Source organism: Suncus etruscus, chromosome X, assembly GCF_024139225.1.
Source record: "Suncus etruscus isolate mSunEtr1 chromosome X, mSunEtr1.pri.cur, whole genome shotgun sequence".
Taxonomy (NCBI): domain Eukaryota; kingdom Metazoa; phylum Chordata; class Mammalia; order Eulipotyphla; family Soricidae; genus Suncus; species Suncus etruscus.
This window is the reverse complement of record NC_064868.1, coordinates 21656576-21728664: the sequence shown is the minus strand read 5'-3', so window position 1 is coordinate 21728664 and position 72089 is coordinate 21656576. Positions and strand designations below refer to the sequence as shown.

At 35.9% G+C, this 72089-nt stretch overlaps 1 non-coding gene and 1 pseudogene across 1 annotated transcript; one reads left to right on the top strand and one right to left on the bottom strand.

Annotated features, from left to right (window-relative positions):
* Nucleotides 1–30503: 30503 nt before the first annotated feature.
* LOC125999719 (small nucleolar RNA SNORA22) lies at nucleotides 30504–30632 on the top strand. Its single transcript, XR_007492197.1, has one exon. It is a non-coding gene; the product is annotated as a small nucleolar RNA SNORA22 (small nucleolar RNA).
* A 27565-nt stretch (nucleotides 30633–58197) lies between these two features.
* Nucleotides 58198–58295, bottom strand: LOC125999592 (uncharacterized; annotated as a pseudogene).
* Nucleotides 58296–72089: the final 13794 nt, after the last annotated feature.

The following is a 72089-nucleotide window of genomic DNA, read 5'->3' as shown; positions in this document are numbered from 1 at the left end:
GATTGACTACAGCACATCCTGACTGTTTCAAAAGCTGTTTGTCCTTTGTTGACTCTCACTCAAAGGGGCTCTTGCTTCAGTTTGGTTACTTATTAGATTTCCCTGGTGTCCTAGCAATGACAGTGATCTAATATGTAAGACACAAACAGCTGAAGGGATTTCCTAGGCAGAAACGATGTATTGACTAATACCATAAGATAGTAAGGGCTGGAGCTCAGAAAATAAAGCAAGGCTAATTGAAAAATAAAAGAGGCCAGAAGCAGATCCCAGTTAAATTTTTGAAAATTTAAGCCTGCAGGAAAGTGCATATTAATATCCATTTTGGAAATACAGTGCACATCTCAGGCAAACACTAGAATCAGAAAGAACTATTTCCTCTATGGGACAAATTTTGAAATCCCTTGTCACCAAGGTGACTATCCCATATACAAAACACAAATATTTATCTTTGCATTTGAACACTGCCTCTATTAGAAACAGAGCAAAAGAAACTGCGTGAAAGCTCTTAGTGCTTTCTCCAAAATTACCCTCATTTTAGGCAAGTTGCCTCCATATCTTGAGAACTGCAGGCAAATCTTTGCAATTGTAATGGTGACCCCCAGTGGCAACTGTTTGAAATGAAAAACTCACTTCACTGCTCTGCAAGGGTGGCAATTTTATTAAATTTTTTGCTTTAAGAAGGATACAGGCAATTTTGGTTGAACTGCAATAGAAACTAATTGTATGCTGGTACACCCCCCCAAAATCAATAGCCTCTCTCCTCTGCTTTACTGTCACTCGTTAAACCCAGTTTTCACTTCAAAAAATTCTTGAGAGAGAGAAGAGAGAAGAGAGGAGAGAGAGAGAGAGAGAGAGAGAGAGAGAGAGAGAGAGAGAGAGAGAGAGAGAGAGAGAGAGAAACAGGGACAATAATATCAACCCTGGAGGGCCAAAGTGATGCTACTGCATGTAGAGTGCTGATTTGATCCCCAGCACTCACTATGGTTCAGGAGCCTTTCCAAGAGTGATTGATCCCATGGCAGAGTAAGGAATAAGTCCTAAGCAGAGCCAGATGAGGCCCAAACACCACTCCATCCCAAAATCAGTCATGTGTTCATCCAGAGATTGGTATTTTAAAAAGACCCATATCCAGGCAATCCCTTAGAGCAATTCCATTAGAATTTTTAAGGTTGAGACCATGTCAAGTTATTGACATTTTTTAAAAAAAACACCCTCCAAGTGATTATCAGTGTGGTCAAAGATGAGAAAAACTGTGCAATAGAAAGGAAATTATAAGGTATAGCATTTGTCTATTTTAAGGCTATAAAAAGTGCCCCTGAAACTTTGGAAATCTGAAAACAGACTGCTTTCTAAAAATAAACCAAAAATGTACCACTTTCAATGGCAACTAGTCATGCTAGGGGTAGAGTGGAAAATGATTTTTAAAACAAGATCATGTGCATGACCTTCTTTAAGTCCAGTGTTTCCCTTTTTGGCTCACATTAGAATTACCTGGGAAGTTTTTTAATTTGCCTATGCCCAGGTTTCAATCCCAAGACTTTGGGACTAATTGATTTAAAAGCTGCTCAGGTGAAATTTAAAAGATTTAAAAGATGTACAGTATATTCAGCATCAATTACCATTGGTGCAGACAAACCAACAACAAGCCAATGTTGAGTAACTGACTACAGTACAGATGAAGCATAAGTAAAAGTGATGAGTAATATTAAATGCCAACAATGAGTGCACAGATCTGTAAAATAAAGTGTTTAACAAATGACACTGTCTTTTGTTTTTTTATTCAACAAAGCAAATTTTGGATTCTGTACTGATTCCATCACAAGTCACGGTGCACTCGAACAGATATTGAATACTTTAACCAACTAACATTCTGGGTGCCTGTATACATCTTGTACACATTTACAAAAATTAGACTCCTGAACAAGGACAGGCTAGTTCTCACAACTTTTTATACGAGATATTTTGCTCTTTTCATTTACAAATTCCAATATAATTTTATACTTTTAATTATAATGAGATAGAAATTTTTAAATTAGTACTGAAGCTTTATAAATAAGTTTATATATTCCTTTTACTCACACACAAATACCAATAAATTATACTAATTAGTAAATGGATTGCAGGAAACTGATCAATTCTGTCCTTAATTTCTGCAACATCTCCATATTTTGTGTACTTATACAAGTATGATTTTGTTGTTTCTGTTGTTGAGGATGTTTATGTTTTTTCTTTGATTCTTCATCCAAGGTAGACAGTTTACATTTATATATACTTATCTGTTTTCAAAATTAAAATTTCCATTCTCAGATCTATAATAACAGCTCTGTACATATTTCCTCTGAAAAGTACAAACTGGTTTCTTTGAGGACTCTTGCTAGTAAGCTTAATCTTACCTGGAATGTTTCTAGTTGCTACTTGAAGCAATAATTATAAATAGAATCTTTCTTCACATTTTCTTTTCTTTTTATTTTTTTGGTTTTTGGGCCACACCCTGTGACGCTCAGGGGTTACTCCTGGCTATGCTCTCAGAAATTGCTCCTGGCTTCTTGGGGGACCATATGGGACGCCGGGGGATCGAACCGCGGTCCGTCCTAGGCTAGCGCAGGCAAGGCAGGCACCTTACCTCCAGCGCCACCGCCTGGCCCCTTTCTTCACATTTTCTAAAATACCTATTATATCAATTGCTGTCTCTATTTTAAATCAATCACTTCCTTTGAAAATTTAGAAACAGGAATATTCTATTACTAGTCATTGCAAATAGTATTCCTGTTTTCAAAACTCAACTTTTGGAACAAATTTAGATGTTTCAGTGGGTTGCATAGAAGGAAGTGAAACAGTTAGCCATATGTAACACCATAAAAAAGTTAGTCTATAAAATAAAGGAAAGATTTTGGTTACTGAAAAGAGAAAGATTAATGAGAGGATTTAGGATGGTTTAATTTACAGCATGGAATACAGAAGAGCAAACAAAAATTATAAAATATAATTTCTGAACCAGGAGGGCCTGGTATAAAGGGTATGGGACTTTGTTTTAGTTGCCAGAATATACATTACATTGAAACAGGCCTCCTTCTATGTTTTTATCACTAGAAGTTATTTCAGAAACTAAAGAATATGTTCTTTTCCTGTGACATACATAGCAGCCAGTGTGTATATATACACATACAAAATAAGTGAAGATATGGTGGGGCAGTAAGTGTGAGCAGCATAGATATGATCACAGATGCTGAAAGTATGGGAGAAAGTCAGTGCTGACAGCCTGCTAAGGATGGAAATAATACATCTGTAGCAGAAATAAGGGAATGAAACTATTACCAAGGACACACAGAGACCCCATATTTAAAGTTGGAAACACTTGGAAGGTTTGGTGGGCTTCTGTTTTTCTTATTTTATGTTGATGATTATAACCAAGTAATAATGATGCAAGATGATATATGGCTATTGAAAAAAATCATGAACGGAGCAATGATCTATAGAAAGTCAAATGCAAGGGGCCTGAGAAAAATAGACTAAAGGAGTAATGGAACCAAGTGTTTCAATGAGCTGATGGAGGAGAGTAGATATTGGAATGCAAAGAACTGGAAGAACTATAGGGCCTGGTGAAAATATATGATGTGCAAATGTTTAAGATTTTAGAGAAATCTTTCTAAGGGATGACAAGCTATTCTTATGAGAGTAGGATGTTGAGCAGGATGGAAGTAAAACTCATTAACATACATGCTATCAAGATATGAAGTTATTCTATTGTTATATAGGTCTTATTAAATTTACCCACAGTGAGAGCAAGGTAGAAAACAATCCTGGAAGCCAGAAATCAAATATTTAATGGTTGATGACATGTACTATGAATCTGAGGATAGCAACAAGAAAAGTATTGAGTGAGTCAGCTATAAAACAGGAGTTCTAGAGCCATAGGTACAAAAGGAAACATAAGTAAAATTAAACTCCACTGAGGAAACCCATCCCAACTCCCAACACAAAATAAGTAACCATTTAGTAGCGATCCAATGGAGAGAGCAGGAAAAGTAGTACTTGTAAATGATTCAGTTAGGATAAGGTAAATTGTTAAGCAAGTACCATCTGTTTTATTATATGGAGCAGAAATTCCAACATTTCATCCCACAGCAACTTGGTATTATATACATCATGTCAAACACAATATAGCCCAGCAAGGTTGAACAACTTACAGAGAGAAGAAACAGCTAGATCAACTTCAGCATGGTCAGTAGATTCTTTCCAGCCTGCAGGTATCTTTCTTGTGCTACAGAATGAAGGACCTTATCCTCTCTCCTTGGGGGACAGACATAGTAGTGGAACTGGCTAAATACCACATGACGCACATGCTTAAGCAGAACAAAAGCCCGTGCTTTGAGTCTGAAACAGAGAACGATACACCCACACAAGGTGATAAGTCCATTGCAAGCTCTGAGGACTCTTTATTTCTGGGTAAGGATGTGTTCTATGTCCAAGGCCCTTTCTTATGCAACTGAGTGGGGTCAAAGGACCTCATAGTCAAGATTGTCTTTTTCAACGAGAAAGAACATTCTGTGATAGGACTGAGGACACCATGAGAACCAAATGGAAAGGTTTAGAGTGAATAGACATAATGAAAGCCAAAGGAGACAGGGCTGTATGAAAATTTGAAAAGAGGAAAAAATGCAGCAAAACAAAGGGGAATACTTTGGAGTGTTGTCAACTTCATCAAAAATAATCATCCCCTGTATTTTTCTCTGATGAAAAGGGGATTCAAATACCTATGGGGAGAGTCATCTGTGTCTTGATTGATTATGTTTCTGAGACAGTTCCCTTTGCCAGACTTTTTGTTTTCCTTCCTATTATTAAGCCTTATTTTAAATATACCTTTAATATAGAGCCATTTCAAATTCTTTTTGGAAGAACATTATAAATTTTCTTTTTAGAAAATGGACAAACAGTTCAGCAAAATAAAAATTAAACAACTAAGAACTGGGCTTGCTTTAGAACATGATTTTACATCAGCAATAGCACTAATAGGAACTCAGGATGACTCAGTAGTATATGGCACTTCTTTAATTCTTTGCAGGCTGTGGCCAGATTCCATACCTGGCATTGTACATATACTGAGGGCAATCTCCCTGTATAGCAACAAAGTGTGCAATCTTCAATGTATCACAATCAAGTGTGTGCAAGCATCACAACTGTGTGTGACCCTTATAAGTACTGCAATCAAAAATATGCAAACATCACAACCTGCTGTGTCACCTCCAACTGAGCACCACAAATAAATGTGTGTGAGCACTACAACTAATTGTGTGCACCACAACTAAGTGTACAATTGCAACAACCTGTGAAAAAGATAAAAATATTTTTAAATAAAATATTAGTAATAGCTGAAATGTATTGATCAAGAAGTAGACTAAAACCTTCCTGATAATGTCTTATTTACATTTGACAATTAGAGTAATGACTATTTCCATTCCAGTTTTCTGAAGGGAATACAACTTAAATATGTCATCTATCATAAGGCAAACATTTGTTATGAACTGTGGGAGCTTTACAAAGACCAACAATAACAGAATACTATGCAAGTTCAAAGTGGAATGGATGATTTTGAGAACAGAATATTATTTACTCAATAATAACAGAAAATTAAAGTAGTCAAGAATTTTGACCTTCACTCAGAATACTTAAAGTAATGATAATTCTGGCAAAGACTTAGCTAGAAAGAATTAGGTTTTGTGTTCCTCCCCTCAAGAGCTCAAAGTTTTCGAAAAGGAACATTTTTTTCTATGTTCCATAAAAATTAAAAACCATGTTGGGAATATGTGTTTATATCCCTGCTTGTTAGAAATGTTATGGCATAAAGAACTAATGGAATTTAATTCATTTTCATTGAAGACAAATGAGATTTTGATTCAGAATCACATGTAAGTAAAATACTTGATTCAATGGAAAAAGTACCAAATAGAAGCCACATTATTCTTTTATGGGCTTTTTCTTTAAAATCCTCCTAAGGGTTTTTCATTACTCTTGCTCACTAATTCCAAGCAATTTCAAGAAGCAATAAATATAAATATTTTTAAAAAAGTAAACTTGCTGATGAAAATAGAAAATGTGGGGGACCTCAACACAGCTTTGACAACACTGGATAGGTCAACCAGACTGAAACCCAACAAGAATATACTAGACCTGAAAAGAGAAATGGAAGAAAGAGGCCTAGTGGATATATATAGGACACTTCATCCCCTGAAACCTGGATACACATTCTTCTCCAATGTACATGGGACATTTCCCAGGATAGACTACATGCTGGCACATAAATCATACCTCCATAATATCAAGAGGATAGAAATTTTGCAGGCTACCTTCGCTGACCACAAGGCTCTGAAATTATTTGTGAATTCCAAAGGGACACAGAAGAAAAATTTTAACACCTGTAAGTTATACAGCCTCATAATGAATAACCAGTGGGTCCAAGATGAACTCAAGGAGGAAATCAAAAGGTTCCTGAAAACAAATGACAATAAAGACACAAACTATTAGAACTTATGGGAAACAGCAAAAGAAGTACTGAGGGGAAAATTTATAGCTTTGCAAGCACACATCAGGAAGGAAGAAGGGGCTTACCTGAGTAGTTATTTACACAGCTAATAGAACTAGAAAGTGCTCAACAGAAGGACCCAAAAATAGGGAGAAAGAAGGAAATAACAAAGCTGAGAGCAGAAATAAATGAAGTGGAAACCCAAGAAACAATCTGAAAGATCAACGAAAGCAGAAGTTGGTTCTTTGAAAAAATAAACAAGATTGATAGACCACTGGCAAACCTAACAAAGAAAGAGAGAGAGAGAAACTTGATAACTCGTATCAGGAATGAAAAAGAAGAGATCACTACTGATATGGCAGAGATTCAAAGGCTAATCAGAAACTGCTTTGAGAAACTCTACGAAACTAAAAATGACAACCTGGAAAAAATGGTTATATTCTTGGACTCTTATAATCTTCCACGGTTGAAGGAAGAGGATGTTGCATATCTAAACACCCCCTCACTATTGATGAAATTAAAACAGTAACCAAATGTCTGCCGAAAAACAAAAGCCCAGGCCCAGATGGATTCACTAATGAATTCTTTCAAACTTTCCAAGAGGAACTACTACCAATCCTGGCAAGACTCTTTCATGAAATTGAGCAAACGGAAACACTTCCAAATAGCTTTTATGAAGCCAACATCACCTTGATACCTATACCAGACAGAGATGCTACCAAAAAAGAAAATTACAGACCAATATCGCTGATGAATGCAGATGCAAAGATCCTCAACAAAATCCTGGCAAATAGGATTCAATGCATCATTAAGAAGATTATACACTACGATCAAGTAGGTTTCATTCCAGGAATGCAAGGATGGTTTAACATCCGTAAATCTATCAACATAATACACAACATCAACAACAAGAAAAATAAAAACCACATGATCATACCAATAGATGCAGAGAAAGCATTTGATAAGGTCCAACACCGATTCTTTTTTTTTTTTTTTTTTTTTTTTTTTTTTTGGTTTTTGGGCCACACCCGGCGATGCTCAGGGGTTACTCCTGGCTGTCTGCTCAGAAATAGCTCCTGGCAGGCACGGGGGACCATATGGGACACCGGGATTCGAACCAACCACCTTTGGTCCTGGATCGGCTGCTTGCAAGGCAAACGCCGCTGTGCTATCTCTCCGGGCCCCCAACACCGATTCTTGATCAAAACTCTCAGCAAGACGGGAATGGAAGAAACATTTCGCAATATAGTTAAGGCCATCTACCACAAGCCAGTGGCAAATATTATCCTCAATGGAGAAAAACTAAAAGCCTTCCTTCTAAATTCTGGCACATTAGGCAAGAAAAAGATATCAAGGGAATCCAGATAGGAAAGGAAGAAGTCAAGCTCTCACTGTTTGCAGATGACATGATACTCTACTTAGAAAACCCTAAAGATTACCAAAAAGCTTCTAGAAACAATAGACTCATATAGCAAGGTGGCAGGCTACAAAATTAACACACAAAAATCAATGGTCTTTCTATACACCAATAGTAATAAGGAAGAAATGGACATTAAGAAAACAACCCCATTCACAATAGTGCCACACAAACTCAAATATCTTGGAATCAACTTGACTAAAAATATGAAGGACCTATACAATGAAAAGTATAAAACTCTGCTCCAAGAAATAAGAGAGGACATGCAGAATTGGAAACACATACTCTGCTCATGGATTGGCAGGATTAACATAATCAAGATGGCAATACTCCCCAAGGCATTATACATTATATTGAGCTGAGAAGCTTCTGCACCTCAAAGAAAATAGTGCCCAGGATACAAGAGCCACCCACTAAGTGGGAGAAACTATTCACCCAATACCTATCAGACAAGGGGCTAATCTCCAAAATATACAAGGCACTGACAGAAATTTTCAAGAAAAAAAATCTAATCCCATCAAAATATTGGGAGAAGAAATAGACAGACACTTTGACAAAGAAGAAATACAAATGGCCAAAAGACACATTTTCCCCCTTTGAGATCTGTTTTATAAGCAATACTGGTAGAAGAGTATCTCTGTATAGATTTCATGTTTGAACCAAGTTACGGGGAATGTTGGACTTTATTCGTCGGCCCCCAGATGCACCAACAATATCTTGTGGCATTGCTTTTCTTTTACACAGACATATTAAAATGGGAAAATAATACATATGCAAACAAGTTCTTATGTAATAGAGATGGGAACACAAATTTGGTAATGTAATTAGGCCTTTTACCCTTAACATTAGCATAATGATTTGGCTTAAGCCTCAGAGAATGGGCATCGCCCACACACATCTGAACAAAGGATACCATCTATGGAAACAACCATAATTGTCTATAACATTACCAGGATCCAAGCCTCTACCAGGGAAGACCTACCACTGCTTTGGCATTGACTTACTCCAAAGAGTGATCCCAACATCTAGACGACTCAGCAACAGTCTGCATGCAGGGCATATCACTCCATATTTAATGGTATGCTGAAACTAGAGGATGCTCACATCCTGACATCGATGAACGAAATGCACAGAATCCAGAGTCTTTAAATATAAGAATCTGATACCAACAATAGCTAAAGTGTGAAAAAGTTTCACTGGGACCACGGAAATGACTCAGGTTGAACAGACTGGTATGCTTGGAACCCAGAGTCGGTCTTATGTCAATAAACTTCTGGGGTGAGGCCTTTTTGTAATCAGGTCAAGGATATTTTCCATTTTCCCCATTTTCTGGACCTATGCAAACAATGGCAATTGCCACTATCACACCTTTACTATATATTTTTATTCTTATCCTTTAAGGAAAAAAAGTACAACTAACTAAACTTAAAAACAAATAACTGTAGTAGAATGCCTGTCTCAAATACAGGCAGGGGATGGGAAGGGGGAGGGGGTAATGTTACACTGGTGAAGGGGGGTGTTCTTGTTATGAATGTAACCCAACTATGATCATGTTACTTAAATAAAAATATATTTCAAAAAATACAAATTGAGGGCTGGAGGGACTGGCCCACGATATGAAGCTTACCACAAAAGAGAAAAAAAAGAGAAAAACTACACTGATAACTATCATGACAATGGTAGTGAATGAGAGATAGAATGCCTGTCTCAAAGACAGGGAAGGGGATGGGGGAGGAAGGAGTTGGAGGTAACCTGGTGGTGAGAACGTTGCACTGTTGAAGGGGGTGTTCTTTTTATATAACTAAAACCCAACTACAAACATGTTTGTATACATGGTGCTTAAATAAAGATATTAAAAATAAAAAAGAAACTGTGTCTTTATATACATATATAAAGAAACCATATATAGTATATATGTATATATACACAACTGAATATTATGCAGCCATCAGGAGAGATGAAGTCATGAAATTTTCCTACACATGGATGTATATGGAATCTATTATGTTGAGTGAAATAAGTCAGAGGAATAGAGATAGACACAGAATAGTGTCACTAATCTATGGATTTTAAGAAAAATAAAAGGCATTTTTGTAATAATTTTCAGAGAAATAGAGATGAGGGGCTGGGAGGTCCAGCTCATGATAGAAAGTTTACCACAATGAGTGATGAGTGCAGTTAGAGAAATAACTACACTGATAGCTAACATAACATGCGAATGAATGAGAGAAATAAAAAGCTTGGGGACCATATGGAGTGCCAGGATTCGACCCACCTTTTTTCCTGGGGCCACCTGCAAGGCAAACACCCTATCACTGTGCTATCTTTCCAGCCCCCTTTCATTTTAATTTTTTAAAATAAATCAAAATATTGTTTTAAAGTTCAAATTTTAAGGATTTTCATTTTACAGTGACACTAGAAAGTGCTCAGGGGTTTCTCCTGGCTATGAACTCAGGAATCATTCCTAGTCTTTTGGAGGGGACCATATGGGATGTCAGGGATTGAACTTGGGTTGGCAGTGTACAAGGCAAATATCTACCTGCTGTGCTATCACTAACACTCCATGACTCTGAAAAAAATGCATCTTCAAGGATGAAACACTACTAGCCAAGAAGTAGAAGCAAAGATAATCAAAGGAACTGCATTAAACTGAGAAGCTTCTGAACCTCAAAGGAAAAGTGACTATGCTAGAAAAACTATCCATGAAATGGTAAAAACTATTCACCCAATACCCATCAGATAAGGGTTTAATATCTAATATATATAAGGCACCGATAGAATTTAGCAATAATAATGCATTTAGCCCCCCAACAATGGGGAGAAAATCTGAACAGACATTTTCTCAAAGAAGAAATACAGGTGGCCAAAAGACACATGAAAAAAAAGTTCCACAACACTAATCATCAGGGAGATGGAAATCAAAACAATACTGAAATACCATCTCACACCACAGAGATTGACATACATCACAAGAACAAGAACAAGCAGCACTGGAATGGATGCTGGGAGAAAGAGACATATCACTGCTGGTGAAACTATACACTGCTCCAGTCTTTTGGAAAAACAATGTGGATATTCCTCAAATAAGTAGAAATTGAGCTTCCATATGATCCAGCAATACCATTCCTACGTATATACCCTAGGAAAGCTAAAACACCATGTAGAACAGTCCTCTGTACTCTATATTCATTGTAGAGCTGTTTACAATAGTCAACATCTGAAAACAGCTTAATTACCTGAGAACAGAAGAGTATCTAAAGAAACTATGGTACATCTATACAATACAATACTATACAGTTATTAGGAAAAATAGAGTCAACATTTTTCTTATACATGTATGGATATGGAGATTATTTTGATGAGTAAAATAAGTCAGAGGCAGAGAGATAGAGATAGAATAATCTCATTCATTTGTGGGATATAAAAATAAAGTATAGTATGGTAATAATATCCAGAAACAATAAAGATGAGGGTCAGAAGGACCAGTCCATGGTAGGTAGCTTGCCACAAATAGTGGAATAGTGTAGTCAGAGTAGAGGAGGGATCAATATGACAATGATAGTTGGAACTGATCACTCTAGATAAGAAAGGGTTGCTAAAAGGGGATAAAATGATATACATGAAACCTACTCCTTTATTAACAGTAGTGCAAATCATAGTCTAAAACAGGAAAAATATCAAAGCAAGAGAGAGAGATATAAAGAAAGAGAGAGGCAGAAGAGAGAGAAGTAAAATGTCTGCAAAGAGGTAGGGTAGGAAAGGTTGGGAGGTAAACCAGGAATATTTATGACAGGAAATATGCAATGGTGAAAGGTGATGTACATTGTATGATTGAAAATCAATCATGAACAATTTTGTAACCATGGTGCTTAAAGTAATGAGTAAATAAAATAAAGTTCAAATTTTATCTCTTACAAAAAATACTGCCAGTCCTTTACCTTAGAAACAAATTCACTTCATTTACTTATGAAACTGCCAAATACCCAAGTTTGACTTACCATCTGTTGGCTTTCTTTAATAACCATCAAAGGAAAAGTTGTAGTTTAGCATGCAGCTGAACCAACTGAATAGCACATACTGTTGTTCTTCAAGACAACCATTGCACCTCAATTTTTAGAAGTATTTTATTTCTTTCTATATAATCAGTGTATATTGAATAAACATAAAATCATGGATTGAAATGAATAAACTGCTTTTCTAAAATACATGCTCATCAGTAAAACTCTGTGAATATTGTCTGTACTAAAGAATTAGATGAGTATAACACACAAAGAGCTAGAATTATTATAACATATTGGAATTAGCCTATAATATTTTAATAAATTTGTCCTATAAACTTTAATAAATTATTTTTCTTGTATTTGTTTCATCCTTGTAACAATTTACTATTTGTTGCAGATAAAAATAAACCTTACCAAATGATTTAGGGGAGTCAATATTTTGGCTGTCAGTCCCCTAAAATATGAAAAGATAAGCAAAAATGACCAAAATTCTTTTATAAATGATTTAATTTAGGACATACCAATAACAAAAGAATTAGGAATTTCACTATGTTTGGATGAGCAAAAATTATGAACTGCCAAGAGTCAGTAAAGAGAAAGAATTATAAATCTGAGAAAACCAAAATTAACTTGTAACAACAAATGACAATTAAGGAGAGAAAAACAATAAGTTGACAATATGGTTCAAAAGGAAACAAGCTGACAATGTGCATTCAACTTTATTAATACATTAGCTGCAGAATGGAGGGTGATGAAGCTTGACATTTTAAGAACTGTGTCTATTCCTTCTTCTCTTTCCAAGAATACTTTTCACAGTTCTTGGCACTGTTACAACAACTGAATTGATTTTTAACAACATTTTCTGTCCCTATTGATTATATCTATTGTAAGAATTTATATTATATTTGGGGCCGGTGAGGTGGCGCTAGAGGTAAGTTGTCTGCCTTGCAAGCGCTAGCCAAGGAAAGATTGCGACTGTGGTTCGATCCCCCAGCGTCCCATATGGTACCCCCAAGCCAGGGGCAATTTCTGAGTGCTTAACCAGGAGTAACCCCTGAGCATCAAATGGGTGTGGCCCGGAAAACAAAAACAAAACAAAACAAAACAAAAAAAAGAATTTATATTATAAAAATCTTGTAATAACCAATATCACAATCAAACTATCTGGCAAGGGGGCAACCCAACCCAGCTATTCTTGGTTATGTGCTTTTGGCCAAAATGCTTTTAACAAAACTTATCACAGAGAGAGCTGGAGGTTTTAAATATACAAGTCATTGCAAACATGACTAACATGTCCTAAAAATGTGAATATAGTTAACACTATTGGCTGTCCACTTAAAAGTCATTAATATTGACATTTATGTTATGTCTTTTACCACACAAACATTCAATCTATACACGAATGTAACAAAAATTGAGAACTAAATATTGTGCCTGGTTTAAAAGGGTTTACATTAAAGCATTTTGTCTTATAATATGCCATATAATAATAGTACTTTACACAATTAGAGAATGCTATGCTTATAAAGAGCCTAAAAGTAATAAAATGTTGTTCTACTGCTAACCCTATAACCAAATTGGGTGGAAAAATATATAAAATGTTAGATATTAAAGGAAGAATTTCAGAAATATTTATTTTATGTGACTATTCTTTCCAAATCTAAGAATAGGGGTATAATGAAAACACTGAGAATGTTTTCTATATTTTTATGCAGACTAATAAATATTGAAGAAGAGTTGAATTCATTTTTAAGTAATACAAATCCCAAGAATCTGGCTAATATGATTTAAAATAGAAGTAAAAGAAAGATTGCACCACTGGGGAGTCATGTGTACTCCTAGCACAATTTGGTATGGACATGATATTTACATGTCAGCCCTTTTTATTTTTATCTGCAAAAAAAAAAAAAGTTAATTCAGCTTCTTCCCACATCTTGTGCAAGAGAGTCCAATAAAGGGACAGAGTGATTAGAAGCTGAAAGTACCACCAGGTGACAAGGTCTAAGGAGTTTCTAGCTAGACATCCAGACAAGGGCAATTATGAACTTGTCTGAGTTCTTGGCAGTGACATGAAGAGAAACAATGGGTCACATGGTCACTTACAACCCCATAAAAGTACCCCTAAACACTCAATTTCAAACACCTACCAAGCAGATTGAGAGAGTGCTGATACTAGAACACTAAAAAATGGCAGACAAGCAAGATATTCTTGTCTTCTGTGCCCTTCAGCCTCCAATAGCTCTAAACTTAGAGTGGTCGGGAATCACCTTGGGTGGAGGAAGAATTAATGTGCAGCAGGAGAAGGAACAAACCATCCAGAATCTCACCCACCCACTGGCAATAAGCCCACAGCAAACATTCTCAAAAAAGAGAAGCTTTACCTTCAAATGAAACGGAATATTTTAAAAAGACAAATTAATTACTGAATAAAGGTTGTTGTTTTTCCTAAAAATGACCATCAAAATTATGGGACTGCCTTTAAATTTCATTAAAGGTCAACAAAGGAACCAGCACCCACTCCCCCCCAATAAATTGAAAGAGAAATTGGGAGACAAAAATAAAGTTGTTTTATAATTATAGCCCATAAACCCTGCTTATTCAATGGAAAGGTTAAAGATATTTAATTTTAGGAAATGGTTCAACTGGATAAAATTAAAAAGGCTCAATCTGGTTGTATCAAATTTACATTTTAAAAATAACCAAAGAAAATATCACAAACCCTTATTTAGATAAGGTCATTAATTTTGAGAGGCAAAGGTGCAAGCAAAATAAAACAAAGCATGACAGTATATCTTGATGCCCCAAAGTTAAAAAAAATAGAGGTAATTAGAAAGACACAAATTATTCTGCAGATTAAAGGTTGCAAATTCTATTTTTCAAATTGCAGGTCCATTATTTTGTAACATATGTCAGAAATCCTAGGCCTAGTCCGGTTTTATTCTCAAAATGAGAGAATTCTTTATGTTTAGATTATTCATTCTATCATGCCTAATGAAGCAGACACAGATTTTAAATATAACTATACATATTTATTATAATAGTTATAATTTACTGAGCTCTCACTCTGTCAGGCTCTTCCATGGGACTGACATAATCTTGCTTGACCTTCAAAAATGTCTGCAGTGGCTACTGACATTACAAAAATAACGATAGGGAGGACAAGAAAAGTGAGGTAATTTGTCCAGGACTATGGAATTAATAATTGACCAATCTGAACAGAGGTCCTTAACCACTTTACTATGCTTTACCTTACTGAGAAAGCACTCAGAAAAATTAGATACTTAGAGCATTGACCTGAATTTGATTTCCGAGTCTGTAGGAATCACAAACTCCTTTAATACCCTTGCTACAGGAATGACCTAGGTGGACCTGACATCTTCTAACAGGTAAGGTCTCTCTTCTCCCTGGATCTTCTAGAGAACACACCTGGAGTGATTAATCCTCTCAGCCTCCACCTATCAGCAGTCATTTTAATATGTCCTAAAATGATTAAAATAAATCCTCTTTACAATTCCTGTCAGCATCAACACTATTAACAACTAAAAATGATTTTCATATGCTCCTGGCTTGTCTGGAAACAAAATTCAGGAATCAATTAAAATTACTTCAGGCCATCAAGCAGAAAGCAATGTGCTTTGATAATTCCTTCTTAATAATATTGGACCAATTTACCAAGTAATAAGACTGGCATACAACTACACAGTCATCCCCTGTGACAGAATGCTGGCATATTTTTATGCTGAAAAAGAAAAAAAATAAGAAAATAAAACAAAGCAAAACAAAATTGAAACCCCCAAATAGACCATCTTTCTCATTACAACCTTGATGCTTCCTACATTGGTAGATTCTAATATTTTGTTTGCAAATTACCCCTCCTACCTGTGGTAACTGCATGAAGAGTGAACTACATCTATAAATAAATAATATATTCCTTTTCACAGCCAGAAAATAACATACCAAAGCCATATAATCATTCCTATACATATATTATCTCCAGAATAACATTTTTGCTTCAGCTGAGATTTTGTCAGAAAATCCAATTGGGTAGCATGATCAGCTGCATCCTAATGCGAGGAGGTCACAGGGAGAAGCTTTCCCTTTCTCCCTCATTTCTGGATCCCAGGGTGCCCCTGACTGAGGTCACAGCCCGCCCTGTTTCCTGATGCTTCTCAATCCTGTGCTTTTTTCCTTATCATTATCCTGCCCCGCTTCTCTTCATTTCCGTACCCTCATTAACTTCATTGTCTTCATCAGATGACTCAGAGTGATCACGGAGTGATGATTGGTAAATGAATTGCATTAGCAATCAGTTTACTTGAGCCTGACCCAGCCTACTTGTATGTGTGAATTACTAAATGATAGTGTCAAAAGAATGAGCGAGGGGAGAGGGAGAGAGGAAGGGAAGCTTGAGGGAAGGGGAGGAAGGTTACATGATATCACAGCATTTGTAGCAATGCACCTAGAAGAGAAGTTCTATAACAAAGATGTGATGTTTTTCCATTCACATTGTGATAATATTTGGATACACACATGTGCACAACACTCACAGATATATAATGTTTTATATAAAAGCTAGGGAGAGTTTTCTGAAAAAAATATAAGGATTCACCTTTATTCTTCTACTCAATCTTTTCCCCTTCCTTATGATTCCATTGCACTTGATATGGATGGAAAGGAGATTACCAACAACAACGAACGACATTGGACTTCGTTCAATGTAGCTTTGAAATAGAATTAGTATATAAAAACGAATGGATTGCCTAGTCCCCAATTCCTCTGACATGATTTTATTTTAAGATGCAGTTTTTAGAGATGTTGATTAAGGTATAATAGGTCATATACCTACTATTTGATGGTATAAAAGGAGTAGATTATAATGCAGACAAAGTTAGAACACCACTGTTATGACACTGTGGAAGACATTCAACTACAAACCAAGGAGACTTAACTTCAGTAAAACTAATCAATCCTTCCATCTTCTTGATCTAACATCTAGCTTCAGAATTGCTAAGAAACACATTTCTAAAATTCCAGACTAAATTCAGTCTATAATACTTTGCTTTGGGTTTAAATTTATTTTTGTTTAGTTTGCTTGTTAAAGCAATGACAACTTTAATAGCATAGGTACATATTTTGTGGCACTTTGATAAAGCAACTTGAGTCAACAAATATAATATGACACTTAAAAATACTCCTCAATATCAAAGTTAGAAGAAATTTGAAATGTTTTATCTTAGATATACTTAGAATATGAAAGGAGTGCTAGAACAAGTTGCACATAATAGTAGCCAGGATTTGATCCCCACTATAGTTGGTCTCCTCAGCACCACCAGGATATGTCACCCTGAATAAAAAAAAAAAACAGGTGTAAGAAGAATAAGGTTTGGCCCTAAACCAAAATTTTTAATAAAAAGATAACTTTAAAATTACAACAGGCATATGGGAGGGAAGAATAAAATGAATGCAAAGCATATGGTTTTCTATCAATTATCAACATTCAAATTATTCTCTAAGTTAAAGGTAGGGAACAACAATAATAAAAACATTAGAACTCTAGAAACACAAAATAATATTTTTTGAAATTTTAATCAATTGTCCTAAGCAAAGAATATGAACCCTGATGTCTCTTTGGGATTTAGGGAACATGAGAAATAAAAAAATGTAGAGGTTAGTAACAAAAAATAATCAACTGGTCCTGTGACTCTTCCTGTTTCACACTGAATAGACACCTCCATAAAGAGAACACATGTGTGTTTCTGCTGTTCAACTGAAAATAAAGACTATATTAGGAACAGAACTCTTGGAGATAACTTTTTCTCATTATAAGGATTGAATAAAGGGCCTACAATATATAGCTCTACCACTGATCTATATTCCTGGCTCCAAAATTCTCTTCAAAACATCTGTACCTCTGTCAAACAAAACATGACATCTTACCTCTTTTTGTAATAATATACTTTTTATTTTTGATCATAGTGGCTTACATATTGTTGACAATAATATTTTAGGTACATATTAACATAAAATCAGGGGGATTTCCATCACCAAATTGTCTTCCCTACACCTCCGTTCCCGTCCTACCTCCCATATCCTCCCTCACCCCCGGGGCTGCTAGAATAGGTGGTCCCCTCTGTGCCTTGCTTACTACTTAGTGGTCTTACACCTGTTTGGTCTTGATACCTCCCTTATTTCCCCCTCTAACTGGACATCTTACCTCTTAAACATATATTATCACTCACTTCCATCTGAATATATAATGAATTATACTGAAAATCAGGTTTATCTTTCATAGCCACCTGATATCTTTACTACACAATTAACACATTTTACTGAATTAGTTATAATTTGTCAATGTAGTGCATGTACACAATGGAATATATTTTAGCTGTGAGAAAACTTAAATCATGCTATTGTTGTTATGTTGATGGATCTGAGAGTAAAGTTAGTCAGGAATAGAAGAACATACAAGAATGGTCTGTCGCACAGAGAAGAAAAATATCTGCCAGTGAGGTCGTAAAGGAGGAGGACAGGGTGAGGACAAGATGAAAGCTGGGGACAATGGTGTTGAAAAATGTGCAAAAGTGAAGGGATGAGTGTTGGATATTGTATGACTGGAACTCAATCATAAACAATGTTGTAACTGTGTATATCATAGTGATAAAATTAAAATTAGAAATTAAAAATTGATCTCTTTCATAGGCAAGATATAAAGAAACATAATAGAGAAATAACAAATACCCAAAGACAACACAAACTGAAAACTGGTCTTTAGTACAAGGAGTTACATAGAGGGGTGGACAGTGGAGGCAATGTAACAATGGTAGAGGGAAACAGACACACTGATACAAGGTGTGGAGCTAAAATGTTTTGTGCATGTTACACTGCATTGACAGTTTTGTAAACCATGTTGCCTAAAATAAAGATTTAAATAAAATGAGATACATGTATCAATGTGCATATATATTAAATTGGAAATCAAGACACTTATGGAAGTTTAGACATTATACATAACAAAAACGATATATTTGGAAGAATTGTTAAGTGCCTCAATCAAATGCTAGTAATTTCAACGTGGAACAAAGACAAAATTGCTCTCCTGCATATTAATAGCAATTCCTTGGTATTTTCTTTTTACTTTTTTCCTCCATGCTATTTCTCTATTTTTAGCTCTTGGCATCCATTGATCTTCACAAATTCTTAACCTTCTGTAACTCCACATTATTTTCTAAAGGCAGATTTGTATACATGCCTCATTTCTATGGTTTTGCTGTTATTAGCCTAATAAGTATTCTCCCTCACACTTTCTGAAAAGTGGTTTTCTAACAGCACAAACAAATAAATGAATAAATAAAAATGTGACTTCATTTGCTGCATACAAGATTTGTATTTTAAAATAGACTGCTGCAGTTTTACTTTCTATACTCATAATAAATTTGCAAACCCATCAGGTCAAAATAACCAGCACATTGAAAAATACTTGTTACTTACCACCCATCTTATTTCTAAGAGACATTTGAATAGTTGAAAGAATTGTCAATCTATACATTTACCTTTGATTATAGAGGAGACAACCTGCCATTATACCAGAAATAGTTAATATTACAGCAGTAGGTATCCCAGAAACATGGAACTCCTTCTGATTTCCAATTTGTATTTATTTTTTAGAAAGCTAGGCAATGTAGTTTATGTCAAATTCTATAAGAAGGTGTTATATGCTCAGTCTATTTTTATGTGCATATTATATTAAAATCTTAGCAATCATGCGATTCATTCTTCTATGGAAAACATCTAAACATGTCTTATGCAACTTCTCAGGTTTTTACTCAGCTTTTTACTGGTATCTAATATGTGTATGCATGTATATATATATATATATATATATATATATATATATATATATATATATATTCTTGCCACTATTGAAAGAAATGGAAGAAAACATACAAGAAAACATACGCTTTTTATAATTTAGCTGGAGAGAATAATTAAGATGTATATATATTATTTGATAAATTGTACTAAAATTTAAGATCAAGTTTTTGCTAAATTAATTCTAAAAAGATAAACTTCAGTAAGAATGGAAATAGAGAGCCAAAAATTTGGATTTAATACAATCTTTGGAGTGATCAATTGTTATATTGAATCCATTCAGTACCTTAACCATGGGACTTAGCTTTAGATGCTTGGCTATATAGGACTAAAATGTACCACACATATCTGGAAATTGTAAGGTTATCAACATTTTTATGTGTACCTATAATCTGTAAAATGAATTAATGAAAATGTAGACTGAAATGCCCAGCATATTGATATCAGTAGTATCTTCAATTATTTAATTCCTTCAGCAAAACTAAAAAATAAATAAGACTATGCAAAATCAAATATCTATAGCATAAGATAAAATTTTTCTTATAATTAAGAGAAAATCAAAAACCTTATAAGTAGAAAGGAGAAAGGGAAGAAAAACAAGTTTCTATAATTTAACTAAATACTAAATTTAAATATCTATAGCAAACAAGATGGCAAATATCTAGAGAAAAAAATAAAAACACACCAAGGAAAGTGGGGGGCAATTGGGACAATTGTAGATGGACTGAACACTTTGGGGAGTGTTAAAATATATTATGTATGAAACTTTACCAATAACAAGTTAGTAAACCACAGTACTTAAAACAATATTTAAATGTTATAATGGGGTAATATATTAAAACACACATACAAACACAAAACCTTCATGCTTTAAGGAAAAAGAAAAAAGAAAAATAGAAAAAAACAAAATCGACAAAAATCAAATGGAAAATGGCAATAAACATATAAATTATTATTTTACATGTAAATGGGCTAAACTGTCTAAGCAAGTGATATGAAGTATATAATGGATAAAAAAAACCTAGATTCTGCCTCCAAAAAAATTGTTTCAGGGATAACAATCTGAAAGTAAATGGATGAAAATAATATTCTAAGCATTGCAGATGAAAAGAAAACTGGAATTTACAAACATAGGCAAAATCAACTTTAAAACACAAACTCAAACAAAAAAAAAATAGAGCCAGAGAGGTAATGCAAGGGGTTAGGTACTTGTCTTTTATAGACTTGACTTCAGTTTGACCCCCACACTTCATATCGCACAGAGCCAAAACAAGTCATGAGTAGAGCTGGGTATGGACTCAAAAATATTAATTTAAAAATATAGATATTATATAATAATAAGGATAAATTCATGTACCAAAATATATAAAGTAAATAGTAGTAGAGCTAAAGAAAGAAAATAACAGCAATGCAATAACAGCAGGGAAATTTAACACCCCACATATATACAGATTCTCCAGGCACAGAACCAAGGAAAGAGGTCTTAATGATATATTAAATAAGATTATACGGGCAATAGTATAACATACAGAATATCCTACCCAAAGCAACAAATAATACATCTTTCTCTAGTATACAAAGGCCAGTTTCAAAAATAATCTCCAAAATATGTTGGGACATCAATAAATCTCAATAAATTAAGATTGTAAACATAATAACCATTCTTTTCCAACCACAATAGTATGGGAGTAGAAATCCACTAGAGAGCTTGATAAATCATAAATTCATGTAAATTAAACATCATGCTTTTGAGCAACTACTGGATCACCAAAGAAATCAAAGAAACTATTTTTAACTACAAGGATTCAAATAATAATTAAAATGCTATATGCCAGAGTCTTTGTAATGCAGGAAAACCAAAAAGAAAAGGATTGTTTATACAAGTTTATCTCAAGAAACAAGAACAGTCTCAGATAAACACCTCTAGGTTCTAGTGAAAAAAGAACACTTTCTCTTTTCTTGAGATTCAGCTCTATTCAGATTTTTTCCCAGTTGACACAGGGCATCCTCACCTGGTCAGTCATTGAGGGTCTAAAGTTTTTGCCAAAAATTGAATCAGTGTCAATGTTTTTATCCTTATGGAATTTCTTTCCCTTGTGGAATATGTTTTTCTTCACTCCTGATGAATTAATAAAATACCTAAATATTATAAAAGGCGAATTTTATTGGTTCATAACAATATTATAAGCCTAAGTTTAATTTTCCTATCAAAAATGTCATTGGATAACTATTTTGATTTCAACTTGTAGTTATTGTAATGAATTGTTAGAATGATGGTGTGAAGAATGAAGGCCCCTACTTCAGGGTGCCATTGACCCTTTATAACTTGGACAGATATAAAGAGTGGACTAGGGCTTCAATCTGCAACCTGATTCTATGGGGGTGAATGGAGGAGATAATAGAAGCTGTTTCAAAACCATGTTCCAGACCAGAGAAATAGTACAGAAGTTAAGGTGCTTGCCTTGCATCTTGTCCCAGGTTCAACCCGAGGTACCGCATATGGGCCTTAAACACTACTAGGAGTGATCCCTGAGCACAGAATTAGGAGTGAGCCAAGAGCACCACCACCAGAGAACAAAAAAAATGTTATGTGGGCAGGAAAGAAAATTAAACAGAATTTAAAAGGGTCTTTCTTTTAGGTTTCTCACCCTATGACTAACTATGCTGTGATCTGCTCACATGAGGACCTCTATACTGACTCCTAACAAATGATAAAATATATTTAAGTATATTTAAATAACAACATATATTAATTAAATCATAAGAAAATATCACTAAATATTTTATTTTAAAAATTGGATGTTTAAGCAGAGAAGTCTCCACTGAAAGGTAACAGGGCTCCTTGGGGAAAAATCCTGGGGATGGGAAGTGAATTATGAGGTAAATCTTGACTACTTTGTGGGGGAAAAAATAAGGAAGAATTCAAAGATTTAAAAAAAAAAACTTAAAAATCATTATTTCTAGCAAAATTTAGAAATTTGGGCATTGAAATTATAATAGTGGTTTTAAAATGATTGACCTTTTAAGAAAGTATTATTTTTGTGTTTTCCTTCCTTTTTCCTTTTCTTTTCTTAAACTGATTTTTATAGTCTCTAGAAGGACTCCTCCCTTTTTTTGCTTGTTCGAATTTTTGCCCCCTCTTTTTCTTTTTCTTTTTTTTTTCTTACCTTCAAACACAACCACATAACTTGAACCGTCTTGTTCTACCTCACAAATTGAGGGGGGAATAATGGAGGACACTAAGACCAATGAACATTGAGTAGAAATAAAAAATGATCTGATTTAAACACCAAACCCAAAGCCAACTACAACAGAATCAAAACTCAATCTTCAGCAAGCTAGACACAGAGGGACCACTTATACTAGCAGCCCAGGGTCAAAGAAAGGGTGATATGGGATGTATGCTGGGAACAGGGGTGGTGGGAGGACAACACTGGTGGTGGGAATGCCCATAATTCAATGTCTCTATGTACCTAAAATACTACTGTGAATGATTTGTAATTTACCTTGGTCAAAATAAAAATTATTAATAAATATATATATAATATATAATATAAAAGAATACATGATTCATATTGAGAAAAGTAATAGTTATATATGTAAATTGTTATAAATACATATACATTATGTGCATATAATAAAAACAGTGCTTTATAGTAGAAAGCCAATATATATATATATATAAATGTAATGGTAGTTAGGAAAAAAACACTTTATAACCTCTTTAGAAATAATTTACTCAGATGAGAATTACTAATGTGTGAAAACTATCGGGGTAAAATTTCTTAGAAAAAATGGCATTTACATGATCACTCCCCACAGATAACTTATTAATTAAAAAGGAAACAAGATATTTTCAGTGAAAAAATATACTGGCTAATAATTCCTTACCCAATGCACCCAAGTTAACATTGCCAAAAAATGAAGCAAACTAACTTCAAGGGCCTCCAGTATAATTTTTTGTGTAGAACCAGTATCAATTACAGTACATTTTTACGAGTAATGCAAGATCTGAAACAAGTAATGAAAACTGAATCCAAATTGTGTGACATTCTGAAAAACAACTGGTAATAGACTTTCAAAAATAATAATGGTCAGGGCCCGGCGAGATAGCACAGTGACATTTGCCTTGCAAGCAGCCGATCCAGGACCTAAGGTGGTTGGTTTGAATCCCGGTGTCCCATATGACCCCCCGTGCCTGCCAGGAGCTATTTCTGAGCAGACAGCCAGGAGTAACCCCTGAGCACTGCCGGGTGTGGCCCAAAAACCAAAATAATAATAATAATAATGGTCATAAAAGACTGAAATAAAAAAAGAATAAGGTCAATGGCCTCCCTAGCATCACCAGTTGAAGCCCAGGGGAGACATAAAACAAAACATCAAAATAAAATTAAGCAATGCTTTAAAAATAACTAAGAATAAAACTCAGGTCATGCAATGTGTCTTGACTTTAAAGAACTAATTAAACATAAAAGTTAAAACAACAGAAAACCCAATATAACATTTCGTATTGAGTTTCATCCCAGAAAAATTGTTATGATATCAGGGAGCATATGTTATATTTAAATTTTATATATATTTAAATTATATTTAAAATGATGACTACCAATATCAAATGTTTTAAGTTTGATCATTGCCTATATAGAAGTTTTATGTTTTTCTTTTTAAATATTTCTTGAAGAACTGTGAGACACAACGTTGCAAAGTTGTTCATGACTGAGTTTCAGTTGTACAATGTTTGAGCTGCCATCTCTTTACCAATGGTCCCTTCCCCCATCAATTTTCCATTTCTCTCCCACACCCCAGCCTGCCTCCAATGACAGACACTTTTCTTCTTTACATTTTTACTTTTATGCACTGTGGTTTGCAATTTTATTACTGAAAAATTATTATGCATATCACTTTACTTTCTTTCAGCACCCAATTCTTGTCCAGAGTGATCACTTTAGAAGATTATTTTTATTCTTAGAAGATATGTGTGAAAATAGGTAGAAAGGTCATTCTGAACAGAAAGTGAGAACTGTTCTTCAGTGGGAAGCTAAGGGGTCAGGTACAGGAAGAGTTGGGAACAGGGCACAGGGACAATGGGGAGGGACATGAATAAATTGGGGAAGAGAGTGCTGCTTGAGCCCTATTTTTTATTTTAAAATAAATCATTTAATTGAATCACTGTGAGATAGTTACAAAATTATTCACAATTGAGCTTCAGTCATAAAATGTCCAAAACCCTTCATCAATGCACATTTCCTAGCACCAATATCCCAATTTTCCTGGCCCTTCTTCCCCCTGCCCTCTACACTGCCTGCCTCTGGCAGACATTTTTCTCCTCCCACTTTTTTAATTTTAGATTGTGTGGTTTGCATATTATTATTGAAGTGTCATCATGCATATCGTTTTTATGTCCTTTCAGCACCCATTTCTTGTCCAGAGAAATCACTTCCAGTTTGCTTATTGGAATGGATGGATATGGAGAGTATTGTGATGAGTAAAATGAGTCAGAAAGAGAGGAATAAACATAGAATGATTAATTTGTGGAATATAAAAAAGAAAACATAGTAATATTATCCAAAGACAGTAGGCACAAATGCCAGGAAGACTAGTCCATAGTTAGAAACTTGTCACAGGGCCCGGAGAGATAGCACAGCGGCGTTTGCCTTGCAAGCAGCCGATCCAGGACCAAAGGTGGTTGGTTCGAATCCCAGTGTCCCATATGGTCCCCCGTGCCTGCCAGGAGCTATTTCTGAGCAGACAGCCAGGAGTAACCCCTGAGCACCGCCGGGTGTTGCCCCAAAACAAAACAAAACAAACAAACAAAAAAAAGAAACAAACATGCCACAAATAGCAGGAGTGCAGTTAGGGCAGAGAAGGGACCACTATGACAATATTTGAAAATGAAGTTACATTTTTAACAGGATTGTAAACCATGGTGCCTAGAAGAAGAAAATTAAAATAAAAAGAGTATCAATGTCCCTACAATCAGCTGATTTTATAGGTAAAATACCTATAACTGTAACTGATCAAAAGTTACTTAATACTCATTAAATGAATTATGTCCAAGTGATCTGTACACTTTAGTCTTAAAGTCATCCATAGTTTAGAGAAAAAGAAGTCAGAAATATCAAGGAATTTTCCTAAGGTGAATAACAGTAGCCACAATTAAATATGGTGTCTGTGGTCAGATTCTATTTTCGACAACTCTCAAACTAAAGAATATGTGTACTGGCCTGAGAAGGAATATGAATCCTTATCATAAAAGGGTTTTACCAGATAGAAGTGATTTTTACATATAAATTTTTTCTTTGTATTTTTACTTTATTCCAGAAAGAAACTGGGAATGAATTTCATCATCTGTATCTCTCAGTAGACACCCGGGGTAGCAAATTAGTTAGTCTGATAAACCTGTGGCCAGAAAATGATCTTGTTCTTTGACAGAGATACAGAGTTGAATACAAAAGACTTAGATCTTGTGTAATGACTGATCCTCCTAAAATATGTCAGTGTAGCTGTGACCTGAGCACTAACTCCTTGGGTTAGTGTTTTTACTGTATCAGAGAAAGTAGCCACATAAGGGTATAGCAATCTAGTTCTGATCATGTCCTTACTGCTCTATCACCCAGAAAGGTATTTTATTTTGAACTCAATGTTCTGACGTCTAGAAATAGATTTTGGTTGACTTCACTTTAAGCAGCTGACATAAATGCATGCATACAAATCAAAGCATTCGTCCTCTCATGAGGACAGTGGTTTTCAAAACTCATTGAACTTCAGAATCACTGGAGGAATTTTAAGAAATATAAGGTATATAAACCCCAGCACAGAGATTCTTAACTAAATAGTTTTGAATGAGATTCAAATAATTATTCCAATTAAGCATAATGATTAGAAATATCTAGGAACCGTTCAAGAAAAAAATAGATCTGTACATGTGTATGCACATACATATGCACACATTAACATCACAGTCTATAATTACTGTGATGACAATAAAGGTGAAAAGTCCATTTTCACCCCTGATTTAACTGCTCACTGAGCTGTATTTCTTTATATTTTCTTTCCATCTTTTTTTTTAAATAAGGATGGTCCCAGAGAGAGAATTCTTTAAATATGCCAAAAATATTGATTTGGCTTCAAGGAGCATCATGTAGAAGACACTATATAAATATAGCTCTGATACCTGGTGCCCAGGAACCCCAAGTAATCTACATCACTGTAGAATTTATTCGTGGTCGTGGAAAGGGTCTTCACCTGAAAAGGAAATGGGTAAGAAAAAGATGATCACCAAGGATTCTGATTATGGTGTCGATTTATTTTTGAAATGCCATGACTTATATAGTTTTTACATAAAGGGAGGAGGAGACAATGCAAATATTCGTCATCATTCAGTTCAAAAGGTTTGGCATGTGCCTGTTAATTTAATACAAGTTTCGTGAGGAATATCCTATTATCACACCAAATGCTCTATCTATAGGTCTGAGTTTCCTGAGCCAGAAGAGTGTGACCTTCTGGTTCTTTTGATCTGCGTCGACTCATGGACAGTTGGCATGTATAAATATATAGCTCAATTAAACGACAGGCCTGATAGAAAATGGCAGTTTGCTACATGCCAAGACTGTGAGGGAGAATCTGGCTCCCTACAGATCATTACTGATATGAAAGATTAAAAGGGTAATCAGAAACTACTTTGAGAATCTCTATGCCACTAACAATGAGAACCTGGAAGAAATAGATAAATACTTGGACTCTTATAATCTTCCACGGTTGAATGAAAGGATGTAGCATATCTAAACACCCCCATCACTATTAATGAAATTAAAACGGTAATAAAATGTCTGTCCAAAAACAAAAGCCCAGGCCCAGATGGATTCACTAATGAGTTCTTTCAAACTTTCCAAGAGGAACAACTACCAATCCTGGAAAGACTCTTTCATGAAATAGAAAAAAACGGAAACACTTCCAAATAGCTTTTATGAAGCCAACATCACCTTGATACCTAAAACAGACAGAGATGCTATGAAAAAAGAAAATTACAAACCAATATTGCTGATGAATGCAGATGCAAAGATCCCCAACAAAATCAACATCAACAACAAGAAAAACAGAAATCACATGATCATATCAATAGATGCAGAGAAAGCATTTGATAAGGTCCAACACCCATTCTTGATCAAAACTCTCAGCAAGATGGGAATGGAAGGAACATTTTCAATATAGTTAAGGCCATCTACCACAAGCCAGTGGCAAATATTATTCTCAATTGAGAAAAACTAAAAGCCTTCCCTCTAAATTCTGGTACAAGAAAAGGCTGTCCTCTCACAACTCCTATTCAACATAGCACTGGAAGTACTTGCTATAGCGATTACGCAAGAAAAAGATATCAAGGGAATCCAGATAGGAAAGGAAGAAGTCAAGCTCTCACTGTTTGCAGATGACATGATACTCTACTTAGAAAACCCTAAAGACTCTACCAAAAAATTTCTAGAGACAATAGACTAATATAGCAAGGTGGCAGGCTACAAAATTAACACACAAAAATCAATGGTCTTTCTATACACCAATAGTACTAAGAAAGAAATGGACATTACAAAATAACCCCATTCACAACAGTGCCACACAAACTCAAATATCTTGGAATCAACTTGACTAAAAACGTGAAGGACCTATACAAAGAAAACTTTAAAACTTTGCTCCAAGAAATAAGAGAGGACACGTGGAAATGGAAACACATATCCTGCTCATGAATTGGCAGGAATAACATAATCAAAATGGCAATACTCCCCAAGGCATTTTACAAATTTAATGTGATCCCTCTAAAGATACTCGTGACATTCTTTAAAGAAGTAGATCAGGAACTTTTGGAACTCATTTGGAACAATAAACACCCTAGAATAGCTAAAGCAATCATTGGGAAAAAGAATATGGGAGGAATTACTTACCCCAACTTTAAACCTTACTACAAAGCAATAGTTATCAAAACAGCATGGTATTGGAATAAGGACAGGCCATCAGATCAGTGGAATAGGCTTGAATACTCAGAGAATGTTCCCCAGACATACAATCACCTAATTTTTGATAAAGGAGCAAGAAATCTTAAATGGAGCAAAGAAAGCCTCTTCAACGAGTGGTGATGTCAAAATTGGCTAACCACGTGCAAAAAATTGAACTTAGACCCCTAGCTAATATCATGTATGAAGGTAAAATCCATATGGATTAAAGACCTCGATATCAGACCCGAAACCATAAGATATATAAAAAGACACGTAGGCAAAAATTCCAGGACATTGAGACTACAGGCATATTCAAGGAGAAAACTGCACTCTCCCATAAGTGAAAGCAGAGATTAACAGATGGGAATATATTAAGCTGAGAAGCTTCTGCACCTCAAAGGAAAAGTGCCCAAGATACAAGAGCACCCACTAAATCAGAGAAACTATTCACCCAATACCCATCAGATAAGGGGCTAATCTCCAAAATACACAAGGCACTGACAGAACTTTACAAGAAAAAAACATCTAATCCCATCAAGAAATTGGGAGAAAATATGGACAGACACTTTGACAAAGAAGAAATACAAATGGCCAAAAGACACATGAAAAAATGCTCCACATCACTAATCATCAGGGAGGTGCAAATGAAAACAACGATGAGATACCACCTCACACCACAGAAACTGGCACACATCACAAAGAATAAGAACAAGCAGTGTTGGCAGGAATGTGGTGAGACAGGAACTCTTATCCACTGTTGGTGGGAATGCCGACTAGTTCAATCTTTTTGGAAAGCAATAGGGAGATACCTCCAAAAACTGGAAATCGAGCTCCCATATGATCCAGCTATATCACTCCTAGGAATATACCCTAGGAACACAAAAAGACAATACAAAAACCCCTTCCTTACACCTATATTCATTGCAGCACTACTTACCATAGGAAGACTCTGGAAACAACCAAGATGACCTTCAACAGAAGAATGGCTAAAGAAACTGTGGTACATCTACACAATGGAATATTATGCAGCTGTCAGGAGAGATGAAATCATTAAATTTTCTTATACATGGATGTACATGGAATCTATTATGCTGAGTGAAATAAGTCAGAGAGAGAGAGAAAAACGCAGAATGTTCTCACTCATCTACGGGTTTTAAGAAAAATGAAAGACATTCTTTTTTTTTTTTTTTTTTTGGTTTTTGGGCCACACCCGTTTGACGCTCAGGGGTTACTCCTGGCTATGTGCTCAGAAATCGCCCCTGGCTTGGGGGGACCATATGGGACGCCGGGGGATCGAACCGCGGTCCTTCCTTGGCTAGCGCTTGCAAGGCAGGCACCTTACCTCCAGCGCCACCTACCCGGCCCCGAAAGACATTCTTGAAATAATAATTTTCAGACACAAAAGAGAATAGAGCTGGAAGTTCCAGCTCACCTCATGAAGCTCACCACAAACAGGGATGAATTTAGTTAGAGAAATAACTACATTCTGAACTGTCCTAATAATGAGAATGTATGAGGGAAATGGAAAGCCTGTCTAGAGTACAGGCCGGGATTGGGTGGGGAGGAGGGAGATTTGGGACATTGGTGATGGGAATGTTGCACTGGTGAAGGGTGACTGAAACCCAAACACGATCATATATGTAATCAAGGAGTTTAAATAAAATAAAATATATAAAAAATTAAAAATTAAATAAATATTATTGTTAATTTTATTGCACAGTGAACACCCAAGTGTGCTTTATAGTATCCTTGGTTTTAATTTTTGCTACAGAAATTTCTGTTCTTTACCTCTTCATTGAAAGAACTATCGTTTTAATTGTATTCACAAAGTCAGCACATTATACAAAACTGTATATTTGTGTCAAAGTAAAGAAATCTAGTATTGGTGAAAAAATTATTGTTAATTTTATGAGTAATTAATATTATGAAAGTAACTAAATTTTATAAGCAGGTTGCCAACATGTATCAAATATAATTTTGATCTTAATATCTAAGTATGGAAATGCATTAAATGTCTTTAAATATATTTTATATTGATCTAAACATTCTGTTAATTTGGCATTGAAAATTTTAACATGGATTTCCTAATTTACAAATTTTTAACTAAGGTCTTCAAAGTAGGGACATTTGTCTTACTTTACTACTGTAAAAATATTTTATAGGGAACCTGTTTATTTAAAGCAGATGATATTGTACTTCAAATTGAAGACTCCTTCTACAGTGCTCATTATCCATTTTACTTAAAAGTTTGAACTGCTTATTAACCATTTTACTTAATATTTTAAACTTCAAAATTCGTATTGTTTTGGAAATGTTTTGTGCAAAATATAAACCTCGAAGCTTTTATTTTCAGCAAATCTCCATTCCATCAACATTAAGTATTTTTAGAAGCTGGAAATTTTTTCCTACACAATTTTTTTCTTACAAATATGTCGCCTATATATTTAAAAGTACTTGTCCAATTTTACCCAGGTCAATTTTTCTAACATAAATTTTGGATCAATCCTTTTCTTTGTTCATGTGTGTGTTGTGTTGAATTAATTGGCTGGCCACTAGTGTGAAAAGTTTAGTGTGTTTTGATATTGTGTGAAATGTCTTTTTATTTGGCATCTCTACATTTCATGGTCATTCATTTTTGAGATTTCAATTAATTTTTTCACAACTTGATCAGTCTGGTCACTTAGCAGCTGACAGACTCTGGTATCTTTCAACTAAAGATCAGTACACCTTGGAACTATGGAAAGATCCATAAATCTAGCAACTGGCAAGGCCCAGATCTAGCCCTTATCTGGGGCCATAGATCTGTGTGCATTCCTAACATAGAATAAGGAGCTACACGCTGGCTTCCACAAAGACATAAAACAAACTAATCAAGCTGCCTCCAGGGCCACAACAAACCCTGAGTGTTCCCCTTATGTTCCTTCCACAGAACTTAAGAGGCCACCTACTTCCAAAAAAGACTTCCTGAGGATGGGTCTGCAGACAAATAATTCGAGATGACAACACTGAAGAGTGAGCATCCTGAGAGAGCACAGAATAAAGGAATACCTTGAAAAGAGACTTTAAAGGACATTTTTGCCATGAAGATGAAAATATCAATTGTGTATTTATCTCTGATTCTGTCTATTGTAATGCTGTAAAAAAGTGAAAGATGTGTGTTGCTTTAACACTTCTGATAATAGCCAGGAAATTCAGGATGAAATTGATAAATTACACCACCTGGCCTTAAATATTAAACAGGATGAGGGAATGTGGATTATGTTTGTTTGGTTAAACACCGTTTTGTCTTCCTTCCTTGGCCCCTTCATTGGTTTACTATTAGTAATCTCATTTGGGCCGTTAAAAATTAACTGATTTTGTTAAACATCAAGTTAATGATTTGCAGTCAAACCTATTCAGGTACATTATCATCGCTTAGACTTACAGAATAGAGGTTTCCCAGTGGAAACCTGTGAGACTGTGAACACCACCACAAAAGTCATAAGGCCATACACAGAAACAACCGTGGAAACATCCTGGCATGGTACTTTACGTCAGCATGGGCCCTTAAAACGGCATGTCAAGAAATACTGCACGGTCTGTGGGCCAAATTTAGCAAGGTCAAGTCAATGAGTAGGGCAGTATGGGAAAATCCAAAAAATAATATTTCTCTTTTTCACATCTTGCTTAATAGAGCTGCCCGTCTCCATCCTGAGATTTTCTAGTGGAGCCACACACTGGTTCCTTTAGAATTTCAGGACTAGAAGGCCTGACTAAATATGACAAGGCACAATCAGGCCCAAAGTATTTGGGATTAGAAGCACTAAACATCATTCATGCGGGCTGAGCCTACACAATGGCGTGAAGCTCAGTGACATATAAGGAGCCCTGGGATACGACCCCTTTAGGCCCCTTAACTGGGTACCGTCCATTGCCAGTGGGATTCCATAGGCGATAAACCTCGGTGAAACTCCTTATAACTACAAACATAATCTGTGCACTGCTTGGCATTTGCATGACGAAAGTGCTAGAGCTAATCCAAACAGGTTAAATGGGATGATCCAGTGCTTGCCATGTAAAGTGGGCTGACCGTAAATAGACGCCTGGACCTCTCTGTTAAGCAACAGCCTATTGGCTATATTCCTATGTTTGGATAATTTTCTCTAGTATTGCCATGGGAACATTGACTTCCTTCTGCTTTTGTTACACAGGCGACACTTGATGTGGGAGCTGAAGCCTGATGGTCTTTCAGTATACCTGAATAGGATATAGCCTATCAAAGGAAAAATTTGATCCCTGAAAAAATTATAAAATGCTCAGCCTCAGGATGCTTAACCAACTATATAGAACTGTATATAATAATTTAGAATGTAGAATAGTTATTAAACAATATAACCTCATATTTATAGTTAGCATAATATACTTTTAACCTTGCTTTATATTAAAAGTAGGGGGGAATTTGTAAGGAGCCCCTTTAAAAACAGACAAAAAATACAGGATTAAAATGCAGGCATAGAATTTTGCTAGACGCAGGCAGATTTGAGAATTGATTGTTAAACATTCAAGACTTAAGGGCGCCAAACAGAAAGCCATAAAGCAGGAAGCCTCGAGAAGTAAATGTAAACATTTATGATCCCTTTGTCTGTATATTCCACCTGCTGGAGATAGGTTCCATTATCAGTACATCCCCGACCTGATGGAGAAAGAGCTCATTATCTGCACATTCCATCTCACCTGCCAATGGATCCTGTTATTCGTCTTTTTCAATATATCTACCTCTTATTGACATATTTATGAGCAGAGCTGTGCCCACAAAATAGTATTTAGGTTGGGCCTTGAGTTTCAATAAATGGAATTGGATTCAGTCTTGGCTGGAGTCCTTTTCCCACTTTTGTCTGTCGTTGTCCATCTGTCTTTGTTTTGTATATGCACGAACTCTCCAAGAAAGAATAACCACATCTTAACTGGTACCACTGAAGGAAGGGCACCCACATTCTAGGTCTTCCTTTTCCAGTCTCGGAAGATGGTGTTTTTCCAGGAATCTGTCGATTTCTACTGGGTTCTCTAGCCTAATTGAGTATAGTTGTTCATAATATGATCTCATGATGTGTTGTATTTCTTAGGATTCTGTTGTAATCTCTACCTTTTCCTTTGTGATCCTACTGATTTAGGTGTTTTTTTTTCTCTTTTTTTGGTGAGTTTTGCCAGTGGTTTTTCTATCTTGTTTATTTTTTTGAAAAACTAACTCCTGGTCTCATTGATTTTTTTGTATTGTGTTCTTAGTTTCTATGTTGTTTATTTATGCTCTTTTTTATTATTTCTTGCCTTTTGGTTGTGGTTGGATTTCTTTGCTGCTGTTGTTCCAATTCCTTGAGATGATCCTTTAAACAGTTGATTTTGTCATTTTCCTCTTTTTTGATATAGGCCTGTATTGCTATGAGTTTCCCCCTAATTACTGATTTTTCTGTGTCCCACAAATTTTGACAAGTTGTCTCTTCATTATTGTTGTCTCAAGGAATCTTTATTTCTTCCTTGAGTTGCTCTTTGATCCAGCTGTTATTGAGCAGCATGTTGTTTAATCTCCAGGTACTAGTTTTTCTCCATTGCTACTTCTTGCAGTCAATTTTGACCTCTGTTGCATAGTGATCTGTTAGGGTGCTTCTAATGATCCTTACACTTGTGGTTTTATATAAGTTAGATTTGTATCCTAAGACATACTCAATTCTGGAGAAGGTTCCTTGAGGGCTTGAGAAGAAGGCGTATTCTGTTTTCTGGGGGTGGAGGGCCCTATATAAGTCTATTAACCCTAGATCTTCTAATTTTTCATTTAGGGCTCTTATTTATTTGCTATTTTTCTGTTTGGTGGATCTGTCCAGTGGTGACAGTGGAGTGTTGAGATCTCCTACTATTATCACATTTCCCTTAATGTGTTTCTCCAAGTTAGTGAGAAACTGCCTCACATATTTTGATGACTCTACATTAGGTGCATAAATACTGATCAGGGTTAGTACTTCTTGATCTAGTGTTCCCCTGATTAGTATGTACTGACCCTCTTTGTCTCTGATCACTTTTTTGAGGTTGAATGGAATTTTGCCTGATATATGAATGGCTGTCCCTTCTCTTTTTTGTTTCCATTGGCCTGAAAGATTGATTTCCTTCCCTTTATTCTAAGCCTATGCCTGCCCTGTACTTGTGGATGTGTTTCTTACAGACAGCAGAAGTCTGGTTCATGTTTTCTAATCCAGTTCTCTACTATGTGTCTTTTAATGGGAGAGTTTAGTCTGTTAACATTTAGGGAGATTATCGACAGAGTGGGCTGTTGTGCAGTTGTGTTGTGTAGGGTGGTTGTTGTTACAATCGGGGTTTGGATTGTGTAGTTTGTCTCTGAGTAGGTCATTTAGAATCAGTTTTTTTGCACAAATAATGCAAGATCGTTTTTGTTTGAGAATGGTTTTAGGCTACCATCCCATATGAATGATAGTTTTGCTGGGTATTGTATCCTAGGCTGGAAATGTCTTTCATTCAGTCGTTTAAAATTTTCATTCCATTGTCTTCTTGCTTGAATTGTTTCAAGTGGGAGATCTAGCTTGATTCTTATGTCCCTTCCTTTGTACTTGAGTGTTTTTTCCCTTATTGTTTTAAGGAGTTCATCTTTCTCTTTGTTTTTTGCCATTTGGATTACTATATATCTTGGTGTTGGTTTATTAGTGTCTATTTTATTGGGGACTCTTTTCACTTCCTGGATTTGCACAGAGTCCTTTTTCCAAAGGGTGGGGAAGTTTTCTGCTATTATTTCCCTAACTACTTGTTCTTCCCCTTTTCATGTTTTCTCCCCTTCTGGTATACCTACAATTCTTAGATTATTTCTTTTGTGTTTGTTCATTAAGTACTGGACTTTTCCTTCTGGTACCTTGCCTCTTATTTCCTTGTAGGTTTCCTGGTCATTTTTGTTTTGCCGTTTTCCTTCATGTACTTCTATGTGCTTCTCCAACACTGTGATTCTGCTCTTATAGCTTTTAACTGTGTCTTTTAATTCCTTTAATTCCTTTTGTATGGAGTCTCTCATATTTTGTATCAGATCTTCTTTAATTTGGCTAATTTGTTCCTTCATGTATTTCTTGTACTCAATGGCTAGCGATTCTCTCATTTCCTTTACCATGGCTTGCATTTCCTTTCTCATAGCTGCTTTTAAATCTTCATCTCTTGGATCTGTGCATTTTGGTGTACTAGGGCTTCTCTCAGTATCTCCAGCTGTTAGGGTCCTCCTCAGTTTACCCATGTTTTTTGCATTAATAGTGTGGCTTGGAGAGCAGTGCCTTCTGATTTCGGCCTGCTTTTGCTCCCTGTGGTGTGGGGCTGGGACCCTTCTCTGGATTGCAGCTCTGGGTGGGACTGTTGGGTGGGCTGACTGAGGTTTGGCCTCTAGAGTGCCCTCTTGTGGAGCCTGATTTGTTTCTGCCCCCTCTTGTTGCCAGCCAGTGCAGTACCACCCTGGCCACATGGTGGAGGGCAATGTTGAGCCTGACTCCCTTGTCCTCCTCTCCTACCTGGAAGTCAGCGGCGCTTTGCCCCCTCCAGGCTTCTGCCGGAAGCCTCTCCCGTCTGTAGTTCCTATCCCATCCCAGGGGCACCGAGACAGAGTGTGGCAGGGGCGGAGACAGAGGAAGGTCCCCTACTGTCTGCCAGCTCCAGAAGCCTCGGAGACGCGATCAGGGGAGGGGCCAAGTCGGGGGAAGGTCCCCTACCGTCTGCACGTGCCAGAAGCCTCAGGGACGTGATTGAGGGAGAGGCAGAGGCAGGGAAGGTCCCCTTCATCAGCAGGTGCCCAGTGTTCCATATTTAAAAAAAATGATAGCACTTATTATCTGAGGTATTTAGAATATATACGATATGTACATGAAAACTCGCAATGATCTAAAGCAGGGGTCCTCAAACTTTAAACAGGGGGCCATTCACTGTCCTTCAGACTGTTGGATGGCCAGATTATAGTAAAAACAAAAATTATGAACAAATTTCTATGCACACTGCATATATCTTATTTAGAAGTGAAGAAACAAAATGGGAATAAATACAATATGTGGCTCGCGGGCCGTAGTTTGAAGACCCCTGAAAGGGAAGAAACTCCAAGCATCCTAGGTGTCAGCATATAGCAAGGAGAAGTCTCAACCAAGTGGACGAGGGGCAACACAAAGCCTTGACTATCCATTTTACTATAAAGATATCAGCAACAACAAAAACTGGTTTAGAGGAAATAGGTAAGCAATCACCTTCTAACTACAAAGGCCTATAATAATATCCTAATGTATTTATCCACAGTAGCAGGTGCAGAATATGACAGGAAGCCAGGGACTGCCACTGCAGTGATTACTAACAATATGTTCTAATGCCTTAATTTTATCAGGCAGAAAATAACCCTTCAGATTCTTTGTTCACAGTGGTCCTAGAAAACAGTGGACACCCCAATTTTATGCGTCGGTTCTCAATTATACTAGATACCATATACAGTGCTTATTATAAGAATGTCTTCATAAAATACTCCAATTTACCCATCTCTTTTTGTTTTATGACTTTTATTAGGACCTAAAGCATATGATCACTCAGACCACTGAAACAGTCAATGACACACCACAGACTTATGTTACAGGTCTCATTCTTCAATACATTTCTTCAGACTATCACCTTTTTTTCTTTTATTTTTTATCTTTTTTCTATTCCTACTTCTTTCTCTACCTCTTTCTTCTTCCTCATCAATTCAATCTATATTAAATAAAACCCACACTAGCAGTTACTTTTTTGTAAAGGAATATCAATACATATGATGCAGCGGGCAATATTTTATAGGGTAGCCACTTCTTGTAGTCCCGTCTCTTATATTACTTAGTACTCTAGAGCTGAAAAATATCCTTATCCTAATATGCTCTGGCCACTATTTAACCCTGAATCCTTCACTTAGTAAAGCCTATCCCTGTCATTGATGAAGTTCCTAGAAATTGGAAAAATCTTTCAACTCCAACACACCAGCCCAATTTATTTTTAATTTATTTGTTAACTAATTTATACTGAATTTGCTTGTCTTTCTCTTCTCTTCTCTTTTCCCATTCTTTCTCTCCTCATCAGTATCTTAGCTAATTATTTATCTTTTCTTAATTCAATTATTTCTTACAAACTCAAACCTATTCTATGAGATTCAGGCCTCCATAACCAACTTAAGAACACACCTCTAATATCTGTCTATATGTGGGCTTGAGTTTGTATACAAGGACTCCTTTCTGACTGCCAAACCTAAAGTGTAAACAATCCATGCCTACAGGGTATATAGCCCCTCTTATTCCCCTTCCCCCTTCATACATCCTTCTATCCTCTCATCCCCGAACCCTGAGCCATTATCTCTTTTTTTTTTTTGGTTTTTGGGCCACACCCGGTGGTGCTCAGGGGTTACTCCTGGCTATCTGCTCAGAAATAGCTCCTGGCAGGCACGGGGGACCATATGGGATACCGGGATTCGAACCAACCACCTTTGGTCCTGGATCGGCTGCTTGCAAGGCAAACGCCGCTGTGCTATCTCTCCGGGCCCCATTATCTCTCCTTATTTAACCCTCTTTACCTTCAGTTCTTAATCCATTAGTTACCAAGACCAACCTCCTTCCCCAATAAAACACCACCCAGCTCCCAAAGAGAAAGGACACACTCTCAGGCCCAAATCTCAAGCCCTGGCAAGAAACTTCTACCAACACTCCTGCTGACACATGCTATGTGGCCCTTCTCTTTACCCCCCACAAATGTGAACTGTCATATGCTACCATACTCAGCTCCAGAAGGACCCCCAGCTCAAGCACATTACCTGATCCTTTATGTTGCAAATCATTTTTCAAACTTAACAGAACTATGGTGTGGTATTAAAATGTGCAATGGGGTCCATCCCCCACAAGAATATCTTAAAAAGACTTACTGGGGATGCCTATATTTCATATGCATGTTTAATAACTATAATAATAACTCTTAGTCAGATTATTCCCAAATGTAAAGGAAGCTTCCTCCACCACTTATTCCCTTTAATTACTTTTTTCAAATTTATATATATATATATATAAATTTTTCTTAACCTCACCTGCTTTGGTTCTGCTTGGTACAAAAAAACTACCAAAATAAGTCGTGCCTGAGATAAAATCTCAGGTCAAAACCAGGGCACAGAGATTGTGTACCCTGTCATTCTTACCCCTAAAGGCAGCAGTAATATAATATGGCACCATCCCCTTTTGCATAAGCACTGATAAGGGAAATCCTAGTCACAGAAACAAACTCTTATATACTAGGGATAAGAACCCATACATTTTATAATAAATGGGCTCCTACCACCCTGAGCATGTGTCATGTGGACCCAACTTAGAATCGTGTGATTTGACAGTGGCCATCCAATCCAGAACCCCAGACACCAGAATTAAAACTGACAGTTACCAGCAACAGCACCAGGAACTAAACTCTTACCCGAGAAATTCTTAATACTTTTCTGGCACTAACTTGCACCAGTTTTGATATGACATCCTGACATGAGGAAACAGCAACAATTTGATCTAAGAGAGGGTTGCCCTATCTCATCACCTAATGGTCTGATGAAATCAGAAGACATGCCATCCTTTCCTCTGTGCAAAAACCAAGATTGCTAACTACAGAAGACTTACTTTGACAAACATGACTGGGCAGAACCTATTGTGGGACCAACACGAAAAATCCTAGCCTAGGCCTCACCTAGGATTTGTACAAAACACAAGATATCTAATTCAAGAGGTCTGACTTTGACAACTGTGACTGAGCAATACTTCTAGAACCATAATAAAAGACTATCCTAGGCTTTGTCCTAGGACCTGTGCAAAATCCATGACCACTAATTACAAAACACTGATTACAACAATGATAGAACAGAACTTCTAGAACCATAAAGAAAGACTCCATCTTAGCCTTTGTCCTATGACCTACACAAACACCAATATTTCTAGCTACAGAGGCCTGATACTATCATCCACAACTGAGTGGAAAGTTTCTTGGCATAATAAAGACCTTGGGGTGTGAAAATGAGCGTGTATGGAGCCTGTAGTAGTTCCATGGCAGTATGCTTTAAGGACAGAGAAACCCTGTATCTCTTAGGCCAAGGGAATTTCTGTCCAATTTCCTCAATACTTACTGTGCCTATGCAAAAACTAAAAAAATAAAAATAAATAAAAATAAAGCACAAAGCCTTTCCACATCATTTTTCTTTTTCTTCTCTTTTCTATTTTTCCTTTTCTTCTTTTTTATTATTTCAATTTTTTTTAATTTACTTTCATCCTCATGGTTATTATATGACGGTGGTTGTTTTTAGTAGCTGGGTGCCTTTTTCTTTTTTTTGTCTTTATTTCTGTTTTGGTTTTGTTATCTTTTTTCTTTTTCCCTTTCTTCTTTTAAATCAATATTTATAAAATTTAGAAGAAATCCTCCCAGGTTTTTTTTGTTGATGTTGTTTTGTTTTTGTTTCTGTTTTTTGTTTTTTCCCAACAGAACAAGATAACATGAATCATCATATTCTGCTTCATGAATTGGGGGGGAATGAAAGGTACCAAGTCATATGAACATTCAGTGGAAATAAAAAATGAACAGACTCAAACACCAAACACAAAGTCAAGGTCAACAGAATCAATACCCAATCTACAACAAGCTATACACAGAGAGGAGTAGCTAATACTAGCAGACTGGGAAAGGGGGGACAGCAAGAGAGGAAAATATGGGATGCATACTGGAAATAGGGGTGGAATAAGGACAACACTGGTGGTGGGAATGGCCCTGGCTTATTGTCACCATGTACCTTAAATATTACTGTTACTTTGAAAGATTTGTAATTCACTTTGGTCACAATAAAATTATTTAAAAAAGAAGAAAAGAAGAGTGGCAATAGAAATTGGATGTCAATTCTACCCCTACTCATTATGACAAATCTTACCAGCCTCTTGTCATTTAATTCTCACTCACAATTCAAATAGTTTCCTCTTATTTATCACTATAAGCACTATGATACATAACTTTCCTTTCCATCCTCTCTGACTTCGTGATTCACTTGTAATGGGGTAAGACTTTGTATCTTTAGTTATCTTTTTATGGGTTTATATCTTTTCCTGACAACCAAACTCTGTCACCTTTAGGATAAATATTACATATTAACCTATTTTTCTGAGCTTCTTGTAATATATATAGCATATAATACAAGGTGTTCAATAAACAATTTGATTTATTACTAAAATGTTTTATCCAATTTACTACCAAATCAATAATCTCCCAAATAATTTTAAATATATATTAATAATATTTTTTATTTAAGCACCAGGGTTACAACCATGTTCGTAATTGGGTTTCAGCCATAAATACACATACCCCTTCACCAATGTAAATTTCTCACCACCAATATCTCCATTTTCCTTCCTCTCTCATACCATGCCTGTCTTTGAGACAGGCATTGTACTTACCTATCCTTGCCATGGTAGTTGTTAGTGTAGTTTTTTATTCAACTGCACTTACCACTCTTTGTGGTAAGCTCCACATCATGGGCTGGACCTTCAGGCCCTCATCTCTATTGTCTCTGGTCATTATTACTATACTGTCTTTTAGTTTTCTTAAATCGCACAGAAGAATAAGAATATTCTATGTTTATTTATCTTTTTCTGACTTATTTTACTCAGCATAGTAATCTTCATATTCATCCAGGTATGAATTTTGTGACTTCATTTTATCTAACATCTACATAGCATTCCATTGTGTAGGTGTGCTGCAGTTTTTTTAGCCACTCATCTGTTGTAGTGCATCTGGGTTGTTTCCAGATTTTGGCCGAGGTTAAAAGCTTTGCTATGAACATAGGTATGCAGAGGGCATGGTTGTATTGTGGTTCTAGGGTATATCCCTAGTAATGGTGTTGCTGGATCATATGGAAACTCAGTGTCAAGATTTTTAAGGAATAACCATATTGTTTTCCAGAAAGGCTGGACTAGATAGCATTCCCATCAGCAGTGAATGAGAGTTCCTTTATCTCTTTATCTGCACCAGCACTGATTGTTCTTGTTCTTTGTAATGTGTGCCTGTCTCTGTGGCATGAGATGATATCTTATTGTTTTTATTTTTATCTCTCTGACTATTAGTGACATGAAGCATTTTTTCATGTGCCATTTGGACATCTGTATATATGCAATGTTTACCTTTTTGTCACCAGTGCTCATAAGCAGACACATTGGATAAAAAGTTGATATTTGCAGTTGAGGTGGGTTATAAATAACCTTAAAGTTCAATATTAATTTCTCTTACCGTTACTCACTCAGAATTGAAAGAATTGAAAGAAATTTTTCACTTAAATATTTCATACCAGACCTTCACATCTTACAAGAGATCTGAAACTGTTATATTAAACTAATGTGGAATGGAATCTGCTTCTTTCCAAAAGAAAAAGCAAATCAGCTGTTAAGAAAAATTTTAGTTTCCAACTCCATCTTTCTTATGCATACACAATATAACAGCTAGTAGTCTAAAATAATTACTGTTGTTGATATAAATACTTCAATTCATATACCTTGTCAATTAATATTTATATAAGTTCTATAATTTAGGTATCATTCTTTTCTCTTTAGCAACTCCCTGCCAAGAAATATCAAGCAAATTTAAAAGATCAAAAGCACAAATAACATTTCTGTATATGAGAAAATAAAATTTACACTACATTACTCAACCTTGAATTTAATAGCATCTTTATCTTGAGCTACATTGGAATTTTTTAATAAGCTTTAACAATTCTAGGGTTAAAGGGTATAACTTAAGAATATTCTTTTAAACATGTTTTCTTTCTTATTATTAACAGTAGCAGTGTTTTTATACTTAACCCCAGAATAAAATTTACCAGGTTTTTTCTATACTTCTCAAAGCAACTAAAACTTCAAGTGATTTTGTTGAACAGAGTTTTTCAGAAGATATTGATTCATTGAACTGTATTATATTTCAACTCACAAGATTTTTATTAGCTAAAATTCTTTCTTTACTATACTTGTCAACAGACTTAAATTTAATTCATTTCCTTTTAACCCTTAAAAATTTTGGCCTAGCAACTGAGTAGAACTTTTCCTGGAACCATAAAGAAAGACCTTGGGGTTGAACAAATAGCATGCCTGGAGCCTGTAGTCGGCCTTATTACATTATGGATAGAGACATCCTGCTTTTTCTATTCCAAGGGTATTTCTATAAATTGAGAAAAAAAGAAAAGAAAAAAAGTGGATGGGGCCCAGGGGCCAAGTGGCTTCAGGTGCATTGGGTGGGAAAAATGGTCAGAACTAAATACCCAAGCAAAAGTCAATGAAAATAAAATCAAGAGACCCAAACTATTAAAAACTAAATACAGAATAGACCTGTTACACTGGTAGAACAGGCGGCTAAGTGTAGATGTATGAGATGCATACAGGGAACTCTGTTGGAGCGACATCAACACTACTTATGGTAATTGTCCCAATTCACTGTCACTATATACCTAAAATAGAACTAGAAAGGTGTAACTTACAATGATCTCAATAAAAATTAAAAAATAATAAAAACGTAAAATTAAAATAAATGTGGCCTATACACGCTGATGTTCAAGGGCTAGCCCCAGTTCAGTGCTCAAAGGTTACTGTCAGCAGTCTTTAGGAGACAATGTGATTCCAGGAAGCAAACAACAGATTCCAGCATGCAGAGAATGCACACTCATCCTTTTAGCAATCTCCTTACCAGTCCTTTGAACTTTAACTGGAAATGATTTCCTGAAATTCCTATGCCACATGCCTAAAATAATCTCCTAATATATTTTGCTGCAACTAGGCAAGAATCTGGGGTTCTGGAAGTAAGTCTTTTTGTAGCATTTTTGATAATAGTAACTAAAACCTGCACAAGGGAATATGAAGCAAAAACTTTTCTTTCAGAAAAGCAAAATTCTAAACCAAAAATGTATTTAAAGAATTGAATTCAAGACACTCTAACACTTCTCTTAGATCAAATACTGAACTAATCAAATAAAAATTTGTCAAATGTCACCAACTTATTTTTTTATTGAGTCACAACTACAGTTGTTGATAGTAAAGTTTCATTCATACAATGTTGTGCTCACCATCTTGTCTTTGTTCCTTCCATTAATGAGTCATCATTCATATTTTGGTTTGGTGTTTGGTTAGGCAACAGAATCTGGCAGTGTTCAGAGTATACTCATGGGTCTGTGCTCAGAGATCACTCTTCCAATGCTGGGGAACCATATGCAGTACCAGGAATCAAATGGGTCAGCAACAATCAAAACAATACCATATTGTCTATAGTAGCTTCATGCCCCAGTTATGATGTTTTTAATAATAATCTTATTAGTTATTAGCCGACCAGTTATTAACAAAAAATTTGATGCAAACAGACATTGTTTAGTAGAATATGTTTAGAGAAATCCATGAAGATTTTTATTTGGAAGTGACTATCACAACTATATACAAAGTCTGATCCTGCCATTTTGGTTCCACCAGCTGACAACCAGCCTACAATATGTTAGAACCTCAACAAATGCAAAATTATTGTCATAAATAGTATTAATATTGTGCTGATTACAAGTTAAAATTTATTTAGACCCAACTCTGTCATTTTGCAATTTGTTCTATGCCTATAAAAGGAAATTTATATCAATGGTTTCACTTGCCATTTAGATTCTAGATAGGTTCAACTAATAATAAGATTCTGCAAGATGTGATATGATGGATGAAAAGCAAGATGAGAATTTACACACTTTGAGCTTATTGTAGACTAAATAGGAACATAACTTCAGCAGATAAGGCCATTACCCATAGAGTTGATCCGGGTTCTATGCCCAGCACCACAGATAGCCCCCAGAGTCCAATATGAGTGATCCCCAAGGAAAGAGTCAGGAGTAAACCCTTAGCACAGCTGTGTGTATTCACAAAACCAACAAATCACTTTACTCCCTATTTGAGGACATGAAGATATGGTGTTTTTACTAACCAGAATATTGTCTTATGATTTTCTTCTACCATGTTAAACACTTGTAAGTTGTCCATTGTTAAATTTTTATAAAGGTACTTGACTTGAAATTATATATAATTCTTCATATGACCTATAAAATAAAAAATTCAAGTTTTTAATGAATTCCCCATTTGCAAAAGAAAATAAGACAAAGCATTGGGGCACGGAACAGTAAGGTGTCTGCCTTGCCGGTACTAGCCTAAAACAGACCGTGGTTTGATCTCCCACCGTCCCATATGATCCCCCAAGCCAGGAGCGATTCCTGAGCACAAAGCCAGGAGTAAACCCTGACAGTAACCGGGTGTGGTCCAACCCCTCCAAAATAAAAAGACAAAACATAATATTTTAAGAGAAAAATACAATAAAACATGACACAAAAACAATGACAAAATTAATAAAGAGTGGTGGGAGCTAAATCCTGGAAGCTAATAAAATCCAAGAAAGAATGGAACTTCAAATGGAATGACAAGATAGGAAAATACTTGAATAGTTTTGAGTAGGTCTTTAATGTTACCACCACATATACACATATATAAAAGGTAATTATGTGAAGGGATAGGATATTAACTAACCTTAACTAACCTATACATATATCAAATAATGATGTTGCACATTTTGAACTTACACAACATTAAATGTTAATTTTAGCTTGGTAGGTAAAGCAATATAGATTTTTTGACAGGTGACTGACTTTAGCAAAATCACAAAAGTAGACTATAATGTATAACAGTTAATAGTGTAGTTAAGTAGCTCATATGTTTTCTAAAAGTTTTGGTGAGGAAGTAATTTCATGATTAAAATCATGGCATAAAACTATCCAATTTGGGCCAGGTAAACTCTAGGTAAACTCTAACCACACAAGAACTCTGAGAAAAATAATTTCCTTGTAGCTCCCAGACTAATGAAATTAGAAATATCTTTAGTTGTTTGTTATCACATCAACAGAAAAAAACTACTTTGTTCTTGGGTTTACACTTGTTTTCAAAAGAATAGCTTCCGAATCAAAACTTTTCTAAATTCTCACATCAGACATCTCTGTTGTTTGACTGAACAGTTTATGTCCCATTTGATATAGAAGTCCCAATTCCAAAAATGGTAACATGAGCTAAAGTTGCATTTGCCACCTGCTGTGGTGACCATTATATGAGCACATCACTTGGTTCTGAGATTCTCTCTGCCAACTTAACATCTGCTTTTAGTCTATTCTGTTATACAGTGGAGATGCTCTGAATATCTGAGTTCTAACGTTTGCTTTCTAGATTTCTAATGTCTCTGAGATTATATTGCTAAAATCTCAAAATTATAATAGCTATACCCATCCTTTAGATGTGCTAAAACTGCTAGGAAGAACACGGTAGGTTATGTCCTTAAGACTTTTGGATGAATTAAATCAAACATTACGGAATAGAATGATAATCCTTAGAGGATAAGCTTATAAGGATGGTGCATTAAAATCTTTCCTGCCCATTCCTTTGAGTCATCGATTGAGGATGGGTACTTCTCTATGGGGGGAGCTAGGCGACAGACCCCCAGGGACCCTTCACAGCAGGACCCCATTTCTCAGTGTCAGCATCCACAGAATCTTCTCTCAACTGAAGATGGGGAAGCCTCTATGGGGGCAGCTAGGCGACAGACCCCCAGAACTAAGCCCTCAACAATACCATAGGCAGCCTTCCCACTTCAGCCAGGCCTAGGCAGAATGGTGAGTCTGGGTAGGGGTTGGGAGTAGGGTAAGGGACCACTAGCCAGTCTCTCTCCCGCCAGACAGGAGCCAGGCTCTTCAGGGACCCCTCACAGTAGGGCCCCATTCAACTAGTGTCCTTTCTCATCAGTCCTCATCTCCCAAATCGCTAGTGCCCGTGCTACTACTGTATTTAGCTTACCATATCATAACGCTCAGAATTTTAGATCACTTCTAGGAAAGGAAATGGGATGCCCCATGCCCGCTGGTTAATACTTCATGGTATATACTTCCTATACAGTACTCAATACCAGGCCACATAGATAGCTATAATGCTCTATACACAATCTAACTCAGGAAACTTTCCCCCAGTAATGCAAAGCTTAACCTCACCAACCAGAATTGGTCCAGAAAATGGACAAACTTTGCTGACTTTAATTTCTTTTCCTTTCTAACTTTCTCTTCATTATTTTAAACCTATTTTTTCTTTCTACTTTTTTGTGCTTTTTGGACCACACCCAGTGATGCTCAGGAATTACTCCTGGCTATGCGCTCAGAAATAACTCCTGGTTTGAGGGACTATATGGGACAGTGAGGGATAGAACCATGGTCTATCTTATTTTAGCGCGTGGAAGTCAGATACCTTATCTCTTGCGCCACAGCTCCAGCCCCTCTTTCTACTTTTTTAAGGTACCATTTCACCTGGGTCAGCTTTTCAATGGTAACCCATGGATGGATCCTTAGAGTCTGTAAACATATGAGCATGAGTGTATATATTTGCCATACCAATGACCCTTTAATGTTCATCTGTAATAGATATAATATCAACTTCATTGTATAGTTTCCCCCATATAGTGTGTATTTACCATATCACTTCATATTTTAGACTTGAAAAATGATTTTTATATTTTGTTTTGTTTTGTTTTTGTTAATGAATTTTTGATGATGCTCAGGGGTTACTCCTGGCACTGCATTCATAAATTGCTCCCGGCTTGGGGGACCATATGGGATGCCGGGGAATCAAACCTTGGTCCATCCTGGGTCGGCCGCATGCAGTGCAAATGCAATACCACTGCACCATCGCTCCAGCCTCCTAAAACTAATGGTTTTTAAGAATCCTCTAAACACAACTTAATCTATGCAGCCTTTCTACAGTCGAGTTATTCCATACCAACCACGATTGGCCTAAGGAAAGAAATAAGGAAGACACTTACATCAGACTTGCCAGCTTCACTCTTTTTTAAATTTTATTTTATTTCTTCTTTCCTTCTTTATTTCCATTAAGTGTTCTGTCCAATATAACCTGGTTCAACCTTTCAAAGGTAACCCACAGATCAATCCTCTGTGGCTGCCGATTTATGCATATGAATGCATGTGTTCACTATACCAATGCCAGTCTAATATCCATCTGTAATAGATTTAATGTCTATGTTGTGTAGTGTTCTTCACCTGATCATAGAATAACCCCTCCTTACCCCCTTTGCTCACCACCTTACAAACCATTCCCTAGCCCTTAATGTTATTTCTCCACATTTAACCTTTTTACCTTCAGTATTATATCCTCACTAACAAAACATTCTCCCCACCCCAGTCAGATGCCAACCAGCCCCAAAAGTGAAAAGATAGAATTTCAACATGATAAAAACCAACACTCAGCCACTACTGATTTGCTCTTTGCATCCCCTCTTCCTTCACCCCCTTTCACCTTCACTATGAATTTTTGCTTGCTACCAGATTTGGGGGCTGAGAAGTTCCCCACTTGAGGAAACTTTCTGATATGTGACTACTGGGAGTCATTTTCCCTAGACTTCACAAAACCAAATCACAGGCCAAAGCTGAACTTCAGATATTACCCCTTCCCTGTCTATCTCAAAAAACTTAAAGAGGACATACAACTCTCCTTTGAATATCTCTTTAGATACATTCCTTTAATAGACAAAACCGTTATCAATCATCTTATGTAACAGCAATTCCCCCATCCTCAGGATCTGTCTAATACAGAATTCTAGTAGACATGATTTGTTTAGAGGCCATTTAAGAAAAAGGTTATGGGGATTGTTGGTCTTGATACCTCAGCCCCCACATTTACCAGTAATACCTTGTGGCATTGTTCCTTTTTGCATAGGCACATTAAAATGAGAAAAGGTTGCATAGATAAGCAAGTTCTTATCTAATAAAGATAATACAACGTTTTATACTGCAGTGAGATCTTACATCCTGAACACTTGGCACAATGGCTTGTCTTAGACTTCAGTTGATCAGACATTGACCTGCCACCCCTGAACCATGGATATCATCTACAGAAACAAACAGGGTCTCCTACACCATCACCATGAATAAAAACTCTAGCAAGAAAGGCTCCACTACTGCCGTGGTACTGACTTACTCCAAAGACGGTTCTTACGACACTCTGAAAACCTATGAACAGCAATAGTCTGCTTTCAGGGCAGAATTCTCTGCAATGCTACCTAATGGTGAAATGAAACCACTAGACACTACACACCACACGAACTTCGACATAGAACCTGTACAGAAACCAGGATCTATAATTACAGAAACCTGACAGCAACAGCTCTGATGGTGAAGAGCTGTTTCTGGGACCACAGATAATGACTAAGGGGTTGGACAACATAAGTATGCCTGGAGCTGGTCTTTTGCCAAAATACTTCAAGGGTAAGGTTTCCTGTTTTTAGGCCAAAGGTGTTTCCTTCCAATTTCTTCCATATTTTTCTCTGCCTATGAAAACAACAACTGCCACAAACAAGATTATTTTTAGTGTTTTCCTAGATTTAAAAATAAAGAGCTTCTGCTATTGTATTAACAATTTTATTGGTGATATAACAATTTTCATGAATATAACTGCTGCTAATGAATGAACTCTCCTCTTTTTCCAATTTGGTTCTTAGATTTTCTAGTTTCTTTCTATTTTTAATAACTTCACTTTTTGTCATCCTGAATCAAATGTATTATGATGAGTTTTGTCAACTATGTGATACATTTTTTAAATAAATAAATGTATTTTAAAATTATGTGTACACCAGCCTATGCAGCAGAAAGCTGGCCATATTGGGAAGAAACAGTGAGCCAAGCTTCCTTTCTGCCAAAGCCATGCTTGCTGCATCCATGAACTAGAATTTTTGTTTCCCCGATGACCCTGTCTCATCACTGACTCTCTATGATTCCCTGCAGAGACACCAATCTGATTACACTTCAGGTACACCTGTGTTTTTCATATTACACAACTCTTCATTTTTTGGAGGGTACACCTGTTTTGGAGCTGATATCATTAGGGTTTTGGGGATCAAGTGCAGTCACCCTCCCCATATATCTTCCAGGAAACCTGTCAGCTGAGTAAATGCCCCTAAAAACCCTAAAAACCATAGTATCAGATATAGCGTTTTGAAATTCTGGACAACTTCATTTGTTTGATGCTGTCATCATTAAAGGAACAAATCAATTTAACAAAATGTACAACTAACAGCATGATAGTGAAAACCTTCTGTCATTGTATTAATGACTTCATTGGTTATTCAATAATTTTCACAAATGTACTTGCTACTATTCTTTTTTCTTTCCTTTTTTTTCTTATCTTCCACGTTTTTTCTTTCAATAACTTTGTTTTAACTTATCTGGGAGCAAATATATTGTGACCAACTCTGTCACTTGTGTGATGCATTTTCTTCAAATAAAAAAGGAAAAAAGAAAAAAGTCTTTCCTATAAATTCTTGGTATTAATGTCATAAAATAACACTATGCTAAATAATATATATATGACTTGAATATATGACCCCCCTAATTTGTATAGGTATATGTACCCCATTGTTCATCTCATCAATAGAAATATTAGCTAAGATCTGAGAGCACCTAAATGCTGTGTACAGATTAATAAAGATATGATGTATATGCAAAAATTAGATACTACTCAATTCTAAAAGGATAAACAGATGAATTCATGCCATTAAAAACAGAGGTATAATGATTAGCAAAATAAGTCAGAGAAGGACAACCACTATATAATAGTTAACTCATATATGGTAGGTAAAATAAGTGAACACAGTGGAAGCAATAGCACAGAGATAGGGTGTTTACCTTGCATGCAGCTGACCCAGAATGGACTTGAGTTCGATTCTGAGCATCCCATATGGTAGCCCAAGCTTGTCAGGAGAGATTTCTGAGTGCAAGCCAGGAGTAACCCCTGAGCACTACCATGTGTGGCCCCAAAACCAACAAACAAAGATTTTTACACTATAGCAAAACAAGATAATTAAAATGAGATCAGTAAAAGAGTGTATGAATCAGGTAAAAGGGGACAACTGATGAAAAGAAATTATACTTCTGAGATGAACATAATGTAGTATTTGAAGATGTGAGTTTATAAGACTGAAATTTGTATAATGTTATAGGCCAATTTTACTTCAAATAAAAAATAATATATATGTTAACTTACATAATTTTGACTTATATGTACTGTCTCAAGCTACTTTTATACTAAAACAATGTCCCCCTTTTCGTACAAATCACTTCTGTGCATCATTTATTACATTGAAGTATTTGAAGACAAGTCGGGAATATAAAACTTTGTGAGTCAAATATTGTTAGCCTGCAAAAGTATCATCTGTTGGAAGATGTCAGCCTCACAACACCTGCTTCCATTTCTATTACAACATTTCAGTAAGATGACCCTGATTCTGAACTTCTTTCCCTGAAGTATGTCCAGCACTTGCAGCTGTGCTGAATGTTATTTCAAAAGGCCAAATCATAATCTGTGGAAGGAAATGACTCTTCCCCCATCGCAATGAATATGGCTTCCACAATATGCCTGTTCTTATTGATGGAAGGTTTTATTCTGAAAACAAATCAGAATAAGATGGACATAGCAGAGAAGCAAAGAGAGTAATAGACTGCAAAATTTTAATAACTGAAAGCAAAATACATTAAAAATAATGCTCATCAAGTAAGCACTGTATTACCTTACATTAACTGGATAATTACTAGTTATATATAACAAAAATTTTAAGTAAAATCAATGAGGCCCTGCTGTTACAAAGATTATTCCGGAGTGGCTTTCAATGTGAAAATATTGTGTAGATAACTTAAAAGAAGTCAGTGTCAATGATACTTCCTATTTGATGGTGTACACTCTGTTATGAGAAATTAGAAAGTATTAGAAGACTCTATGGAAAATTTTCAAGTTTACATTTAAGTTATAGCTTCTGTTAGAGCAGCCCTTTCATTCCAGAATTTTGACTGTACATTTTATTGCAGTAATAAAGTAATACGAACCTAATCTATTTTGAAAGGGTTTGTAGAAAGGATGTGTATAAAATTGGCACCAAATAGAGTTTTTGACCTTTACTGAGCAAAGTAAATATGAAGTAGGTTATAGACAATCTTCCATTTTCTAACGTACAAATTCTAACAAGTCCTGCATATTATGAAGGAATCTCTAATACTTTTTTTACTATTTCCAAGTAATAACACATACTTCATGCAAAGCTTGAGTCAATTCCATAAGATTGCTACATAAATATTAAATTTTCAGAATCAACTTCTGAAAAAAGGGTCCCTTCAGAATTCCTTCCTGGAGCCTCACAGGATACAGGATACAGCTTCTGGCAAAGGGGTGGTGATATGGGAAACACACTGGGAACAATGGTGAAGGGGTATCAACACTGGTTCTGGAATTGGCCCTGATTAATTATATGTCTGAAACCCAACTTTAATGAACTTTGTAAGCCATAATGGTTTCAATAAAATAAACTATTAATAAAACATTACAAATCAAAAATATTCATCTTTGTAAACCAGCAATCAAAAAACTCCTAACCCATAATTTGCAAATAACATATATCCAAATTCAGTGAATTTAGCAGTGTGAAAATATCATGAGGGAGAGATTAACCTTGCCATATATGATAGTGACAGGTTGGACTAAGACTCCAATACTTGGGCAGCTGAAGACTGTACATACATATTGGCTTTGAGAAAACTAGAGAATTTTGATAACTAAGACTTCAGTGTGTTATGGGAGACAGGTTGATTTAGTAATTGTTAAACTCCCATCTTTTTATTATTTTTTTTGCTCCAAAGTCTAAACTTTTCATACACAGAGATGAGCACATAACAAATAAAAAAAGTCTTGAGATCTCAGAAGGTCCAATGTGGTCCATGTTTCAGAGCTCTTATAGAGGTGAAGTACTTCCAATGTAGAAAACACAGACATAATGGAAAAGAGTGCTTTATAATGATACTATAAACTCTAGGGCCAAAGATATAGTACAGCAGGCCAGGCACTTGTCATGCATGCAACTGACACGGTTCCAATATCCAGTACCTCATATGATCCACAAAGACCCCCTAGGAATGATTCTTGTGCACACAGCTAGTAATAAGCCCTGAACATTGCCATGTGTGGTGAAAAAATTAGTAATAACAGAAGCATGTGTTCAAAACTTCAGGGGACATACAATTTCTTTCTGGATTTGAACTCATTTGGCAGAGCCCATCATGTTGTTAGGAAGGGGAATTACAGAGGTTAGAATCTGGGCATCCAACTTTCAAAACAGGCATTCAAGCCATTATGATAATTTAAGATTATGTTCATTATTTTGGGGGACCACATCCAGTGCCGCTCAAGGGTTACTCCTGGCTATGTGCTCAGAAATTGCTCCTGGCTTGGGGGACCATATGCGATGCCAGGGAATTGAACCGCTGTTCAATTGAACCATTCTAGGCTAGCAATTGCAAGGCAATTGCCCTACCACTTGCGCCACCACTCCATCCTCAAAATTATGTTCATTATTTAAAATTTATACTTAACTCGAGTCCAGAGTATTTAAATTGCTAACTCAGTCCCATCTAATACTTAGAGATAAAGAAAAAATGAAAAAGTTTAAGTGAGCATATATACATAAAAATTAAAAATACAGAATAATCTAGCATATTAAGTAAAAGTAATAAAATGTGGATATCCATATTTGGGTAATGTTCAAAAATCTAAGTTGACATGAACCTCTATAATCTAAAGAGAAGAAAAGGGGTATGGGCTATTAGAAGAAATGTCTCAAGTAATAAATGAAACAGCAGAAAATTAAAAATGATTTGGAAAGTGACTAGAATGATAATAAAGCAGGTATAGCATTTGCCTGCCACAAGGCTGACCTGAGTTCAATTTCTGGCATCCCATATGGTATACTAAACACAGCAAGGAGAATTCCTAAGTGAAGAGCCAGGATAAACCCTAAGAATGGCCAGGGGTGACTCCCCTAAAACTACAAAAAGTGATTCAGCAAAACTGAGAGAAAGAATTGAATAAAACAATAAAATTATTTTAAGATAGAAACAATTAGCAAAATACAGCCTTCTGAGAAATAGTCAATGACATGAAATAGAGGCAAGAGCAAATGATAAAACCAATTCAGAAGATAAATGCAAATGAATCAAAGTAGAAGAAAGGGGACAAATATAATCTAACAGCCAGATAGTGCTCACCACACAATGAAAAGACAAGAATATATTAATATAAGATTATTCTAGAGTAAAAAGCATTTTATGTCTACAAATCAGTGTATTTCAATATATTAGAGAGGAAATTATTTAAGAACAGTCAACATAGAGACATATGGTAAACACATATGGTAAATCACAGCGAACCATGGAGGAAAGAGCAATGATGTAAGCCAAGGTGGTCCTGAAGACCAAGGCCAAAATCAGTGTCAGGGGTCTCAAACTCAATTTACCTGGGGGCCGCAGGAGGCAAAGTCAGGGTGATCCTTGAGTCAGTATTAAGTCAGTAGTAAGCCTTGAACATTGGGGTGTGATGACCCAAACAACTAAAACAAAACAAAACAAAAAAGATTCCTCTAGGGCAGGGCCACAAAATATTGTACAGAGGGCCAGAAGCGGCCTGAGGGCCGCAAGTTTGAGACCCCTGGAGATGGACCTGACCATGGGTCATGAAAGCAGGAAACCCTAAGAAATAAAATCAATCTACCAACATTTCATATTCAATTTAAATGTTGCCCACTGTAAATCAAGGGTTTAGTACAAAACATAACGAATTCATTATAAGAAATATTTCAATCTAAGCCCTAACCTTGAGAAAGGGGAATTATTCATCAGTAATCTCTTTATTTGCCTAGAACAGAATTGATTTAATTTCTAATAATTTTCTAGTATTTTTTATGTCCCAAGGTTTTTTTTTATTCTTTTCCACTTTTCTTCAATTTTTACCTTCTACCATTTATCCAACAACATTTTTCATTTCAGCATGGTATATGCCAAATATATCTATATAGTATGTGGTATGTTATGCTCATTTATTAATAAAAATTGCTCACATTAATACTATGTAATGTCAAAAGGAACGCTTGCTATTCACTATAGGCTCCAGGTTTAATACTTGCCCCATGCTGCAAATTAAAAATGTGTACTATTAAGATACTTGCTCAAGTATTTTACAAAACATAAAATTTAAGCATTAATTTAAATTTAGGTGTAATGAGGGGTACCCATTAGTACTCAGGGCTTACTCCTGTCTTTGTGCTCAGGGATCACTCCTGGCAGTGATCAGGAGACAATTGGCAATATTATGAATTAAAAAGGGTCAGCCTTGTGGAAGGCAAGTGCCGTTCCCCTACAGTACTTCAATAGCCCTTAAGTTTAGATCTAAACAAACTTATGTTTATTTGGCAGGAACTAATGCTGTTTCTTCGCCTTTTCCATGAAATGTGATGTTAATTATAGTCAATATTCTATAATACTATCAGGCATTTCTTTTTTCTTAAATGGTTCCCACAGTGTTGGGAGTCCAAATATTCTGATATTCATAAACTAACCAGTCAATGCTGCACTGGTGAATGGGGTGTTCTTTTTATATAACTGAAACTCAATAAGAAATATGTATGTAATCATGGTGCTTAAATAAAGATATTATTAAAAATAAAAATATAATTTGGGTGGTAAAGAAACAACTTGCATATATACAAAAATAAGGTACAAGACATATGACCACAAGTGTAAATAAGAGTATGAGAAACTCTTAGGAAAATATGACCAAATTTTCATACATTAAAGAAAATATTTTCATCCAGTCAAAATGCATACCATAAATATATGTTTTCCTTTAAAGTGAATATGCAAATTACAGAAGTTTTAATGCTGTGTGTGTATAAAATTTATGACTGTCCTTGGGGTTTACCATGCTTGAGATGATTATGTCATATAGTTTCTACATCTAAACAAAAAGCCTGCATTTCTGTGTTATTTTCCTTCTTTCAACATGGAAAAAAATGCCCTTATTTCTGTCAGTTGGGAATAATTTTATCCTGAAGGTCTCAGTGTCCTTCAATCAAAACATTGTGAACTCTCTGTTTCCCTGAGTCATTTTTGATTAGGAATTAATTTGAATTTTTATGACCTCTATTAAGAGGACAACTTTCCATTTCAAAGATATTGTTCTCAAATCAAATGCTCTGGACTTAAAGATACAATAATGTTTTAGATTACAATGCTACACTTTGGTACATATGTAGATCATAATTCACATGAATCCTGTGATACATCTGAATTGGGGACTGAGAAAAGCAGCCATAATTTCACTAAAATGAAAGTAAAATTTTGCCGGCATGAAGGACTGAGAGGTTTCGAGACAAATGCATTCTACCAAGCTTAAAGTGGGCCACGGGATCTCTGCTCCCCCAACAGCCTTCCCTCTTTCTCCCCCCCCCAGAATCCAGGGTCATCCTAGGGCCCCTGCCCAAGGGGGCCAGTGAGGCGGGTGCCAGGGAAGATTTTAAAAGGGACCCCAGGCCTTCCCCACCCCACCCCCAGCACAAGAGTGGCAAGCTTGGGGAAGGAGGCTGGCTCAATGCCAGTTCCCAGCTCAATACGGAATATTTTTTGTTCTGGGAACCTGGAGGCTTTTGCTAGCATGAGGGACTGAGAGGCTTCAAGCCAAATGCCTTCTACCAAGCTTAAAGGGGGCTATGAGATCTCTGCTCTCCAGAGTCTTCCTTCTTTCTCCACCTCAGACTCCAGGGCCATTCCTGGGCCCTCGCCCAGGGGGTTCAGTGAGGTGGGTGCCAGGGAAGACTTTAAGGGGACCCCAGGCCTTCCCAACCCCTACTTTCCCCACCGCTACCCAGCACAGGAGATGCGGGCTTGGGGAAATAGTGGGCAACTTTCCTTCCCATCAGTCTCCAGTCTCAAAACTGTGGAAAGTGGCCAAAGTAGTGGCGCAAGCAGTAAGTCATCTGCCTTGCAAGTGCTAGCCTAGGACAGACGCAGTCTGATCCCCCAGCGTCCCATATGGTCCCCCAAGCCAGGAGCAATTTCTGAGTGCATAGCCAGGAGTAACCCCTGAGTGTCACCTGGTATGGCCCAAAAAAGGAAAAAAACCTATGGGGGCGTGGGCGCCCCCTCACATAAAAATTAGATAGTTAAACAGGATATCAGAGGACTAATAATCTTAGAATGCTTTTAGGAAATGATATGCTCAAGACCCACTATACAGTATTTCATGGTATAAACTCCACATACAGGGCCTAAGATCATATTGCTTAGTTTTCTAGTTTTTAAATTATGATTATCTTTTTAAAATCCTCTATACACAATCTAATCTATGAAACCTTTCTTCAGTAAAGTTTATCATCATTAACCATATTTTGTCTAGAAAATGGAAAACTGTTACACCAGACTAGCAGGCTTTATATATATTTATATATTTTCTTTCTTTTTATTTTATTTTAGTATATCTTATTCACTCTTTTCTTTTATAAAAAAGCATCATTTCTCACTGTACTTGGGTCAGTTTTTCAACTGTAACCCATGGATTTATCCTCAGTGTATGCTGATATAAGCACATGAGTATATCTATTTGCCATACCAATATCTATCCAATGTCCTCTGTGACATATGTTTATTTCATGGTATTTACTCCACATAAGTGTTCATTACCATTTCACTTAGCTTTCTAGACTCGAATATTATGTTTTTTTCTAGAAAGGTGCTATACACAATCTAATCCATGGAGCCTCTCTTCAGTATAGTCTACCCCCACCAAACATAACTGACCTAGAAAATGGAAAACCTCTATATCAGACTTGCCATCTTTTTCTTATTTTATTTTATTTTTAAGCATTTTATCCCATTTAGTTTGGGTCAGCTTTTTAACTGTAACCCATGGGTCGATCCTTAGTGTCTGATGAAGTACAGGTCCTCTATACTCATGTCTGTTTAATGTAGGTTTGCAATGTATAGAATGCCTATGTTGTATACTGTCCTTCCTCCCTTGGCTCACCACTCTCACATGGTTTTAAATTGTATTTCCTTAAATCTTATCCTTAAAATAAAGAAGAGCTTACTAAACCTTTTGCTAGTTCTTTAGTGAGTTCACTGGTGTTTCAATAATTTTCAAAAATATACTTGCTACTGAATTTTTCTTTTTTCCTTTCTTTTCCATTTCTTTAGTTTTCTTTTTATTTTATATTTTTAATAACTTTGATGTTTGTCATTAAAACAAATATACTATGATCAGTTATGTCAACTATGTGATGCATTTTTTAAATAAATTTAATATAAAATTAAAAATTAAAGCAACACTGAAAATTGGGCTGTTAGCCTCTCACCTTTTCACCTGATCATTTGTTTATTCTTTTTTAAAAAATATGTTGTTCATACTGAGTTTCAGTTAAACAAAAAAAAGTATGGGACACTTTACAATTTTGTGAATCATCCTTGTGAAAGATGCTAATCTTCTCTGTGTCATTACAATGTTTATACCTGCTGCTGAACCACCTACACCATTTTTTTAACTACACCATTCTTAAATCAGCAATACTGTGTTCCAGTAACTCTGAGTAGTATAGTGTTTCTGAAGAGGTTGCTGCTAGATTTTGTAGCTGAGTTTAGATGGACTAGGTATTAAACATAAAGTTCTCTAAAAAAAACAAACAAGCAAACAAAAAAAACAACAGGGCACGATCTTTACATGTTGGGGAAAATAGAGTCAGAACCTTATAATTGCTTTCTAATTACCCTGAGTAAAGTAATTTGTTTTATCTGTCTACCATTTGGTTTCTTGCAAAGTGGTAAAAATTATTATGGGATTTTGCTTAAACTAATTACTATTTTATCAGAAAGACTGTTCAAGTGTAATCCTCTTTTCTTGTCTTATTTTCTCCTGAAATTTTGTCTTATGGTAAGCCAAGTCAATTCAATATACTAGACTGTAATAGACACTCCTGATTTTAGTCTTCCACTATAAAATTTACAATGATACTTCAGTATTCTCAATCAACAGCTTTTATCAGTATTGTGTGATTTTTTTCTGGTAGAATGTTATGTGAGGATATCAAAAGGAATTTTACTAGAATTTATAATGGCACAGCTTAAGCACAGTGGTTACAAAATTGTTCATAATTGAATTTCAGTTATACAATGTACATCATCCTTCACTAGTGCACATTTTCCACCATCAATGCCCCAAGTTTCTGTCCCATCCTCTCCCACCCTCCTCCCTGTCTGCTTCTAGGGCATGCATTTTACTTCCTACTCTCTTTCTTTCTCTCTCCATTATTTCTCTCTCTTTACTTTTTTTGACACTGTGGTTTTCAGGACTGCTAATTAAGGGGTATCATGCATATCACTTTATCCCACATCCGGTGACACTCAGGGGTTAATACTGGCTATGTGCTCAGAAATCGCTCCTTATTTAGGGGACCATATGGGATGCTGGGCGACCGAACCACAGTTCATCCTAGGCTAGCATGGGCAAGGCAGATATTTGCACCACGGCTCTGGCCCTCAGTCTGCATTTTCACCAGCAGTGAATGTGCATTCCTTCCTCCTCACATTCACACCAGCATTAGTTGTTCCTGTTGTTTTCTCTTAACTAAGTTCTATCAATGTCTTATATACCTAAGATATTAATTTGACAGGTATTGGGTAAATGGTTTCTCTCATTCCATGGGTAGACTTTTATTCCTACTCTCCATTTCCTTTGAGGTGCAATCAGTACCATTTGTTTATCTTTGCTTCAACTTGCTTGGGAAGTAGTGTTTCACCATTGAAAATGCCTATTTTTTGCGTCAAGAGGTTTGAACATGTAGTTTATCAGTTTTCCCAACACCACGTTATAAAACCAAGATCTCTAATTACAGAAGACTGACTACAACAACTGCAACTAAGCAGAATTTGTCCTGGGACCACAAGAAAGACTTTATCCTAGGCTTCATCCTAGGACCTGTGCAAAAACCAAGATCTCTAACTACAGAAGACTGACTTTAACAACCGTGATTGAGCAGAACATTATTGGGAACCATAAAGAGAGAATTTGAGTGTGGACAACCAACATGCCCAGAGCCTGTAGTCAGTCTTTTGACGTATGCTTCATGATAGAGACACGGTGTATCTTAGGCAAATGTCATTTCCTTCTAATTTTCCCAAAGCAAAAAAAAAAGCCACATCAACCCATTTCCCTTCTTTTTTCTTTTAATTTTATTTATATCTTCAAGATAGGGCCTACTGCTTTACTCATATAACCATAGAACTAGAAAAAAATAAGATTATGGGAATTCTCATATAGATTACATTAAATCTGTATTTTTAGGAAGTGTTGCCATTTTATAGATGTTAATCTTCCTGAACCATAAACATGTATATGTTTCCAATTCCTTGTGTATTCTTTGATTTCTGGAAGCAGGGTTTTGTATTTTTCTTTGTACAGGTTTCATCTATTTAAGTTGACTCCATAATACTTGATTTTCTGAGGTACAAATATGAATGGAATATTTTTAAATGTTTGACTTCTCTTTCAATATTTGTGTATAGAAAAGCTATGGATTTTTGCATGTTAAATTTGTAGCATGCCACTTTACTATACAAATCTACTGTTTCTATAAGCATTTTTAGAGTATAGGATTTTCTAGATACAGTATAATGTCATCTGCAAATAGCAAAAGCTTCACTTCTTCATTCCCTATGTGGATGCCATTGATGCCTTTCTTGCCTAATGGCAAATACTTCCAGTACTAAATTGAATAGAAAATGCAACAGGAGGAAACATCTTGTGCCAGATCTTAGAGAAAAGACTTTTAGTTCTTCCCCAATGAGTGATAGATAATATATTATAATTTTATTATACTATAATTGAATATAATACTTTTAATGTGTTTGTGGTAAATGGCTTTGACAATATTAAGGAAAGTTCCTTTAATTCCCATCTTTTTGGATGCACACATGTTAATGCTCAGGGGTTACACCTGGCTTTGTGCTTAGAAATCGCTTCTGGCTTGGGAGACCATATGGGATGCTGGGGGATCAAACTGTCTTCCATCATATGTTAGCACATGCAAGGCAGATGTCCTACTGCTTGCACCACTGCTCCAACTTCTGATTCCCATCTTGTTGAGAGCATGAATGGGTGCTAGATATTATCAACTACTTTCTCAGCATCAATTGATATAATAATATAATTTTTGTTTTTTTTCTTTTATTGATATGGTGTTTTATATTGACTGACTTGCATATGTTAAGCAATACTTGAATCTCTGGAAAGAATAATACTTGGTCATCGTATATAAACTTATTATTTTTTCCAACTGTTCTCAGACACTTTTTTCAACTATTTATTTATTTTATAATAATATCTTTATTAAAACACCATGATTAAAACCATGTTCATAGTTGGGTTCTAGTTATAAAAGAGAACACTTCCCCTTCACCAGTGCAACATTTCCACCAACAATGCCCCTCAACTCCCTCCTGCCCCATCCCCTGCATATATTTGAGACAGGCATTCTATTTCTCTCACTACCATTATCATGATAGTTGACAGTGTAGTTATTACTCTAACTGAACTCACCACCCTTTGTGGTAAGTTTCATATCATGGGCTTGTCCTTCCAGCACTCATCTCTATTGTCTCTGTGTCATAGTACAATAGTGTATTTTATTTTTCTTAGAAGCCATAAATGAGTGAGACTATTCTGTGTCTATCTCTCTCCCTCTGACTTATTTCACTCAGCATAATAATATCCATGCCCATCCATGTACAGGAAATTTTCATGACCTCATTTTTCCTGACAGATGTTTAAAATTTCATTGTGTATATGTATCACAGTCTCTTTAACCACTTATCTCTTGAGCATCTGAACTGTTTACAGATTCTGGGTATTGTAAATAGCACTGTAATGAATATAGGTGTGCAGAAGGCATTTTTGTGTTGTGTTTTGTGTACCTAGTGTATATCACTAGAAGTGGTATAAATGGGTGAAATGGGAGCTTAATTTCCGTTTTTTTGAGTTATCTCCATATTATTTTCCATAAACACTGGACTAGCAGGCATTCCCACAAGAAGTGAAAAAGAGTTCCTTTCTCCCCACATTCCCATCAACACAGGTTGTTCTTATTCTTTGTGATGTGTGCCAGTCTCTGTTGCATGAGATGGCACCTCATTGTAGTTTTGATGTATATCTCCCTGATGATTTAGTGATGTGTAGCATTTTTTTCATATACTTTTTGGACATTTGTATTTCTTCTTTGAGAAATTGTATATTTCTTCTCCCCATTTTGGATGGAGTTAGATGTTTTTGTCTCTTAAGTTCTATTAGTATCTTCTATATATTTGAGTGGCTTTTGTATCCTTGGCACTATTTCCTTTGAGGTGCAGAAGCTTATCAGCTTAATATAGTCCCATCTGTTTATCTCTGCTTCCACTTGTTTCAACAGTGCTTATTCCTCCTTAAAGATTCCTTTAGTCTCAAAGTCTTGGAGTGAGTTACCTACGTAGGTGTTCTTCTACATACCTAATGTTCTGGGTCTAATGTCAAGGTCTTTAATCCATTTGGATTTGACTTTTGTGCATGGTATTAGATGGAGATTCAAGTTCTCTGTTTTGTATGTAGCTTACCAGTTGTTCCAACATCACTTGTTGAAGAAGCTTTCCTTGCTCCATTTTGTGCTTAAGGTCCCTTTATCAATGATTAATTGATTGTGTGTCTGAAAAACATTCTCTGAATACTCAAGTTTATTCCATTGATTTGAGGGTCTGTCTTTACTCCAATATCATGCTGTTGGGTAAAGTGATGCCTCTCATCTTCTTTTCCTACAGGTTTCTTTAGCTATTTGTGGTGTTTATTGTTCCAAATGAATGTCAGGAGTGTTTGATCCACTTCTTTGAAGAATTTCATGGTATCCATAGAGGAATTGCATTAAAGCGGTACAATGCTTTGGAGAATATTGGCATTTTAATTATGTTAATCTTCCCAATTCATAAAGAGGGCATGTTTCACATTTAATTGTATCCTCTTTTATTTCTTGAAGCAATGTTTTGTAGTTTACTTTGTATTGATCCTTTACTTATTTAGTTAAGTTGACTCCAAGGTATTTGAGTTTGTGTGGCTCTAATGTGAATGGGATTTTTTAAATTAATATCTTTATTTAACTCCTTGATTACAAATATGATTGTAGTTGGGTTTCAGTCTTGTAAAGAAACCCCCCTTCATCAGTGAAACATTCCCATCACCAATATCCCAAATCTCCCTCCTCCCCACCCCACACCTGCCTGTACTTTAGACAGACTTTCTACTTCCCTCATTCATTCACATTTTTATGATAGTTCTCAATGTAGTTATTTCTCTAACTGCATTCATTACTCTTTGTGATGAACTTCATGGCATGAACTGGACCTTCCAGCCATCCTCTCTTTTATCTCTGGAAATTATTGCAAAAATGTCTTTTATTTTTCTTAAAATCCATAGATGTGTGAGACTATTCTGCATCTATCTCTCTCCTTTTGACTTATTTCACTCAGCATAATAGATTCCATGCACATCCATGTATAGGACAATTTCCTGACTCCATCTCTCCTTAAGGCTATATAATATTCCATTGTGTATATGTACCAGTTTCTTTAGCCATCCATCTGTTGAAGGCCATTTTGGTTGTTTCTAGAGTCTGGCTATTGTAAATAGCACTGCAATGAATATCAGTGTGAGGAAGGGATTTTTGTATGTACATTTCTTCTCTATCATTATTTGTGTATTTTTGCCTGTTAATTTTGAAGCCTGCCACTGTGTATAAACTTCCTGATGAGATGTTGGATTCTATTTACTTGTACTTTCTTAAGGATTTTGGCATCACTGTTCAACCAGGATTTTGGCTTATAGTTCTCTTTTTGTAATATTTCTGTGTGCTTTTGGTATCAGGTAATGTTAGCTTCTTTGGGAATGGGGCAGAGAGATAGCATGGAGGTAGGGCGTTTGCTTTGCATGTAGAAGGATGTGGTTCGAATCCTGGCATCCCAGATAGTCCCCCGAGCCTGCCTGGAGAAATTTCCATGCGCAGAGCCAGAAGTAACCCCTGAGCCCTGCGGATTGTGATCCAAAACCAAAAACAAACAAACAAAAAAGAAACTATTTTGGAGTGTATCTGTTTCTTCAATTTTATGGCAGTGCTTGAAAAGGATTGACAATATGTCTTCTTTTAAGGTTTGAAAGTATTTACTAATGAATCTATCTATGTATATATATTAGGCTGTTGTTTTTGAAAACCTTTGACTACCATTCTCTCAAACATAACAGGTCTCATTAGGTGTTCCAGGACAACTTGGTTCAACCTTGTGACTTTATACAAGTCCAATAACTATAAATTTCTTTTATGTTCTCTTGTTCTGTGTATAAATATTTTCAAAGTAATCTTTGATTACACTTTGAATTTCTGTAGTATTTGTAATGACATCCCCCTTTTCTTTCTGATTTTGTATATTAAGTTTATATCTCTCTTTGTCAGTTTTGTTACTGTTTTATCAATCTTGTTTATTTTCTAAAGAAACAGCTTTTGCTTTAATTGAGCTTCCGGATTGTTTTTGTATGTCCAATATGTTAATTTCTGCTCTAAGTTTTATTACTTCCTTCTGGCTACCTAAATTTAGCTCATTTTGTTTAAACCTTTTCAATTTTTAAGCTGTGCCATTAAGTTATTTATGTAGATTTTTCTTCCTTCCTGATAAATGCTTGCAGAACTAGAAAGTTTTGTCTTAATGCTTCTTATGCTGTATCTCACAACTTCAGGTAATTTGTGTCTTCATTCTCATTTGTTTCCATGACTACTTTGATTTCCTCTTTGATTTCATCTCTGACCCATTTGTTGTTCGGTAGTGAGCTGTTTAATTTTCAAGAATTAGTTGTTTCTCCATTTATCTTTATATTTCACTTCTATTTTGTGTGCATCTTTACGATAATTGGAGAATTGTTATTCAGTTCCTGGGAGATGAAAAGTCCTACATATATATACACTAAGCTTTTCTATTCCATTTCTTCCTTCAAAGACAGTATATATCTTGGTTAAGTTTTAGTCTGTTTGATCTATCAAGGGGTGACAGGGCAGTGTTGAAATCTCTCACTAATATTGTGTTGCTATTCATATCTTTCTTTAAATCTATTATCAGTTGTTTTAAATAATTTTATGGCCCCACATTGGATGTATATATGTTTATGAGTGTGATTTATTCCTGATGATTATATCATTTAATTGTTTTTTTTTTGTTTTTGGGCCACACCCGTTTGACGCTCAGGGGTTACTCCTGGCTATGTGCTCAGAAATAGCCCCTGGCTTGGGGGGACCATATGGGACGCTGGGGGATCGAACCGCGGTCCTTCCTTGGCTAGCGCTTGCAAGGCAGACACCTTACCTCCAGCGCCACCTACCCGGCCCCATATCATTTAATTGTTAAGAAATTACTTCTCTTTTAACATTGCAACATTAAGTCAGTATTGTCTAGTATGTGTATGGCCACCCTAGCCTTTTTAAGGATGAAGTTTTTTTGAAAGATTATTTTCCAACCTTTGACTTTGAGTTTATTTTTTCTCTGATTATTCAAACATGTTTCCTGCATGCATAAATATGTTGGATTCAATTTTCTTATCCACTGTGCCACTCTCTCTCTGAATCGGTGCATTTAGTCCATTAATGTTGAGAGAAATGATTATCATGGGATTTTTTGACATTTTTAAAAATAATTTTTATTGTGACCAATCTGAGTTACAACCCTTTTACAGTTATATTTATGGTACATAGTGATAGTGAATTAGGTCCACTTGCAACACCACTATTGTCTTCCCACCACCCCTATCTCCAATATGCATGTTCCACTCCTCTTGCCTTCCGGACTGCTAGTGTAACAGGTTCCCTTTGTGTATAGGTTGTAGTAGATTGGTTTATATTGATTCTGTTGTTATTGACATTGAATTTGATCATTTTTATTTCCACTCAATGTTAATGCTACTGTTTGTTCCTGGTAACTTCACTTTTTTGCCCTCAATTTATGAGGCGGAATAAGATGATTCAAGTTCTGTCGTTCTTTTGGGGGGAAAAAGCTAAGAGGAGCCCGTTTAGAAGCTATAGGTTTAAAAGAAAGTAAATAAAAAAGCAACATCAAAATAGCAAACTACAGCAGCAGCTAAAAATCAACAACTAAACAAAAACACCAAGAAAGAAAAGAGGAAGAAAGAAAAAGAAAGGAAAAGGAGGGGGCCGAGTGTGGCAAGTTTGTTTTGTTTTGTTTTGTTTTGTTGTGTGTGTGTGTGTGTGTGTGTGTGTTTCTGCATAGGCATAGTAAGTATTGGGGAAATTAGAAAAGGAATTCCTGCTGCAGGCTCTTCTGTCATACAATCATCAGTGGGATTTCAATGAATCCACTTCAGGGAGAGTGAGTTGCATGGGTGGCAAAATATGAAATATGAAATAATGAAACCACAAAAAGTTGTATGAGGACCCATGTCTTCAATAGACATGAGACAATTTTACTCTTCCATGTTGGTAATATATATACCCAGTTTCTGGTATGAAAGGAATTTCCACATTGACAAAAGGCGGGGAGTCATAGAAGAAGGGGACACAATGACTGCAGGCCCTAGAATATACATATCAAAAACTAGCCAATACAGGTGAAAAGGATACCAAGCTAAAATGGAGGAAGCAACATAAGATGGGGGTTTGCATTTTAGCTGACTACTTTGGTTTGGAAATGCAAATTTATTTGGCCAGAGGGGAAACTGGACTTTTGGTGTTGAAAATTTCTCTGAGCAGAATCATTGAGCGAGGCCGTATTTTGGCCTGAAATTTTGCCAAGGAAGAGAATGTGCCAAATAATAAGAAATTGTAATGCCACTATCATGTCATGGATTTCAGAAATATTGCCAGTAATCCACGTAGGGGGGTATAATTAACATCCATCAATGAGCCTGTTGGCTAAAATATTTCTTGGGGATAATCAACTCACTGCTCCAGGAAAGTCAATAGACACATTTGGCCGGCCAATATTCCCCTAAAACAGAGACATTTAGCTGCATGACGTGGCAAATTCCCTTGGCCTAAGAGATACAGGGTTTCTCCACCCGTGAAGAAACTGTCATGGGAACAACTACAGAATCCGAATTTTCAAACTCCCAGGTCATTTTATGGTGCCAGGAAACATTCTGCTAAGTTTCACTGTAAAAATCAGTCCTATGTATTTAGAAACCCTGGTATTTGCACAAGTCATAAAACAAAATCAAGAATAGAGTCTTTATTTATGGATCCAGATGTTCTGCTCCATCACGATTGTTGCAGTCATCCTTCTGGATTTATTGGTCTTGGTTTTAGCACAGATCCTAGAATGTAGCCTAGGATAGAGTCTTTCCTTATGGTTCCAGAATTTCTGGTCAGTAGCGGTTGTCATAGAACTCTGGAATTAGATATCTTGGTTTTTGCTCAAATCCTACATTGAAGCCTAGGCTAGGGTCTTTCTTTTTGGCCCCAGGTAAAGCTTTGCTTAGTCATGGTTGTTAAAGTCAGTCTTCTGTAATTAGTGATTTTGGTTTTTGCATAGATCAAAGGATGGAGTGTCTTCTGATTTCTTCTTAACATTAGGTAATAAGGTGGGGCAACCTGCTCTTATATCAGGTTGTTGTTGTTTCCTCTTCATCAGGGTGTTATATCAACCTGGCGCAAGTTGGTGCCAGAGCAGTATTAGGTACTCCCTGGAGGGTGTTTAATTTTTGGTACTATTGCAGGGAACTGAGTTGGTTATATGGTTGGGATTTGGGGTTCAGGGTTGAACAGTCATTGTCTTATCAAAGTTAAGTCTCCATGACAAGTGTTCAGGGTGTAGGCACCCCTGTATTCTAAAATATATGGATTCTTATCCCTAGTAAATAAGAGCTTGTTTCTGTGTGTAACATTTTCCTCTGTTTAGGATGCCCATGTAAAAAGGGATGGTGTCACATTATATTGATGGTACATTTGGGCTATAAAATCTCTGTGCCCTGAATTTTATCTGAGCTTTATCCAAAGCAAGAATTTTTTCTTCTAGAATTTCGTACCAACCAGAACCAAAACAAGTGAAATTAAATATAGATTTTTTAATAAAAAGGGGGGGTGGAAGAGGCTACCTTCACCTTGTTAAGTAAACACACTAAGAGCTATAATTATTGAGGGTATTAAACATACAAAGAAAAATATATATCCTCACTGAGTCTTTTGAGATATTCTGGGGGGTGAAAGATCCAGGGCACATTTTCATCCCACACCATGTTCCTATTGTGTTTTAGAAATGGTTTGCAGCATAAAGAAATCAGGTAGTGTCCTTGCGCTGAGGGTTCTTCTGGAGCTGAATCTGGTAGCATGTTACAGTCCACACTTAGGGGCAAGTGTGAGAAGAAGGGCCACATAGAAAGAGTCATTAGGAGTGGTGGTTGCAGCTTCTTGCCAGGGCACAAGATGAGGGACTGAGCAGGTGTCTTTTCACTTCTGAGCTGGGTGGTGGTTTATTGAAGCTGGAGGTCAGGCTCAGTACCTAATAAGTTAATAACTGAGGGTAGAGAGGGTTAAATGGGGGGACAATGGATCAGGATTGGGGCACAAAATAATAGAAGTTCTGACGGGAGAAGAGATAATGTATAAAAAGGGATATATACAATATTGGCATGTATTCTTTACAATATAGATTGGGCAGATATAGAAGAGTCCATTTATATAAACTCATGCCCACATAGAGATAGACATTAGAGATCTATTCTTAAGTTGTTGTTGGAGGCCTGACCCTGATAGAGTGGGTCTGAGTGCTTAAGAAATAATTGAATTAAGAAAGGATAAGTAAATGGCTGAACTATATAGTAGGAGAAAAAAACTAAGAAGAAAAAAGGAGAAATGGGAAAAATAAATAAAAACAATTAGGCTGGTGTCATGGAGTGGGCAGGTTTTTCAATTTCGGGGCACATCATCAATGGCAGGAGTGAACTTTGCTAAATGAAACTTTCAGAGTTAGAATGTGGCTGGAACATTTTAGGATAAGGATAATTTTCATGTCTAGAGTGCTAAGCAATATGTAGTGAGCACTATAAGAGTTGTTTACCCTATGTATTATTGTCCTCCATGTCTTGTGCATCGGGGTTTCTTTCCTGAAAAGAAACTGACAACATAGATTTTATAATATAAAAGTAGCATCGGTTGAGTTGAATAGAAACAGAAGGAAAAAAAAGAAAGAAGAAAGTAAAGAGAGAAGAAAAAAGGAAGAGGGATAATAGCAATTTGCAAAACGTGGGACCTGTAGCATAAGCTTGTGGTGTGCAGTTGTCTGTTTCAGTGGTCTCAGTGATCATGTGTTTTAAGTCCTAATAGAAGACATATTTAAAAGGGAAGTGGGTATTTTGGAGTATTTTATTAAGACATTGTCATAATGAGTACTGTATATGGTATCTTATATGGTTGATTGCAAACAAGCAAAATTAGGTTGTCTACCCTAAATCTCAAGAACAAAAATACAGTAGAGTTAATTTATACCTAGTAAAATTAAGGCATATTGGTAGTAATCACTGAAGCATGAGTCCTGGCTTCTGATCATATTCTGCACCTGGTTCTGTGGAAAAAGTCATAAGAACATTATTACAGGTCTTTTTACTGAGAGATTGATTGAAACCTGTTCTCTCTAAACAGAGGCATTGTGTTTCCCCTCTTCAGCTTAATTTGATCACTTCTCCTCATTATACCTTGGCAGCTACGTTGTTCAGAAATTCTACTATTTAGGTCATTGTGTTTCTTTAGCAGTTTTTCTATCTTGTTTATTCTTTCGAAAAACCAGCTCTTGATCTCATTAATTTGTCATATTGTTTTCTTTGTTTCTATGTTTGTTTCAGTTCTTGTTTTATTATTTCTTGTCTTCTACCTGTATTTATGTTTCTTTGCTGCTGTATTTCCAGTTCTTTAATGTTTCCTTTAAGCTGTTGAATTAGTCATTTTACTCTTTTCTAATATAGTCCTGTATTGCTATGAGTTTTCCCCTTATTATTGATTTTTTGTGTTTCACAGATTTTGACTATTTGTTTCTTTGTTATATTTCATTTCAAGAAATGAGCAGCATGTTGTTTAATCTCCAGGTACTAAATTTTTCTCTACACTTTATTTTTATAGTCAATCTTGATTTCTGTTGCATTGTGGTCCTATAGGGTGCTTCTATAATCCTTATATTTGCGTCTTTGTGCAAATTAGATTTATATTCTAAGGCATGGTCTATTCTAGAGAAGGTTCCATGTGCATTTAAGAAGAATGTGTATTTTGCAAAGATAAAGAGTTAAATCAAACAGTGAACTAATCTAAACATTAATGGGTTAATAGTAACAACAAAGATTGTGTTTATTAAATGGAAAGACCATCCAGAATTAATGTTACTAAGTAAGCACTAAAAATGAAGATAGCCCAGGAGCAGAAATATAAGTAATATGTTGTGGATAAAGAGAATTGATGGATAGAGACTATTGCATAGACTCTGTTCCTTTATATTATTACTTTAGTTAGTGTAATAACACTACTCTACTAGACTGTGAATAATTTATTTGTTTTGGATTTGTATATTTTTTAAAACACCTTGATTACAAACATGATTGTCGTTGGGTTTCTGTCATGTAAAGAACACCCCCCATCACCAGTGCAACAAAATACCAAAATACCCATGAAGACAATGAGATGGCTCGGATTGCCACTGCTCCTTCACCACAGATCTATCATTTAAATTCTTGGCAATTGTTCATAGGTTATTTACTAATTTGTAAGATTGATTTCAACATTCCTTTCTGTAACTTGTTTCTCTTTACAGTGTGGACATTATTTCATGCTGACACCTTCTTCAAAGGATAAACAGGGAAGGAAATAATTCAATTGAACAAAAGTTAAATATTGCTTAGACTGTGTGATGAAAATAACAGTAATAACATTAGCAACCATACATTGAATATTAGTATACTCCATGAAAACTGCTTTGTAGTTAAAGAAGAACAAAATATAGTCCTTGCCTTCAAAAAGTTTACAGCCTAACAGGGAATCTCTAATGATAATAATTTCTTAAGCAGTTACTATGTATCGATCATTTGCTCTAAATGCTTTACTTATGTGTATTAACTCTTGTTATCCTCATAAATAACCCTGTGAGATGAGAGCTATTATTATCCCCATTTGATAGTTGATGCATGTGAAATCCATAGAAACTTAAGTAGAAATTAAGAAATTGCAGAAGTTCATATAACCTATAAGTTATTGTGTCTGGCTTCACAACCCATGTTCTTAACCTCAATGCTACAATATTTCTTGTGATGTCATAAATAACGATGAAATAAAATATACTGCTTAGAGACTTTCTTCCAAGTGGAAACTGTAGAAGGCGTCATAAAAGGTGTAGAAGGCTAACACTTGAGATCTATAAAAGTGAAATTTAAAGCAGTCCATTTGGTTACTTATTAAATCCTACTGTCAAAAAGGGTTAACTAGAATGATAGTTGGACAACTGCTCAGTTTCATGTAGCACCCAATCTATACCTATAAGCTAATAAACACCCAGTAATATATTAAAATAAAATGGTTTTATTATTATTGTAAAATATGTTTGATTATTTTCTCAAAACTTTTGAAAACCCTGTCTTTCCACACATAGTAACCCCACATACTAGATTTATTTACTTTATTTAATGAAAACATAATGATCAAATTTATAAAATTACCATCAAGTGGGATCAACAGAGTCAGTAGCCCATGAACAAATTATAGCCTGCAGCTCACTTAGAATTGTTTTCTGAGGAAAAGGTATATTCATTTATCTATTCAACATCTTTGTACTCTAGTTCAGCAGTTACATAATACCCCACAAAGGTGAAATGTTCACTCTGTGTTTATTTAAGAATGCTTTTTGTCCTTTGGATTATAGTGGACTATATCCAAACAAGGTGTGTTCTCACCTTCTATGTGATATAAATGAGATATATATGAGATATCAACTTCTAGGAGATATAAAGTCAACTCTACACTGAATGTAGGATCATTCTCCTAAATGTTACACATTGGCATAAATAATATGGGTATTAACCGATGGTATAGAACAATGAACAAAATTTCCAAAAGTACATAACATAAATTTGCCAAGCAGATACTTTTCATAATGTTATTTTTACAGTCTCTTCTGGAAACCTGTGTTCTAGATGAAATGATATAATAAGCAAATACAGAGAAATGTACTTAAAACAAAGCGTGAAAATAGAATCTTTGTACTGGCTTTCTGAAATAAGGAT